The 71,482-nt window shown below is 36.9% G+C and overlaps 4 protein-coding genes across 5 annotated transcripts in view; 3 read left to right on the top strand and 1 right to left on the bottom strand.

Annotated features, from left to right (window-relative positions):
- Positions 1-34,252: 34,252 nt before the first annotated feature.
- LOC103511047 (retinol dehydrogenase 11-like) lies at positions 34,253-38,718 on the bottom strand. The gene is made up of 3 exons (XM_026824923.1): positions 38,657-38,718; positions 34,590-34,784; positions 34,253-34,356 (listed from the first exon to the last, which is right to left on the bottom strand). Exons 2-3 carry the CDS (start codon positions 34,768-34,770, stop codon positions 34,253-34,255), a joined length of 285 nt encoding a protein of 94 aa, XP_026680724.1. The 5' UTR covers positions 34,771-34,784; positions 38,657-38,718.
- A 5,039-nt stretch (positions 38,719-43,757) lies between these two features.
- On the top strand, positions 43,758-60,712 carry LOC103511046 (glycine receptor subunit alpha-3). Of its 2 annotated transcripts, none has more exons than XM_026824929.1 (6): positions 43,758-43,856; positions 44,661-44,795; positions 48,375-48,475; positions 49,025-49,185; positions 60,110-60,227; positions 60,384-60,712. In XM_026824929.1, the coding sequence occupies exons 1-6, from the start codon at positions 43,799-43,801 to the stop codon at positions 60,567-60,569; spliced, it is 759 nt and encodes a 252-aa protein (XP_026680730.1). In that variant the 5' UTR covers positions 43,758-43,798; the 3' UTR covers positions 60,570-60,712. The 2 variants fall into 2 exon arrangements, with proteins under 2 accessions (XP_026680730.1, XP_026680729.1); XM_026824928.1 differs by having other exon boundaries at positions 60,110-60,233.
- Positions 54,555-58,053, top strand: LOC108252614 (gamma-aminobutyric acid receptor subunit epsilon-like). The gene is made up of 4 exons (XM_017444838.1): positions 54,555-54,612; positions 55,229-55,410; positions 56,997-57,079; positions 57,816-58,053. The coding sequence occupies exons 1-4, from the start codon at positions 54,555-54,557 to the stop codon at positions 58,051-58,053; spliced, it is 561 nt and encodes a 186-aa protein (XP_017300327.1).
- A 9,852-nt stretch (positions 60,713-70,564) lies between the features above and the next one.
- Positions 70,565-71,482, top strand: part of LOC103511043 — an 18,270-nt gene continuing 17,352 nt past the window's right edge. Inside the window, exon 1 of the mRNA XM_008475757.2 lies at positions 70,565-70,746. Coding sequence (XP_008473979.1) covers positions 70,705-70,746 — 42 coding nt within the window. The 5' untranslated portion in view covers positions 70,565-70,704. The remainder of the gene's footprint in view (positions 70,747-71,482) is intronic.

Genomic DNA, 71,482 nt, shown 5'->3' with positions numbered 1-71,482 from the left:
TTCCCCTTTCAAAAACATTTTTTTTTTTTTTTTTTTTTTTTTTTTTTTTAATGATGAAAATAAAGGAATTTTAATTTTGCTAAGCATGATTTTATTTTATTTTTTTGAGATGTTTTATTTATTTATTATTATTATTTGAGAAAGCCAGCCGTTCCTAGGACGTTCCTCTGTTTAGAATAAAATCCGCCCCGGACGGGAATCAAACCCCGCGACCTAGCGCTTACAAGGCAGACAAGTTACCTTTCAAGCGGCTCCAAGCTAACTAGCCTGGCTGTGATGGAAATAAAGGAATTTCAATTTTGTTAAGTGTCAGAAACTAGGGTGCCGGAAGCCTAACGGAGTGACTGGGTGCCGGCACTCTAATGTGAACTCTACGTATATCAGGAAGCTCACAGAAGATCTAACCTAACAACCCGTTTGTCAAGGCTCTAGGTTTACTTTCGTAGATTCGTATAAGTTTTTAAGTTTACCTATCTTTTGGGACAGTTGGCCCTGCACCTCTCTCTGTCCGAGTAGGCTTTTTGTGTATGAAATCTTACGTTTATTGTGCCCTTGGCATCAATTTAATTTGAAAAAACATGAAAACCATACATTTTATTATTATTATTATTATTATCATTATTAAAATTATAACATCAATATAAACTTCCGCCAGGTCTTATCCTGACGGTATAGGGTGCTGCATTCCCACGCTGGACTACCATTGATATCCATTGCTTCAGGTAGAATTTCGCATCATTTCCAGACACCTTTATTCAACTTTTCACCGACAGTTCCAATGCAATTTTGAAGAAACCATTCTACTGCTTTCTGCTGACCCCGTACATATTTCTTCATAATAATATTAGATATTCAAACACAGTTCGAGTGTTATTACAATATTTCTCTCTCTCTCTCTCTCTCTCTCTCTCTCTCTTTCCTCTCTCTCTCTCTCTCTCTCTCTCTCTCTCTCTCTCTCTCTCTCTCTCTCTCTCTCTCTCTTTCTCTCTCTCTCCATGTAATGTTTTTGTGTAAAAACTCTCTCTTCTAGTAGATTAATTTTCCGAGACGGGTGCATGAGTATTTCTCATTCAATAATATTACTTTCCACTATTTTAGCAAAGCGTTCACTACTCGTGTCCACAAATTTAATAAAATATAATAAAAATATATTTATTCTATTAAGCACACAATTTAATAAAATTTTGCCCCCTTTCTGGTGCAATGTTTCGGCTCATTACGTAGGTACATAAATTTATTATTGGTACAAATGGTACATTAAACATATTACTACATACCTATTGCCTATTGGGTACATAAATACATAGTATTGGTTTCTACTTATTACATTACATAATATGCCCAACACACAACCGCAACTTCTATTTGGGCCCATTTTGCATGGAAATATTTGTTGATATTGAAAAAATTCTGCATTCAAATTCAAAATTTTGATTGTGAGTGTATAATATATTTAATATGAATGGTTACTATTTTATACACCTATGTTATATATTCAATATTTACCTATCTATTTATTTATATACCTATTTTATGTATTTATTCATTTGTATACCACCGTTATGTATTATTTATGTATTAAAATTTATTTATTTTGTGAGTTATGTTATACCTATTTCGGGGTCATAAATTAGACAACTTCACCGATATCAGTTCTGCAGGGCATCCTATATACAGGGTTGAATTCATCCTCTGTATAACTTTCTCATACAGGGCGAATCAACACAAAGAGATTTTTTTAAAAGAGGTTTGAAGGAGGGAACTGTAACTCAACCGAAAGATAAAAGCCTTGTTTTAAAATAAAAGAATCTGAAGTTTACTCGTAAAGAAACCGGTGGAAGCATCAGCAGTCAAAAAAGTTTCATAACTTCGAGATATCAAAATGACACTTTTAGAGGAAGTAAAAAATAAAAAAATAAAATGAAAAATAAAAAAAAATAAAGAATAATACATAATATTATGTCCGATCGATTTCAAAAAGTAAAAGGTCTCATATCTTTCTTCTTTATACAAGGTATCAATGAAATGACATTTTTAAGAGAGCGAGAGAGAGGGAGAGAGAGGAAGAGAGAGAGAGAGAGAGAGAGAGAGAGAGAGAGAGAGTAGATAGAGTTTCTCTCTCAAAGTGTAAGTCCACTTACGAAGTTCGTTTATTCTCTCTCTCTCTCTGTCTCACTCTCTTATGTACACCAATAACTCAATATAGGTTACCAATATCCTTTATTGAGTTGCCTCTCTCTCCCTTCCTCTCCCTCTCTCTCTCCCTTTCTCCCTCTCTCAATATAAAGATGTTAGTATTTCCAATCAGGGCAACCTACATATCTTCCGTCTCTCTCTGACTTCTTCTGCTTCCCTTCTCTCTCTCTCTCTCTCTAAACATCCCGTAGAGCTCGAAGTAATTCAATTATCTTTGATATATCCATTCCAGCATTTCCTCTCTTACTCCCACCTTACCCCCCTCTCTCTCTCTTCTTCTCCTCCTTCTTTCTCTCTCTCTCTCCGTCTCAGTCGTCTTGTTGTTTCCTTCTCCCACGCTTTCTTTCCCTTCCTCTTCCTCCTTTTCCTTATTTCTCTCTCTCTTCTCCTTTCCTTATCCCACTCTTTCTTATTCCTCCTCCTTCTCACTCTTTCTCTTCCTTCTAATACCACTTCTCTTTCTCCTCTTCCTCTCTCTTCTCCATCTCTTCCTTTTACTCCTCTTTAATTCTATCCACTCTTTGTTCTGTTTTTTCCTTCTTCTTCTCCTCCTCCTCCTAATTCTCATCCACCTAGCCTCTTCTCCCCTTCCTTTTAATCGGTATTCTTATTCACCCAACTTCTCTCTCCTAGATACTTAGGTATGTCAGTTATTTTCACGATCTCACTTGAAAATCTCTTTCATTCAAGTACCTAGGTATATAACTTAAGTTCAAATTGAAGTAACTTGATTTCAAATCTTTCATTCAAGTTACTATTAAATGATCAAGAGAATTGAGATCCAAGTTTTAATGATTTTATCTGCATGACCTTTTTTTGTTTTTTTTTTTGTTTTTTTTTTTTTTTCGTTCATAGGTATATTAAAATCCTTTTAGGTCGAAAGAGTGACTTCGTATTACAAAGTGTTGTACTGAGTTTCTAGCTCCCAGCCTAAAATTATCAATTTGTATGAACGCCGTGAAACTATTTGAGTATGCAATGTGCAATGAATCGTTTATTAGTGGAGATGTCCAGTACCTATACACTATCAGAATCAGGAATCAGGGCATTTTGATTGAAGTAGAAACAGTTTATAATATATATTGTGAACTTCTTGACTTACAGAGAATGAATTGCATACACCTTTGTAGATTCTGTTGAAATATCTGCCATGTGTTCAAGGAGATTGGACGAATCGGGAACTTACCTGTAAAGCAAAAGAAAGAGAAGGTTTAAAAATAGAGGAAAAATTAACACTAGGTAGATAAAAAAAACAACGTACCTAGGTGTTATCGTCCCGAAATCGAAGAAAGAAGGAGAAACCTTATGTTTAGGCCGAGCCCGGCCGAGAATCGAACCTGCGAACCACCGCTTACAGGAAAAAGACAGTAAAAATCAGGAAAATAAAAAATAAACGAAAAAAAAAAAAAAAAAACAAGGACATTGAAGGAGCCCAGATATTATTTCAGGGCCGGCCCCCTGCTTTTGTAGGCCAGACTCCGAAAATTTGGAACGCACCCCCCGGTACATCACTGTTTGGACTCTTGCCCACCCCCTAGACAAAATCCTGGCTAAGGTCCTCAATACAATTATGTTCATTCACTTACCTCACCAGAACAGAAGACAGCAATGTGACAACCAAGGTATGATATAGAGTTATATTGAGAGGTTTAGGTAGAGACCGATACAAGCCTTTAGTCAGGAAACTGAATATAATACCTGCAAAATAAAATACACTCACTACTTATTCTATGAATAACTAGTCGAATTCCGTCGCTTCGCTGCGGAATTCCGCTAGTTCATCCTGAGGCATGGTCGAACTTGTAGAAAATAATAAAAAATACGGTCGTAATAATAAATTTGTGGGGGTTTTGTAATACTGTATTACTTTAACTTTAAAAATTCTTTAATAATAATAATAGACTCTTGAGTGGAAGGCAACCACTAGGCGAGGTTAACGCCTTAGGCGTTCTCTACCACCTAACCCTTAGAGCTCCATTATTATGTGGTCAAATTCTCAAATAAATGAGGATAAAATTCCATACCTCGGCTGGGATCGAACCCACGCCCTCCTGATTACCAGGCGAGCGTCTTGACCGCTACGCCACCGAGGCATGACGTAAAGTAAGTAGAGGAAAATATTATTATGTAGTAGGTACGTAATATTATGTAAAATATTATTTTATCTGCGTGGAAAAGTTGTAGAATGAGGAGGAGAAGAAAAAGGAGTAGAATAAGCAGAAGGAGTAAATTAAATATATGTAGAAAATAGATAAAACAAAGTTGGAAAAAAAGAAACGGAAATTTTCTGAATCGGATTTTTTCCGACTGATGCATCATATGTAGGAGACAAAAAATGTATACAGGATGTCTCAATTGTTGATCAAACGAAGTGAGATTTGAGTTTTAACAGCACGAATTATCACGAATATGCTTTGAGTTTCGTCTCAAAGAAAAATCCGATAGTCCTACACAAACTTGAAAAAAAAAAAAAAAACCTACATGAATGGATACATAAATGTTACTTATAATATTATATCTCTTATGTAACACATAGGTTACTACCTATAAACAGATTTTATGTATCATACATAAATAGGTAAATGGAAATTTCCCAATCAGTCAAAAAGAAAATTTGTCTCATAACATAAGTGAGGTAAAAAATATCATCATAAAAAAAGTAAACGATTTTTTCTTGAGTTTTGATACACCCTGTATAATCAAAGGAAATCACAGGGGAAAGAGAAGTCTCTCTCCTTCTCTTTCCATTATGTTCATCATATTGAAGAAGACATCAGGGAACAAAAGAGAGAGAGAGAGCGAGAGAAAGAAAGAGAGAGAGAGAGGGAGAGAGAAAGAGAGAGAGGAAGAGAGAGAGAGGTAAACAAAATAGAAAGTAGGAAAAAAAAAGAGAAAGACAAATGTTGATATAATAAAAAAAAAGAATATTGTCAAGAAGAAAGAAATTACTTTCCTTCCTATAGGATAAGGAAAGTAAAAAATGCAAAGAAGATGGTTCATATAAGAAGAAAGTAAAATTACTTTTTCCTCTTTCCCTATTCTTCTCCTCCTCTTCTTCGCCTGCTATTTCTTCTTCTTCTTCCTCTTTCTTCTTCTTCTATTTCTCCTTCTTCTTCTTTCTTCTCCTTCTTCTTCTTTATTCTTTTTCTTCTTCTTTCTTCTTTTTCTTCTTCTTCTTCCTCCTTTTCTTTTTCTTCTTCCTCACCTTCTCTTTCTGTTTCCCCTCCTTTTTCGCTCTCCCTCTACCTGTTTTACTCCCTCTATCTTGTGAAGGAGAACAGGTAGTGTGAAAATTTGAGGGACAGGTAGCGCGCAAAATTACGGACCATCTCTCTCTCTCTCTCTCTCTCTCTCTCTCTCTCTCTCTCTCTCTCTCTCTCTCTCTCTCTCTCACTATCCAATCTATATGGCCAATTTATTTTTTCTTATCTATCTTCCTCCTTCTTTCAGTGCGTTATCTATCTCTCCCTCCCTCTCTATCTCTCTCTCTCTCTCTCTCCACAATATATTTCTTCTTCTTTTTCGCTCTTTACCGATTTCCTCAATCTTTTCTATTTCTATCACGAATCAATTTTTTTTCCCTCTCTCTCTCTCTTCTATCTCTGATTTTTCTCTTTCTCTTTTTGTTTTTGCTTTCCTCGTCCTTCCTCCCTCTAATTCTTCTTCCTCTCTCTAATTCTTCTCCCTTTCCTTTTCCTTCCCCTCTCTTTACTGTTTATCACACCTCCCTTTTTGTAATCTCCCCTCTCTCTTCTTCTTCTCCTTCTTCATCTTCTTTATCTTCTCCTTCTTCTTCATCTTCTTCTTCTTCTTCCTCTTCTTTCTTCTCCTCTCCTCTTCAGTTCTTCTCTCCCGCCAGGGGGGGGAAAAGAAGAACTCTCTCCATTTTCCCTCTCTTTACTCTTCATCACACCTTTTTCAAAATCATCCTCTCCTTCTTCCGTATTTCTCCTTCTACTCTCTTCTCCCTCCCCTCTTCCCTTCTCCTCTCTTCCTTTTTTCTCTTCTCCTCTCTTCCCTTCTTCCCTTCTCCTCTCTTCCCCTCTTCCCTTCTCCTCTCCTCCCCTGTTCCCTTCTCCTCTCTTCCTTTTTTCTCTTCTCCTCTCTTCCCTTCTTCTCTTCTCCTCTCTTCCCCTCTTCCCTTCTCCTCTCTTCCCCTCTTCCCTTCTCCTCTCTTCCCCTCTTCCCTTCTCCTCTCTTCCCCTCTTCTCTTCTCCTCTCTTCCCCTCTTCCCTTCTCCTCTCTTCCCTTGTTCCCTTCACAATATATTTCTTCTTCTTTTTCGCTCTTTACCGATTTCCTCAATCTTTTCTATTTCTATCACGAATCAATTTTTTTCCCTCTCTCTCTTCTTTTTTATCTCTGATTTTTCTCTTTCTCTTTTTGTTTTTCCTTTCCTCGTCCTTCCTCCCTCTAATTCTTCTTCCTCTCTCCTTCTTCTTCCTTCCCTTTTCCTTCCTTCCCCTCTCTTTACGGTTTATCACACCTCCCTTTTTGTAATCTCCCCTCTCTCTTCTTCTTCTTCTTCATCATCATCATCATCATCATCATCATCATCATCTTCTTCTTCTTTCTTCTCCTCTCCTCTTCAATTCTTCTCTCCCGCCAGGGGGGAAAAAGAAGAACTCTCTCCATTTTCCCTCTCTTTACTCTTTATCACACCCTTTTCAAAAGCATCCTCTCCTCCTTCCATATTTCTCCTTCTACTCTCTTCTCCCTCCCTCCCCTACATTCCCTCTTTCCCTCCCCTCTTCCCTTCTCCTCTCTTCCTTTTTTCTCTTGTAGAATTTTAGCGCCGTTTCCAATGATCAAAGGGGAACCGAAAATAAAATGTTTTTTAATGTAATTTAATTTGATTTGAGAAGTTCAATAAGAGAGAGAGAGAGAGAGAGAGAGAGAGAAGGGAGAGAGAGTTATTTGAGAGGATAGGAGTGAGAGAGAAGGAGTTATTTGGAAAATGAGAGAGAGAGAGAGTTGAGAGGATAGGGGTGAGAGAGAAGGAGTTATTTGGAAAATGAGAGAGAAAGAGAGAGAGAGAAAGAGTTGAGAGGATAGGGGTGAGAGAGAAGGAGTTATTTGGAAAATGAGAGAGAGAGAGAGAGAGAGAGAGAGATATTCGAGAAGAAAGGGAGAGAAAGAGAGGAAGAGGAATCGAATGGAATGCTATTGATTTGAGGGTATAGGGAGATACAGAGAGAGAGAGAGAAGAAGAGGGAGAGAGAAGGTTATGGGAAAAGGGAAAGAGAGAGAGAAGGGAGCGAGAGTTATTTGGAAAATGAGAGAGATATTCGAGAAGAAAGGGAAAGAGAGAGAGAGAAGGAGGGAGGGAGAGAGAGTTATTTTAGAGCATAGGGGTAAGAGAGAGAGAGAGAGTTATTTGGAATGAGAGAGATATTCGAGAAGAAAGGGAGAGAAAGAGAGGAAGAGGAATCGAATGGAGTGCTATTGATTTGAGGGTATAGGGAGATACACAGAGAGAGAGAGAGAGAGAGAGAGAGAGAGAGGAGAAAAAGGAGAAAGGAGGATGAAAGAGACGGTAGTAAATAGAGAAAAAACAAAAAGAGTAGAGAGAAGACAAGGAGAGAAAAGGGAAAGAGAGCAGAGAAGAAAGAAGAGGGAGGGAGAGAGAGAGAAGAGGGAGAGAGAGACGGAAGGAGAGAGACGGAAGAAGAGGGAGGAAGAGAATACAGAGGGATATAGAGGAAAAAGATAGAGAGCGAAGAGAGAGAGAGAGAAGGAAATAGAGAGGAGAGAGAGAGAGAGAGAGAGAGATGTAATAAACAGTGATTCGGGCGCCATTTTTTAAGTTCTCTTTTCTCATCAACTCTTCTCAGCACTTCTTCATTCCTGACTCTATCTGACCACTTGATTCCTTCCAGCCTTCTCCACACCCACGTCTCGAAGCTCTCCAAATATTTCTCTTCTTTCTTCCTCATCGTCCACGTATTAACCATAATACGTATTAATCATAATGCAATGGAAAGTAACACGAAAAGTGAACAAATAAACCCCACTGTAATTTGACACGAAATAGAGAGAGAAAAAAGGAGACGGGGGAAGAGAGAAAGCAAAGAAAAAGATTGAAAAGAAAAACTCCCATAAGCACAATAATATGAAGTGGGAGGAAACATACAAAAGAAAGTTGGAAAAAGAAGAAGAATAAGAAAAGCAAGTGAGAAACGAAGAAAAAGAAATAAAGGAAGAATAAGTACGTGAATAGAAAGTGAGAATAAAAAAAATACAAAAGAAACTTAGGAAAGTAAGAAACGAAGAAAAAAAAATATAAAAAAAAAAAAAAAAAAAAAAAAAAAAAAAAAAAAAAAGAAACTTAGGAAAGTGAGAAACGAAGAAAAAGAAATGAAGAAAGGAAGAATAAGTACGTGAAAAGAAAGTGAGAAAAGAAAATAGTAGGTAATAAGTAAGACAAAGGTGTAGATACAGCCTAAAATAAGTAGACATTGAAAATGGGTATAAAGTAGTATGGCTGAGGGACTATAAACAGAGAGTAGATCAGTGTCTAGCTAGGGGACTATAAACAGGGAGAAGACTAGCCCAAATTTCCTCACGCTATATCAATAGCGAAGGTTGAGTGCGAAGGGCATCGCACTCGGAAAATTTTGTTTAGCCAAAAACCAGTTGGCCTCAAAGCGATCACTCTAAAGCTGATTGAGAGGCCGACGACAAACGCCGATCCCATCTGAACATGGGAAAAGGCGAAGAAGAAGAAAATGGGTATAAAGTATAAATATGTAGATAGGTAGGTTGGTAGTATAGAATAAATAGATATACAGTATAAATAGATACGTAGAAAAAAAATGCACTTGAATCTCTTTACTTTGTACTTCCTCGTACATATTTCTGCAGAAGAACTTGTACTTATCGTGGAGATCTCACTGCCCCCCCTCCCCCCCTGAATATGCATTCTACATCAGCCTAGATCAAGTGAACGCCTGACTGAACTGAACTTATATTGGGAACAGTTCCATGAAAGGAACTGAACGGTTGGAACTTATTCCCTAAAGTGAACCGATCTTTGCCATCTCTACCGTTTGGCCTCAAAGTGAGAGAGAGAGAGAGGAGGACTCTATGGACTACTATATGGAGTGATAAAGAGAGTGACAGAAAGATAAGAAGATATAGATGAGAGAGAGAGAGAGAGGGGGGGGAAGAAAGGAACTGATCGAGTTGGAAAGAGAAGGAAAATATAAAGAGAAAGAACGAAATGCACATGTGTATAACGAATGAACAGTAAGGGAAGGAGGAATTTCTCGTATCTTGGGCTCATGACTTGATGTGTTATGCCCGTTTGGACTCAAAATGAGAGAGAGAGAGAGAAAGAGAGAGAGAGAGAGAGAGGAGGACTCTATGGACTACTACATACATGGAGTGATAAAGAGAGTGACAGAAAGATAAGAAGATATAGATGAGAGAGAGAGAGAGAGAGAGAGAGAAAGCAATATTGGACCCAATGACCATAGAGTAATGGTGTTCAAACACAAACCGTTAAAATTCCTCTCTCTCTCTCTCTCTTTGTTGTTTTTCCATGGGAACTATCATCAACACATTCCACAAACTTGTGTTTTCCTCTCTGTCTTAATCTTATCTTTAAAATGTTCTCTCTCTTTCTCTCTCTCTCTCACTATCCAATCTATATGGCCAATTTATTTTTTCTTATCTATCTTCCTCCTTATTTCAATGCGTTATCTATCTCTCTCCTCTCTTCCCTTCTCCTCTCTTCCCCTCTTCCCTTCTCCTCTCTTCCCCTCTTCCCTTCTCCTCTCTTCCCCTCTTCCCTTCTCCCCTCTTCTCTTCTCCTCTCTTCCCCTCTTCCCTTCTCCCCTCTTCTCTTCTCCTCTCTTCCCCTCTTCCCTTCTCCTCTCTTCCTTTTTTCTCTTCTCCTCTCTTCCCCTCTTCTCTTATCCTCTCTTCCCCTCTTCCCTTCTCCTCTCTTCTCTTCTCCTCTCTTCCCCTCTTCCCTTCTCCTCTCCTCTCTTCTCTTCTCCTTTCTTCCCCTCTTCCCTTCTCCTCTCTTCCTTTTTTTCTCTTTTAGAATTTTATCGCCGTTTCCAATGAAACATTTTTCCGGGAAAAATAATCAAAGGGGAACCCAACATAAAATGTTTTTTAATGTAATTTAATTTGATTTGAGAAGTTCAATAAGAGAGAGAGAGGGGGGGAGAGGGAGAGAGAGAAAGAGTTCAGAGGATAGGGGTGAGAGAGAAGGAGTTATTTGGAAAATGAGAGAGAGAGAGAGATGTTTGAGAAGAAAGGGAGAGAAAGAGAGGAAGAGGAATCGAATGGAATACTATTGATTTGAGGGTATAGGGAGATACACAGAGAGAGAGAGAGAGAGAGAGAGGAAGAGGGAGAGAGAAGGTTATGGGAAAAGGGAAAGAAAGAGAGAGAGAGAGAAGGGAGAGAGAGTTATTTGGAAAATGAGAGAGATATTCGAGAAGAAAGGGAAAGAGAGAGAGAGAAAGAAGAGGGAGAGAGAGAGAAAGAAGAGGACAAAGAGAGAGACGGAAGAAGAGGGAGGAAGAGAATACAGAGGGATATAGAGGAAAAAGATAGAGGGCGAGGAGAGAGAAGGAAAGAGAGAGGGCGAAGAGAGAGAGAGAGGGAAAGAGAGAGAAAGAGAGATATGTAATAAACAGTGATTCGGGCGCCATTTTTTAAGCTGTTTGAACCCATGTCCTGAACTCCATATCAATAATTTATATCTGATTTATAAATATTTATACATTATAAATGCATAGCTATGTACTTATATAGATTTATAAATATATACCTACCTTCATATTTTTATACCTAATAAATACATAACTTTATATTTATATCTACCTCTAATTTATATAATTGTAAAAATAAATACATACACAAAAAATATATACGGGGATAGTCTTTTTTCTTTCTTCGTCGTCGTCATCTTCTTCTTCTTCTCCTTCTTCTTCTTCTCCTTTTTGGAGAGGTTTCATAGAGGGAACTGTAACTGCTATGATCTTAAAGTCCCGAAATCTAAGAGAGAAGGAAGACAGGATAGGAGAAAGCCAGCCGTTCCGAGAACTAACATTATCCCATCAGAATAAAATCCACCCCGGGCGAGAATCGAACCCGCGGCCTAGCGCTTACAAGGCAGACGCGCTACCAACCAAGCTAACTAGGCATAGTCTAACCCAACACACAACCGCAACTTCTATTTGGGCCCATTTTGCATGGAAATATTTGTTGATATTGAAAAAATTCTGCATTCAAATTCAAAATTTTGATTGTGAGTGTATAATATATTTAATATGAATGGTTACTATTTTATACACCTATGTTATATATTCAATATTTACCTATCTATTTATTTATATACCTATTTTATGTATTTATTCATTTGTATACCACCGTTATGTATTATTTATGTATTAAAATTTATTTATTTTGTGAGTTATGTTATACCTATTTCGGGGTCATAAATTAGACAACTTCACCGATATCAGTTCTGCAGGGCATCCTATATACAGGGTTGAATTCATCCTCTGTATAACTTTCTCATACAGGGCGAATCAACACAAAGAGATTTTTTTTTTTTTTAAAAGATGTTTGTAGGAGGGAACTGTAACTCAACCGAAAGATAAAAGCCTTGTTTTAAAATGAAAGAATCTGAAGTTTACTCGTAAAGAAACCGGTGGAAGCAGCGGTCAAAAAAGTTTCATATTAACTTCTTTTGTTATTCGAGATATCAAAATGACATTTTCAGAGGAAGTAAAAAAAAAAAATAAATAAAAGAATAATACCTAATATTATGTCCGATCGATTTCAAAAAGTAAAAAGGTCTCATATCTTTCTTTTTTATACGAGGTATCAATGAAATGATATTTTTAAGGAAGTAAAAACAATAACGTCCGATCGATTAAAAATTAAAACCAATTGTGCAAAAAGAGCTTTGCATTAAAACTATTCATGCAAAAAAAAAAAAAAAAAAAAAAAAAAAAAAAAAAAAAAAACTAGCAATAAAAATTCAATTTTCGTTGAACCTCATTTCACGAAATGTAGGGACTTGATCTTTGAAAAAGTTCGATCCCGACCTGCAGTACTGCTTGTGCCCCTTTTCCAGCGAAGTCCTCAATTGTGATTGTTCTCTTCTCAGCATTATCCTTTATTCTATTCCCAAAAATATACCTACTACCTACTACGTCTTAATTCAGTATAATATGAACTCTTTTAGAGAGAGAGAGAGAGAGACAGTATTTGTACGTTCACTTACGCAGTCGATCATTCTCTGTCTCTCTCTCTCTCGAGAGAGAGTTTCTCTCTCAAAGTGTACGTCCACACTTACGAAGTTCGATTATTCTCTCTCTCTCTCTCTGTCTCACTCTCTCATGTACACCAATAACTCAATATAGGTTACCAATATCCTTTATTGAGTTGCCTCTCTCTCTCTCTCCCTTCCTCTCCCTCTCTCTCTCCCTTTCTCTCTCTCAATATAAAGATGTTAGTATTTCCAATCAGGGCAACCTACATATCTTCCGTCTCTCTCTGACTTCTTCCACTTCCCTTCTCTCTCTCTCTCTAAACATCCCGTAGAGCTCGAAGTAATTCAATTATCTTTGATATATCCATTCCAGCATTTCCTCTCTTACTCCCACCTTCTCCCTCTCTCTCTTCTTCTTCTTCTTTTTTCTCTCCCTCTCAATCTTCTTGTCGTCTCTATCTCTCTCTTCTTGTCGTTTCTTTCTCCCACGCTTTCATCCCCTTCTCCTCCTCCTTTTCCTTATTCCATCTCTCCCCCCTTCTTCTCGTTTTCTGCTTCCACTCTTTCTCCTTCTCTCTTCCTTATTTCAAGAGAGAGAATCTTTCTGTCTTACTCTTTATTCTCTTCTGTGTCTCTCAGTATTAACTCTCTCTTCTTCTTCTTCTTCTTCTTCACCTCACTCTCTTTCTCTTTTCTTCTATATTTAGCTGCATTCCATTCTTTCTTCTTCTTCCTTCTTCTCTCTTCCTTTTTTCATCTCCCTGTACCCTGTATTAATCCTCTCTCTCTCTCTCTCTCTCTCTCTCTCTCTCTCTCTCTCTCTCTTTTCATTTATATTTAGCTGCATTTCATTCTGTCCTTGTCTATTCAGATTGAGAATTCTTGATTGTGATTTCTTAATTTATCTCCTTCTAATCCCCTTTCTCTTTCTCCTCTTCCTCTCTCTTCTCCATCTCTTCCTACTCCTCTTTCATTCTATCCACTCTTTGTTCTGTTTTTTTCCTCCTCCTTCTTCTCCTCCTAATTCTCCTCCACCTACCCTCTTCTTCTCTTCCTTTTAATCGTTATTCTCATTCACCCTTACTTTTCTCTCCTAGATAGGTACTTAGGAATGTCAGTTATTTTCACAATCTCACTTGAAAATCTCTTTCATTCAAGTACATATATAACTTAAGTTCAAAATTTGAATTTAATTCAAGTCACTTGAATTCAAATCTTTCATTCAAGTCATTGAATTGATCGAGTAAAGTAAGATCAAATTTTTCAATGTTTATCATAGGTATAACTAATCCTCCTTTTATGTTCATAATCCTTTTAGGATTTAGGTCGAAAGTATGACTTGTAACATGATATTACAAAATGTACTCATCTCATATCAGTGAGTTTTCAGCTCCCAGCCTAAGAGGACCAATTTGTATGAACGCCGTGAAACTATTTGAGTATGCAATGTGCAATGAATCGTTTATTAATGGAGATGTCCAGTTTACACTATCAGAATCAGGAATCAGGGCATTTTGATTGAAGTAGAAACAGTTTATAATATATATTGTGAACTTCTTGACTTACAGGGAATGAATTGCGTACACATTTTTAGATTCTGTTGAAATGTCTGCCATGTGTTCAAGGAGATTGGACGAATCGGGAACTTACCTGTAAAGCAAAAGAAAGAGAAGGTTTAAAAATGGAGGAAAAATTAACACTAGGTAGATAAAAAAAAAAAAAACAACGTAGGTGTGGACTCTTGAGTGGAAGGCAACCACTAGGCGAGGTTAACGCCTTAGGCGTTCTCTACCACCTAACCCTTAGAGCTCCATTATTATGTGGTCAAATTCTCAAATAAATGAGGATAAAATTCCATACCTCGGCTGGGATCGAACCCACGCCCTCCTGATTACCAGGCGAGCGTCTTGACCGCTACGCCACCGAGGCATGACGTAAAGTAAGTAGAGGAAAATATTATTATGTAGTAGGTACGTAATATTATGTAAAATATTATTTTATCTGCGTGGAAAAGTTGTAGAATGAGGAGGAGAAGAAAAAGGAGTAGAATAAGCAGAAGGAGTAAATTAAATATATGTAGAAAATAGATAAAACAAAGTTGGAAAAAAAGAAACGGAAATTTTCTGAATCGGATTTTTTCCGACTGATGCATCATATGTAGGAGACAAAAAATGTATACAGGATGTCTCAATTGTTGATCAAACGAAGTGAGATTTGAGTTTTAACAGCACGAATTATCACGAATATGCTTTGAGTTTCGTCTCAAAGAAAAATCCGATAGTCCTACAAACTTGAAAAAAAAAAAAAAAAAAAAAAAAAAAAAACAAAAAAAAGGGAAAAAAAAATTTTTTTTAAAATTTCAAAATTAAAAAAAAAAAAAAAAAAAAAAAAAAAAAAACCTACATGAATGGATACATAAATGTTATTTATAATATTATATCTGTTATGTATCACATGGGTTACTACCTGTAAAGAGATTTTATGTATCATACATAAATAGGTAAATGGAAATTTCCCAATCAGTCAAAAAGAAAATTTGTCTCTTAACATAAGTGAGGTAAAAAATATTATCATAAAAAAAGTAAACGATTTTTTCTCGAGTTTTGATACACCCTGTATAATCAAAGGAAATCACAGGGGAAAGAGAAGTCTCTCTCCTTCTCTTTCCTTTATGTTCATCATATTGAATAAGACATCAGGGAACAAAAGAGAGAGAGCGAGCGGGAGAGAGAGAGAGAGGGAGAGAGAGAAAGAGAGAGAGAAGAAGAGAGAGAGAGGTAAACAAAATAGAAAGTAGGAAAAAAAAGAGAAAGACAAATGTTGATATAATAAAAAAAAGAAAGAATATTGTCAAGAAGAAAGAAAAAAATGCAAAGAAGATGGTTCATATAAGAAGAAAGTAAAATTACTTTTTCCTCTTTCCCTATTCTTCCCCTCCTCTTCTTCGCCTGCTATTTCTTTTTCTTCTTCTTTCTTCTTCTTCTTTTTTCTTCTTCTTATTCTCCTTCTTATTCTTCTCCTTCTTCTTCTTCTTATTTCTTCTTCTTTTTCTTCATCTTCCTCATCTTCTTCATCACCTTCTCTTTCTGTTTCCCCTCCTTTTTCGCTCTCCCTCTACCTTTTTTACCCCCTCTATCTTGTGAAGGAGAACAGGTAGTGTGAAAATTTGAGGGACAGGTAGCATGCAAAGTTACGGACCATTTACACTCGCGGGTTACTACTGGTGTTACAAAAATCCCATTGAAGGTTTTTAGCTAAATAAATCCCCACTTTTTTTTACTTTCTATTTTAATAGGGAAGTAAGGATAGCTGTTGAAATGATTTTAATTCTCTCGTTTCCATGTGTTTAATTATTACTAAGAATTATTTAATATTATTATTAAGAATAATTATTACTAGGAAGGGAAATGGGAAATAGGGCCTTTAATAGGAATTTTTTCAAGGCCTCGTAAAGAGTAATATTCTGGGAAAGAAGAAGAAAAAGAGGAGGGGGAAGAGGAAGAGGAGGAAGAAAGCAAGTATTTTCAAATCATAAAAAATCCTCACTTTTTCTTCTTACCTACCTAAATTCATTTCTCTCTTATTTATTTTTCCCCACTCATTTTTCATCTTGTTATTTTTTTATTTTTATTGTGGTGGCATTTTTCGCTTCTCGACACTTGCCACTTGTGATTAAAAATTAATTCCACCTCATCATAACGAAATTAAATTATAATACAGTCGAAACTGGATTAACAGGAGTAAGCGGGAAACCTGGATAAACTTGGTCCCTTTATTTTCAACAATAAAACATTTTTTTTTTTTTTTTTTCAAGAGATTTGACAGAGGAACTGTAACTGCTAAGGTCTTCTCGTCCCGAAATCGAAGAGGGAAGGAAGACAGGTAAGGAGAAAATCAGCCGTTCCGAGAACGAACATTATCCGTTCAGGATAAAATCCGCCCGGGCGGGAATCGAACCCGCGACCTAACGCTTACAAGGCAGTCGCGCTACCAACCAAGATAACTAGGCTGGCAGGAAAATTTTAAAATTCCCTCCGATTCCTACTTATCCAGGTTCGACTGTAATAAAAAGAAATTAATTTGTACCCATGCAATGCCGAGGGGAAGGTTACGGCGTGATGCGTTTTAAAATGCGCCTTCAAAATTAATTTAAAATGAAGGGGCAAGAAGGGTATAACTAGAGGTTAGGGGGCCGAGGGAGCTCCCTTGAGAGGAGGAGGGAGAGGGAAATAGATGTTCAAGACCCCGTGAAATAGAAAATGTTTCCAGACTTGACGAGTGAGAAAGAGAGAGAGACAGAGATATGTATATGAGAAAGAGAGAGAGAGAGAGGAAGAAACTTGAAAGGCAGAGAGAGAGAGAGAGAGAGAAGAGAGAGAGAGAGAGAAAGAGAAGGGTAGAGGACTTTACCTAAGTGTGTGAATTTGATAGAAAGAGAGAGAGAGAGAGAGAGAGAGAGAGAGAGAGAGAGTGAGGGAGAGAGGTATGGAGGAAGATAGATAGAGAGAGAGAGAAGTATGTGCAAGTGAGTTGAACCATATAAGTGCAGGATGTATGCTCTTAAGTGAAGTACCTACATTTATGTACCTACATTACCTCGAATAATAGATACACTACCTACAAATCTAACCACAACCAAGTAGGTACTTAAGACAGTCTAGAACAGTGGTTCCCAACCTTTTTTCGCCCGCGTACCCCTTGGGTACCCGGGTTTAATCTCACCACCCCTGCCACCATCATAATGAGTACCTACCGGGTACCCATACCTAGGTTGATGTGTATCATTACTACTGAGTTCTAAACACACACAGTACCTTTTGAATAAAATCAGTACTTCAGTACCTTGAGGTCAAAATTCAGTACCTTTTTGGACTGTACTGAATTGATAAGCAGTCAGAATTCAAAATTTGCCTTTGTCCGCCATTACAAAAATTTTACCCCCGGTTGGGAATAGATCAGTTGCGCTTACTTGGGTGATGTTTCAAAGTCATAGAGCAGGAAAAATTTCTTTTACTTCCTCTACCTATACGTCTATCTCTATCAATTCTTTTTTCTCCTCAGTTTTCTCTCTCTTCTTCTTCTTCTAATTTCTCTTCCTCCTCCTCCTCCTCCTCTTCCTCTTCCCCCTCCCCCTCCTCACTCTTTTTCGTTTACTTCTTTTTATTATTCCTCCTCTTGAGAGAGATAGAGAGAGGAGTAGGAGGAACAGAGAGAGAGAGAGGGAGAGATAGAGAGAGAGAAGTAGGCTGTAAAGGACGAAAAAAAAGAGAGATGAAGAGGAAAAATAAGAAGAAGAAGAATAATAATAAAAAGGAAAATAAGAAGAAGAAGAAAAAGGAAAACTAATACAAAGGGAATAAGTGAAGAGGGATGAAGGGATAGAAATAGAGAAACGAAGAAGGAGAAAGAGAAAGAGAGAGAGAGAGAGAGAGAGAGAGGAGGAGGAGGGAGAGGGAAATAGATGTTCAAGACCCCGTGAAATAGAAAATGTTTCCAGACTTGACGAGTGAGAAAGAGAGAGAGACAGAGATATGTATATGAGAAAGAGAGAGAGAGAGAGGAAGAAACTTGAAAGGCAGAGAGAGAGAGAGAGAGAGAAGAGAGAGAGAGAGAGAAAGAGAAGGGTAGAGGACTTTACCTAAGTGTGTGAATTTGATAGAAAGAGAGAGAGAGAGAGAGAGAGAGAGAGAGAGAGAGAGTGAGGGAGAGAGGTATGGAGGAAGATAGATAGAGAGAGAGAGAAGTATGTGCAAGTGAGTTGAACCATATAAGTGCAGGATGTATGCTCTTAAGTGAAGTACCTACATTTATGTACCTACATTACCACATTTGTAAACTACATACCAAATTTCAAGTCTCTAGCTCATACCGTTCCCGATATATTGTTAAATTACACCGAAAAACGCCAAAAAGCGGTAAAATGCCGCCAACCGTTGCACCGATCTTAAACAAAAGTTTTGTGTCGCATCCTTGTCACATTTGACATCTACATACCAAATTTCAAGTCTCTACAATACTTCCCATTTAGGTGCTGGGGAACACCAGAAAAATGAGTAACCCGTTGAAATACTTGCAATCGAAGTAAGAGCAGGTACAATTTTTTTTTGTCTCTAGGAATCGAACTCGGGACCTTCTGTATGACAAGTAAGCGCTAACCGTCATCCATCTAAAACGGGTGTATTCCAGGTGCTATCGTCCTAGGGGGGGTGCGGTAGGGAAAAATTCTGAGTCACACAGTATAACGTGATCTTTCATATACAGGGGGGATAGAATATTGCATAGCGCACCACTTCATTAAAAACCCATCAGGGTGGAACAAGAAGTGTGATAGGGGGGCGGAATTTCGGGAAAGAGAAATTGAAGATTAAGAAAGGTACGAGAAGAAGAAGAAAAAGAAAAAGAGGAAAAAGAAGAAGACTTAGAAGAAGAAGAAGAAGAAGGAGGAACAGAGAAAAAAAATATAACAGAACAAGGAGAAGAAGAAGAAGAAGAAGAAGAAGAAGAAGAAGAAGAAGGAGAAGAAGAAGAAGAAGAAGGAGGAGGAGGAACAGAGAGAGAGAGAGAGGGAAAGATAGAGAGAGAGAGAAGTAGGGTGTAAAGGACGAAAAAAAAGAGAGAAATGAAGAGGAAAAATAGAGAAAGAAAAATAAGAAGAAGAAGAAGAAGAAGAAGAAGAAGAAGAAGAATAATAAGGAAAACTAATTCAAAGGGAATAAGTGAAGAGGGATGAAGGGATAGAAATAGAGAAACGAAGAAGGAGAAAGAGAAAGAGAGAGAGAGATAGAGAGAGGAGTAGGAGGAACAGAGAGAGAGAGAGGGAGAGATAGAGAGAGAGAAGTAGGCTGTAAAGGACGAAAAAAAGAGAGAAATGAAGAGGAAAAATAGAGAAAGAAAAATAATAAGAAGAAGAAGAATAAGGAGATGGAAGAGGAGAGAGAAAGGGAGGGAGAGAGTGAGGAAGAGAGAGAGAGAGAGAAAGGGAGGGAGAGAGTGAGAAAGAGAGAGAGAAAGGAACGGGTAGGGAGAAGGAGGGAGGGAGAGAGAAAAAGAATAAGTTTCACATGTATTGGCAAGTTTCAAGCTTTCCAGTTAGAAACAGAAAACTAAAAAGTTCAGTATTTCTCTCTCTCTCTCTCGCCCTCAACATAATATGTATGTTTCACTTTCTTTCTCTCTCACTCTGTTCCATCTTTCTCCCTCTCTTTTTCGTCCCCATCTCTCTCTCTCGCTCTGGTTTCCTCTTAGTTATTCAAACTTTGTCGTCATATATGAAGAACCACACATACTGTACATACAGGGTGTTCCAGCGAAACTGAATTTTTATACAGGGTGGATCATAAAATAGTAAAACTACTGTTCTATCTTAGGAGCTGAAAATAAGATCTTATTTAGACTGCGGACTTTTTAGTCTCATTCTGGCAGAATAAACAAGGTATATTCTATTCTAATTCGGACATTAAAAATCAGTCCTAAAAAGAATCATGTACCTTTTGATATGTCTATCACATTTTCATTGTTTTGTTTACACTGTACCTCCTCCAATCCATTTCGCACTCCCAACGTCCACAAAAAAAAAGAAAAAAACAAACAAACAAAAACAAACAAACAAAAAAAAAATCGGTTTTGGTCTTTAAATAGCTCAAACTTAATCCCTTTCTCTTCTCTTGACTTCAAAACACAGCCACCAATATTGGTGAAAGAAGAAATTTTAGCTGCAAATTGGCAGCTCTGCTCTGTAATTTAGCAGCCCTATAAATCGGGCTTCATCCCCTCTTTCCACCACGCATTTCAGAAAACCCTAGACCTTTTTGTAGACCCCTTCTTGTATAAAAACCCTTGAACCCTATAAATTTTATTGTTTTACAAAACTAATTAAAATTTAATATAACAGAGTTGGGAGGGAAAAATAGAAACTTCCCATGTTCTTATACATAATAATATGTTGTTGCAATATATTGCTATACTTCATATCATCTTTTCCTCTGACACTAAATCCTTCAAATGAGTCGCAACTTGCCTTTGAGCATCCCTTTTGATGAAATTATAACCCTGAGAAGTAGAGCGAGCTAAGAAAGGTCAGGTGTATAAATAATATAAACAGGTCGTCTTTTCTTTTCTTTTTATTTCCATCCTTTACAAGTTTAAACCAACAAATAAAATAATGACAATAAAAACAATACATAGTCTTATACATTTTTATGTATTTCAAACAATTACCTAAGTACCTTTGGAAAAAAGAAACTAAAAACAAAAGAAAAAAAAAACATCACAGCAAAATCTATGTGCTGTCAAAATGATCAAAATTCAAAAACAAAAGGAGAATGCACAACAAACATTTCACGCGCAACGAGAAGAGATTCTATGCAAATCTTGAAAAACAAAATAATCCAAACAATTATTACTCTCCACCTCAACAAGATCAAGTTATTGAATATTGGCAAATACCAGCTTTTTTTTTTTTTTTTTTTTTTTTTTTTTTTTCTTGAGATCATCATTATAATATGTAGTTTATTATTATCATTATTAATATTTATGTATTTAATTGAGAAAAAATATATTAGCATTAATTTTTATTTTTTTGTGAAAAATTGATTAAATTTAAGCATTAAAGAAACAGAAAAAAGAGAGAGAGAGAAGAAAAGTTTAGCGGAGGGAAAAAGGGATGGAGAAAGAGACTAAAAAGAAAGGAAAAGGAAGACGTATAGAGAGACAGAGAGGGGGAGAGAGAGAAAGAGAGAGAGAGAGAGAAAAAGTAAATAAAAAGCATAGCATAGAGAATAGGTAATACTGTAAGAGCATAGAAAGATTCGAAAGTGGAACAAATAATATTATATTGGAAAGTGAAAATACAGAAGTTCTGTAAAAAAAGAAAAAGAAAGATCTAGTGTGGACATTACACAACTTTCTGTTACCAATGTAGATACATAGTTTCGGAAAAAAGGAAAAAATGATAAAATTAAAAAAACAAAATGTTTCTTTTTTCGATTTGGAAAATTTTCTACCAGAAAGTGAGGAAAAACAAAACAAAAAAGATCGGAAGAGAAATAAAGAAATGAGAGAAAGGGAGGGAGAAAAAAACAAAACAAAAAAATCAGTCCTAACAAATGGGTCCAATTTTCTACCCATTTCCCGATTTAAAAATTTGGAACCCATTCCAATACTAAAAGTTAACTATTAATAGTATTAATCATAATGTAATGGAAAGTAACACAGAAAGTGAACAAAAATAAACCCCACTGTAATTTGACACGAAATGGAGAGAAAAAAGGAGACGGGGGAAGAGAAAAAGCAAAGAAAAAGATTGAAAAGAAAAACTCCCATAAGCACAGTAATATGAAGTGGGAGGAAACATACAAAAGAAAGTTGGAAAAAGAAAAAGAATAAGAAAAGCAAGTGAGAAACGAAGAAAAAGAAATAAAGGAAGAATAAGTACGTGAATAGAAAGTGAGAATAAAAAAAATACAAAAGAAACTTAGGAAAGTAAGAAACGAAGAAAAAAAAATATATAATAATAATAATAATAATAATCTCTAATAAATTGGAAGGTTAATATGTGAGTTACGTTGTTGCTTTTTTTTTTAAATAATTAATTTACAAGGGTCAGGAACATGACTTTGGAATTAATTAAATATCTACCTCCGAGATAAAATTGGACATAAATTAAAATATGGCGTTACTAATTATTATGTTGCGAACAATTTATTTATTAATTAATATTCATAAATAAAGGTATGAAAGAAAAAGAAAATGGAAATTACCTACCTACCCCTGTCGACCTGCCGACCTAATAATTATGACCATTTTATTAATGAAAAAAGTTACGTACATTGGTCACAATACAAACATGTACGTACATTGGTCACAATACAAACATGTACGTACATGTACACACAAGGTACATAAAAAGGATAACACACAAGGTACATAAAAAGGATAATTGGTTCACTCCTTTCCAAAATATTCAGATGGGTAAAAAAATTTCATATTGGGGAGCGCGGTAGCTCTACGCCCCGCCAGGTCAATTGTATCGAAGAGGGACCACTTTGCTTGAACTTTTACATTTTTAGACACACTACAATTACTACACAGCACCCTCAACAAAGTCAACACTGTCGAAAATTGGGACAGGCCAGAATTGGAAACATTTAGAAAGCCTCTCCACTTCAAATCCAAAGTTATCCCTCTATTCTATACTTCCACTACCTAATTCAAAGTTATACATATGCTATAATCGTGCTACCAAAATACAACACCGAGGAACTTTTCAAAGCTGCTAAGAACCGCCATCACATATCCATGTTGATTTCCAACCTTCGATAGAAGAGGAACATTGAGAAGAAGAAGAAAAAGAAGAAGAAGAAGAAGAAGAAGAAGAAGAAGAAGAAGAAGAAGAAGAAGAAGAAGAAGAAGAAGAAGAAGAAGATATCAATACATGTGTATACCATATTATAGGGTGGGGAGATAAGTGAAAATAGGGGGGAGAGAGAAACAAACAATAACTTATTGATGAGCTGCCCAGCGTCTGGGTTGCCATAGGACACAGCATACCACTCAAACAGACATGTCACTTTAAAATTAAATTGAAAAGATTAAAGGTCCCGAAACATAGAGATGTAAATAGATATGTCAAAGACGATGTTATAACAAGGCCGTAGGTATCCAGGATTTTGTCGAGGGGGGGGGGGGGGGCAAAGACGAATGATAACTGTTATTAAAGCTATAAAATCGCTATTTATAAATTAATAACTTCGATCAGTGGCGGACTTTTCGTGAAATACCTAGGGCAGTATATTGCTTAACTAACATTTTATAGAATAGAATACTAACTGGAGGACGTTAAACAAGGAGTATACCAGCCTGACATTTCCTTGCTAAAGAAACAGCAAAGGTTGAGTTAGTTAGCTTAGTTGGTAGTGCGTCTGCCTTGTATGCGCGGGTTCGATTTCCGCCCGGGGCGGATTTTATCCTGATGGGATAATGTTCGTTCTCGGAACGGCTGGCTTTTTCCTATCCTGTCTTCCTTCTCTCTTCGATTTCGGGACGATAAGACCATAGCAGTTACAGTTCCCTCTGTCAAACCTCTTAAAAAAAAAAAAAAAATCAAAAACAAAGAACAAGTTACTCGGTTATGGCCCGGATTCCCCGACAAAAGTTTCATCCACAACATGACGTGTAAAAGGCTCCTTATGTGGGATAGATTACTCATACATATGTGGGATGAAAATGATGAAACTCACGAGAGCTTTCTATATTGGAGACAAGAACAGCGATGTGCTAAAAATAACAGAAAACCAACATAAAAGACGTGGAAAATATAATAAATCTAGTTGAGATAGAGGAGGTGTGAAAAATACAGTGTGTTGTGGTGCTACAGGAAACTCTCAAGATAGTATGGTCTGACCGTGTAACGAATGAAGAAGTGCTAGAACGAATAAAAGAAAGAAGGCAAATAATAAAGAAAATCAGGGCAAGACGGGCTAAATGGATCGGACACAATCCAAGACATGAAGGAATGCTGCTAACACTCATTGAAGGAATGTTTGGAGGAACTAATCAACGCGGGAGACCCAGGAAGGAGTACATAAGAGATGTGGAGACCGATATGGGATGCCAGAACTACATGCAGCTGAAGCGACTAGCACAAGATCGGAATGAATGGAGAAGAAGAACTAAACTGCTGTTGCCAACCAATCGCCAGATTGTAACCTAAGAGAGAGAACAGAAGTAATTCAACCCCTTGTGACCATAGCAGTTACAGTTACCTCTGTCAAACCTCTTAAAAAAAAAAAAAAAAAAAAAAAGAAACTAAAAACAAAATGATCAAAATTCAAAAACTAAGAACAAGCTACTCGGTTATGTCCCGGATTCCCCGACAAAAGTTTCATCCACAACATGACGTGTAAAAGGCTCCTTATGTGGGATAGATTACTCAAATGTGGGATGAAAATGATGAAACTCACGAGAGCTTTCTATATTGGAGACATGAACAGCGATGTGCTAAAAATAACAGAAAACCAACATAAAAGATGTGGAAAATATAATAAATCTAGATGAGATAGTAGAGGTGTGAAAAATACAGAGTGTACCATAAGTTCTTCAACGCTTCAACCCCTTGTAAATTTCGAGGTACTAAAATGAGTTGTTCCCCAACCCTTGTAACTTTTAAGGTGCTAAAAATGTCAGAAAACCAACATAACAGCCGAGAAAAACATTGTATAGTACATGTAAATGTAGATGAGATAATGAGGTGTGAAAAATACAGAGTGTACCATAAGTTCTTCAACGCTTCAACCCCTTGTAAATTTCGAGGTACTAAAATGAGTTGTTCCCCAACTCTTGTAACTTTCGAGGTGCTAAAAATGACAGAAAACCAACATAACAGACGAGAAAAACATTGTATAGTACATGTAAATGTTGATGAGATAATGCATATGGGTAAAATACAAGATATCGTACCACAAGTTCTTGTTGTAATTTTTGAGGTCTTCAAGAAGTTCTTTCCCAACCCCTTGTAACTTTTGAGGTGCTAAAAATAACAGGTAATTTTTGAGGTCTTCAAGAAGTTCTTTCCCAACCCCTTGTAACTTTTGAGGTGCTAAAAATAACAGAATAGATGTTGAACATATATAATAAATCTAGATGAAATAGAAGCGTGAGAAATACAGGATGTACCACAAATAACAGAATAGATGTTGAACATATAATAAATCTAGATGAAATAGAAGCGTGAGAAATACAGGATGTACCACAAGTAATTCAACCCATTGTAACTTTAGAGGAACTAAAAGATGTTTTTCCCAAACCCTTGTAATTTTTGAGGTGCTAAAAATAACATAAAATCAACATAATAGATGTTGAACATATAATAAATCTAGATGAGATAGAAGCGTGAAAAATACAGTATGTGCCATAAGTTGTAATTCAACCCCTTGTAACGTTTGAGGAACTAAAAGATGTTTTTCCCAAACCCTTGTAATTTTTGAGGTGCTAAAAATAACATAAAATCAACATAATAGATGTTGAACATATAATAAATCTAGATGAGATAGAAGCGTGAAAAATACAGTATGTGCCATAAGTCCTTCTACAGTGTGTCCCCCAACTCCTTCCCAACCCCTTGTAACTTTTGAACTGTTGGGAATTTATCAATTCTGATTGTTCCTAAGGATAGAAAAATGACTATGCCCATTCATTTGGTGGTGTCAAAATCAGCAATTGACTCCCGGAGGAGGTAAAATTTGAATTGTGTTTTCATTTAAATGTCTCGAAAAATGGCAATTTTTGTCGATTTCCGGAAATTTAAAACGTGGACTTAGATGGCACCAAGCACCAAATGAATCTAAAGCTCGATCATAACCCGTTTCCTATATTTCGAAACATTCATAAATCAAAATTGAACAAGTAGGTAAATGAATTCTTCAAATTAAATTGATCCCAAGGGCAAGGCAATGCCTAAACTCTTGACAAATGGAGTGTGCCTGAAGGCATGTGATGTGTTCCAATCCACTCGATCCCATTCCCCAACCGTTCAACTACAAAAGGAGTTGACAAGGAGTTTTGGAACACCCTGTAGAAGAGACAATAGATCCGGATGAGATAATGGAAGTGCGGGATAAGAACTGCATTGTTCTCGTGAAAATACTGAAAATACTTGTCGACAACACAGCAACACACGCTAGGATGTGGAAAACAATAATAAAAAACAAGATCCTCACAGATTTTCTAAAAAAGCACAGCACGAGAATAAAAGAATGTGTGGCGGAAAGCGTGTGAGACAATATGATGTTAATAGAAGAAAAAGAAGGAGAAAAGAAGAAGAGGAGAAGGAAGAATAATAACGAAAAGAAAGTGAGGAAGAAGAAGGCGAAGGTGGTGGGAAAGATGATGATGAGGAGGAACAAAAGCTGATAGACGAGAATAAATAGAATAAAGAGAAAATAAAAGAATGTGTTGGGGAAAAGCGTGTGAGACAATATCTAAACTCATGATCGTACGTTAATAGATGATGATGATGAAGAAGAAGAAGGAGGGAAGGAAAAAGAAGAAAAGGAGGAATAAGATGGAGGAGGAGAGGGAGAGAAAAAATAAAAAAAGAATAAGGGGGAGGAGAAGAAGAAAAGAAAAGGAGAAGAAGGAGAGAAGGAAAAAGAAGATAAAGAAGGACGAAAGGGAAAAGAAGAAGTGAGGAGAAGGAGGAGGAAGATGACAACGAGAAAAAAAAGTGAAGAGGAGGAAGAAGGGGAAGGCGGGAAAAAGATGATGAGAAAAGAGAAGCTCAGAAAAAGAGAATTAAAATTAAAGAAGAGAGATGAATCCTGGATTAGAAAATTAGGAAAAGAAGTGCAATAATGGTAATGAGAAGAATTGAAAAAGAGGAAACAGAGGAAATGTAGACATGGGAAAAGGGAGAGAAAAGACAAAGAAGAGTTCTAAGAAAAGGAAGCGAGAAATAAAAGCCTCGGAAAAGGAGGTTAAAAAGGATGAGAAGAGATCAGACAAAAGAGTCGAGAGAGTGGGGGCAAAAATGGAAAATTGAACAAAGAAAAGGAAACAAAAAAAATTTCGGGAGGTGTTGAGAAGATGAAGAAATTCATCCATGAAAGTTTTCGAGGAGATAAAGGCGATTGAAACGAAACGCACAAAAGAACCTCTCGAGCAGAATACGAATGTGAAAAGAGGAAGAGAGGAGGAAGAGAAGTGGAAGGGAATAAAAGAAAATGTGGAAGAAAATGAAGAAAACTTGGAGGAGGAAGAAGAAGAAGAAGAAGAGTTAGTAATAGAGGAACAAGAACGAGAAGAAAACGTAGAAGAAAAAGGAGGAGAAGAAAAAGTAATAAAAGAAGAAGAAGAAGAAGAAGACGCAGTAGCAGACGAAAAAGAAGTGGTGGAAGAAAATGAGCCACGGCTCAAGAATAAAGTGAGGGAAAAAGTTATTAATGACAAAAAGACTGAAAAGAAGAGAGCGAGTGAAAGATTAGACGAAGAAATGGAGAAGAATGCCATGAGAACTCTTGCTAGACAGAACAAGATGGTTGTGAAAGAATTTAATGAATGGTAGAAAAAATTAAAGAATTTTTGAATTTGAATGAAATATTTACAAACAATAGTAATCACAAGAAAAGAAGAGGAGAAGACGAAGAAGAAGAGGAGGAGAGGGAGAAGGAAAATGGGGAGGAGAAGAAGGAGCAGAAGAAGGAGGTCTAGAAGAAGAAGAGGATAAGAAGACGGAGGAGGAGGAGGAAGAAGAAGAAGAAGAGGAAGAAGAAGAAGAAGAAGAAGAAGAAGAAGAAGAAGAAGGGGAAGAAGAAGAAGAAGGAAAAGGAGGATGAGAAGAAGAAGAAGAAGAAGAAGAAGAAGAAGAAGAAGAAGAAGGGGAACTGCGACAGAAACATAGCGCGAAGCAAGTTAGTAGAAACAACATAAGTTAATGCCATCTTTGATCATAATTTACCTACATATCTTGAGAGAAGAAATTCTGTGAAAGAATTCGAAGAAAAAACAAGAGGAATTAATAATAATCTTGGGAAGAAGAAACTGTGAAGGAATTCGAAGAAGAGAAAATAAGAATAAGGATAAACATGACACGAAAGTCAGTTGATGAAACAACAACAAAAACTGATGCCATCCATGATGATAATCCCCGAAGAAAACTTCTTGGAAAGAATTTGACGGAAAAAACGTCGAAAAGAAAAGAAGCTGGTGGAAAAGTTAAAGAAGATGTAGACGAACAAGAAGATTCCTTAACCAAGATCGAAAAATTCCCGGAGGGACGGGCCCCGCTTGTTATTACTATTGTAATAATAAAGGAAGGACGGACTAAAAATGAAGCCCACCCTAAATACGCCCTGAGTTAAACGCTGTGTATCTACTTAAGACGGGATGTATCAAAGTAAGAGGCATCTACAAAGGCATTAAATAATTAACTCCCAATTCAAACCGCAAAGGAATTCCGCACAAGCCGAACACTCGAGGACATCTTTTCCCAATCTCCATGAAAGCCTGAAAACCCTTAATATAAAGAAAAATGTGTACATATTAATCCAAAAAGCTGTGATTTTGAACACAACTCGAAAGTCATAGAGCAGGAAAAATTTCTTTTACTTCCTCTACCTATACGTCTATCTCTATCAATTCTTTTTTCTCCTCAGTTTTCTCTCTTCTACTTCTTCTTCTCCTTCTACTTCCTCTTCCTCCTCCTCTTCCTCCTCCTCCTCCTCTTCCTCTTCCCCCTCCTCACTCTTTTTCTTTTACTTCTTTTTATTATTCCTCCTCTTTTTACTATGTTTTCTCTTTTACTTTTTTGTACATTTTCTCCTTTTGGAAAATATTGGTTCCTGATTGAATCCGACATGCAAAGATTTTCCGAATATATTGGAGCGAGAGAGAGAGAGAGAGAGACAGACAGAGAGAGGGAGAGAGAGAGAGAGAGAGAGAGAGAGAGAGAGAGAGAGAGAGAGAGAGAGAGAGAGAGAGAGAGAGAGAGAGAGAGAGAGAGAGAGTTAACAATAGAAATAAATGTTATCTAGGATAGAACAGGAAAGGATAGAATTGACAAAATAGATAATTTTATTGTGTGGGTAGAATAGAAATTTCAAAACCTTACAAAGTGAAGCAAAAGCTAGATTATCTCTCTCTCTTTTTCCCTCTCTTTCTTTCTCTCTCTCTCTCTTTTTGATTTGTTTGTTATTATTTTTTTTTGGTATATTTTGTTTTATTATTATTATTATTAATATTAGGGTAAGTGAAGTGTACCATTTATTCGCCCACCTAAAAAACGTACCATTTATTGGCACATCTGTACCATACGCCACATAAGTCTGAACTGGACGAACTTTTTCAAGATCCAATTTCATCAAAAGAAAGGGCTTAAAGACTGCTAGCGAACCAGTGCTATTCAAAAATTGTAGTCATAAAAACAAAAATTAGAAAAATAAAATAATGTGGGCAGGTGGCAGGTGGGCCAATAAATGGTACGTTTTTTAGGTGGGCGAATAAATGGTACACTTACCCTATTTTAATTTCTAAAAATCAAGTACAAGATTCAATATTGAGATCGTGAAATCAAACCTCTGAAAAAAAAAAGGCCCGAATTAGACTTTTTTCCTCGAAAAACAGAGTTCGAGTGAGGGATAATGTAGGGAACTTAGGGAAGACCGAGAGAAGTGTTAAGTAGGGTAAAGATGAGTTTTAGAGCGTGATAGGGGAGAGTGGGGTAAGATGGCGCTGTGGGGTAAGATGGCGCTGTGGGGTAAGATGGGATAGGAGGAAGTAGGGCGAGATGGGGATGGTGCTAAAATTTCAGCTGTCTTGATTGCCAAGCAAACTTCGTGACCCAATTTGATTATTTTGTGTACTGCGCTGGGGGACAAAAACGAAGGAGGAGGAGGAGAGGAGAAAAAGGAAGGAGGAGGGGGAAGAGAAAAAGTCATAGGAGAAGAAGGGCGACGAAGAGGAAGAAGAAAAAAAAAGAAGAAGAGGAAGAAAAGAGGAAGAGAAATGCTTGTACACTATGGAGAGAAGAGGACTAGAGGGAAGTGGATACATAATATAAGAGGGAAAAAAAGAAGGAACAAAACGCAGAGAGAAAAATGAGGAAGAAGAAAAAGAGAAAAGGAATGAAGAAGAAAGAAGAAGATGCAAGAGGAAGAGAAAAGAGTTGAGTTGTGAAAAAAGGAGGAAGTGTGAAAGGAGAAGAAGAAGAAGGAGGAAGAAGAAGGAGGAGGAGGAAGGAAAAGAAGAAGGAGGAGGAAGAAGAAGAAGGAGAAGGAGGAGGAAGGAAAAGAAGAAGGAGGAGGAGGAAGGAAAAGAAGAAGAAGACGAAAAAGAGGAGGGAGAAGAAGGACCATTTTGCTTTAGTCATGTCCTAGTCTGCTCTCTCTCTCTCTCTCTCTCTCTCTCTCTCTCTCTCTCTCTCTCTCTCTCTTATTTCTCACTCTGTTTTTGTAGACTTCGCTAAAATAAACAGAAACCAATAACAAAATGGAGAGAGAAAGAGAAAGAGACAGAGAGAGAGAGAGAGAAGGGCTCGGATACGAGTAAAACGTAATAAGTCAAATAAGGAATCTCCATGGGGAACACGAATACTAAGCAACATTGAGCTTGGAGAATAACTGAACGATGGAAGAGGAAAGAGAAAGGGAGGGAGAGAGTGAGGAAGAGAGAGAGAGAAAGGGAGGGAGAGAGTGAGGAAGAGAGAGAGAGAGAAAGGGAGGGAGAGAGTGAGGAAGAGAGAGAGAGAAAGGGAGGGAGAGAGTGAGGAAGAGAGAGAGAAAGGGAGGGAGAGAGTGAGGAAGAGAGAGAGAGAAAGGGAGGGAGAGAGAGAGGAAGATAGAGAGAGAAAGGGAGGGAGAGAGAGAGGAAGAGAGAGAGAGAAAGGGAGGGAGAGCGTGAGGAAGAGAGAGAGAGAAAGGAACGGGTAGGAAAAAGAGAGGGAGAAGGAGGGAGGGAGAGAGAAAAAGAATAAGTTTCACATGTATTGGCAAGTTTCAAACTTTCCAGTTAGAAACAGAAAACTTTTTCCCAAACCCTTGTAATTTTTGAGGTGCTAAAAATAACAGAAAATCAACATAATAGATGTTGAACATATAATAAATCTAGATGATATAGAAGCGTGAAAAATACAGTATGTGCCATAAGTCCTTCTACAGTGTGTCCCCCAACTCCTTCCCAACCCCTTGTAACTTTTGAACTGTTGGGAATTTATCAATTCTGATTGTTCCTAAGGATAGAAAAATGACGATGTCCAACTATTTGGTGGTGTCAAAATCAGCAATTGACTCCCGGAAGAGGTAAAATTTGAATTGCGTTTTCATTTAAATGTCTCGAAAAATGGCAATTTTTGTCGATTTCCGGAAATTTAAAACGTGGACTTAGATGGCACCAAGCAACAAATGGATCTAAAGCTCGATCATAACCCGTTTCCTATATTTCGAAACATTCAGAAATCAAAATTGAACAAGTAGGTAAATGAATTCTTCAAATTAAATTGGTCCCAAGGGCAAGGGAATGCCTAAACCCTTGACAAATGGAGTGTGCCTGAAGGCATGTGATGTGTTCCAATCCACTCGATCCCATTCCCCAACCGTTCAACTACAAAAGGAGTTGACAAGGAGTTTTGGAACACCCTGTAGAAGAGACAATAGATCCGGATGAGATAATGGAAGTGCGGGATAAGAACTGCATTGTTCTCGTGAAAATACTGAAAATACTTGTCGACAACACAGCAACACACGCTAGGATGTTGAAAACAATAATAAAAAACAAGATCCTCACAGATTTTCTAAAAAAGCACAGCACGAGAATAAAAGAATGTGTGGCGGAAAGCGTGTGAGACAATATGATGTTAATAGAAGAAAAAGAAGGAGAAAAGAAGAAGAGGAGGAGAAAGAAGGCGAAGGTGGTGGGAAAGATGATGATGATGAGGAACAAAAGCTGATAGAAAGACGAGAATAAATAGAATAAAGAGAAAATAAAAGAATGTGTTGGGGAAAAGCGTGTGAGACAATATCTAAACTCATGATCGTACGTTAATAGATGATGATGATAATGATAATGATGATGAAGAAGAAGAAGAAGGAGGGAAGGAAAAAGAAGAAAAGGAGGAAGAAGATGGAGGAGGAGAGGGAGAGAAAAAATCAAAAAGAATAAGGGGGAGGAGAAGAAGAAAAGAAAAGGAGAGGAAGAAGGAGAGAAGGAAAAAGAAGATAAAGAAGGAGGAAAGGAAAAAGAAGAAGAAGGGAGGAAAAGGAGGAGGAAGATGACAACGAAAAAAAAGTGAGGAGGAGGAGGAGGAAGGGGCAGGCGGAAAAAAAGAGAAGCCCAGAAAAAGAGAATTAAAATTAAAGAGAAGAGAGATGAATCCTGGATTAGAAAATTAGGAAAAGAAAAGTGCAATAATGGTAATGAGAAGAATTGAAAAAGAGGAAACAGAGGAAATGTAGACATGGGAAAAGGGAGAGAGAAGACAAAGAAGAGTTATAAGAAAAGGAAGCGAGAAATAAAAGCCTTGGAAAAGGAGGTTAAAAAGGATGAGAAGAGATCAGACAAAAGAGTCGAGAGAGTGGGGGCAAAAATGGAAAATTGAACAAAGAAAAGGAAACAAAAAAAATTTCGGGAGGTGTTAAGAAGATGAAGAAATTCATCCATGAAAGTTTTCGAGGAGATAAAGGCGATGGAAGCGAAACGCACAAAAGAACCTCTCGAGCAGAATACGAATGTGAAAAGAGGAGGAGAGGAGGAAGAGAAGTGAAGGCGAATAAAAGAAAATGTGGAAGAAAATGAAGAAAACTTGGAGGAAGAAGAAGAAGAAGAAGAGTTAGTAGTAGAGGAACAAGAACGAGAAGAAAACGTAGAAGAAGAAGAAGAAGACGACGTAGTAGCAGACGAAGAAGACGAGGATGAAGAAAACGTAGAAGAGGAAGAAGAAGGAGAGGAGGAGGGGGAAGAAGAAGAAGAAGAAGAAGAAGAAGAAAACGTAGTAGCAGACGAAGAAGAAGTGGTGGAAGAAAATGAGCCACGGCTCAAGAAGAAAGTGAGGGAAAAAGTTATTAATGAAAGAAAGACTAAAAAGAAGAGCGAGTGAAAGATTAGACGAAGAAATGCAGAAGAATGCCATGAGAACTCTTGCTAGACAGAGAGAACAAGATAGTTGTGAAAGAATTTAATGAATGGGAGAAAAAATGAAAGAATTTTTAAATTTGAATGAAATATTTACAGACAATAGTAATCACAAGAAAAGAAGAGGAGAAGACGAAGAAGAAGAAGAGGAGGAGGAGAGGGAGAAGGAAAATGGGGAGGAGAAGAAGGAGCAATCAGGAGCATCTAGAAGAAGAAGAAGAAGAAGAAGAAAAAGGAGGATGAGAAGAAGAAGTAGCAGCAGAGGAAGAAGAAGGGGAACTGCGACAGAAACATAGCGCAAAGCAAGTTAGTAGAAACAACAGAAATTAATGCCATCTTTAATCATAATACATACCTAGACATCATGGAAGTTCAGAACTCTGCAAAGGAATCCGAAGAAAGAAAAAGAGGAATTAATAATAATCTTGGGAAGAAGAAACTGTGAGGGAATTCGAAGAAGAGAAAAGAAGAATAATGATAAACATGACACGAAAGGCAGTTGATGGAACAACAACAAAAACTGATACCATCCATGATGATAATCCCCGAAGAAAACATCTTGGAAAACATTTGACGGAAAAAAGTCGAAAAGAAAAGAAGCTGGTGGAAAAGTTAAAGAAGATGTAGACGAACAAGAAGGAGAATAATGTGAAAAAGGAGGTGAAGGAAATGTAGTACAAAATAATATTTAAAAAGAGTAAGAAAATAAAGAAAAAGTACAAGAAGAAGTTGGAAGAAAAGACAAAAACAGAAGCTGGTGCAAAATTCGATTAAGATGACAAAGCAGAAGTAAAAATATTTAAAGAAGTCGAAGGACAACATGGTATAGGAAAGACAAAAGACAGAATTCTGAGAAGTGGATGGAATCGCAGTTTTTAGAGACAGAATTCTGAGAAATAAATGTAAATGCAGTTTCTTTGTGTTATTATGTCACAACTTTGGTGCTCACTGCAGCATCCTGGTGCAAAATTCGATTAAGATGACAAAGCAGAAGTAAAAATATTTAAAGAAGTCGAAGGACAACATGGTATAGGAAAGACAAAAGAGAATTCTGAGAAGTGGAAGGAATTACAGTTTTTAGAGACAGAATTCTGAGAAATAAATGTAAATGCAGTTTGTGTTATTATGTCACAACTTTGGTGCTCACTGCAGCCTGCAGCATTGTAGGATTTTCCAGTGGCGTGAAAACCCTCAAATAGTCTAAATCTCACCTCTCACGCCATTGGCTTTGCCAAGATCTCGACAGGCCATAATGACTCTGGCACCCCTGGAAGCCATATCAAGTGCAGTGACCTCGCCCAGTCCTGGAATGAAATGAAGAAAATGGAGAATTTTAAAAGTGTGTCCTAGCCTATCGTCCTCTCTTCGATTTCGGGACGATAAGACCTTGGCAGTTATAGTTCTCTCCATCAAACCTCTTGAATAAAAAAAATGTTAAGCAGAAATGCTTGTCACATATGTAGTTCCCCGCTTAATTAACTTTTTTTTTGACGTGGACTCGAACCACCAAACTCCAGACTCCAGGTTGGTTTCTCACCTGAGTTAGCGCCCGTAATAATCACAGTCTTCCCGTTCATCATGGTACCCTTCTTGTAGATCCCCATGGACATTTGGTTGTACATCTTCAGGAGTACCAGGAGACCCACTGGAATGCTGATGTACCAATATTGGGCTGCCACACACAGGATGGTACAGAAGAATTTGGTCACGATGCCCATGGTGAAAATGTGTCCTGAGGGGAAATAGCGGGAAATTCGGTGTAGGTACCTCAATTGGAAATTAGCTTAAATAATATAAAGTTTATCAATACCTCTCTCTCATTATCTTGTCAAAATCATTTGGTATCCTTTGTCCGTGAGGCAACCTGCTGTTAAGCAGGAAGGTGGTTGTTAAGCATTTCTCTCTTGGAAGAAAGTCTCTTTGCTATTTTTTTCGAGTTAGAAAGTGTATACCTACACTACCTACCTTTGAGTCAACTTTTGATTTGATCTTTTGATAGATCTACTCGTATGTATGTATATCTATTTAAAATATACCCGTGTAGCTGGCATGTGTAGTAAATAGTATAGGTACCTACCTTTTGTAGACGAACAATAGGTAAATATGAATAGAACCTACTTATGAGTCAATCGTTGACCTTATAGTTAGAACTGCACCAGCTCCGAGCCAGGCCTGCCACACATTGTAAGCGTTATAGCCGAAGTTTTTGTAGCGCGGTGTCGCGTGATGGCGCCTGACAATCCAAACCTATGAAAATGATACACACCTCTCACACTGCAGTGGCGCAAGTTAGGTCTTCTAAAGTGTGTGCCAAAACTCCAAGCGAGAAACAAAAATTAGTGGAGATGTCAAAACTCCTAGCAAGAAACAGAAATTAGTGGAGATGCCAAAACTCCTAGCAAGAAACAGAAATTAGTGGAGATGCCAAAATTCCAAGCAAGAAACAGAAATCAGTGGAGATGCCAAAACTCCAAGCGAGAAACAAAAATTAGTGGAGATGTCAAAACTCCTAGCAAGAAACAGAAATTAGTGGAGATGCCAAAACTCCAAGCAAGAAACAGAAATCAGTGGAGATGCCAAAACTCCAACCAAAAAAACAAAAGAAACTTTGCACGATACCTTTATGTTAAGGCGATTTCTTTTGATCCCTTATGTGCCGCGTCCATTTTAGTTTAGGGCTATTGCACTGCACGATACCTTACTTTCAAGTAATTTTGACCCATATTTGAAATACATACCTACTTGCATTGTCTTTAACATTTCTTGACCTTCCTTATTGTGTATACGTAATTTTGCTGTCAAATTTGTCATATAGTGCTGAGCAAACAAAAGTACTCGCAGGTATGTCTATGACGTTATTTTGTCTACAAGTTTGATGATGTAGTATCCACTGGGTAGAATTTCTAGAAATTAGTGGAGATAAAAGATAAATGAATTCCAACAACAATAAAAAGGTTTAGCACTAGAGCCAGAAAAACTTCGCCAAAATTTCAATTCTGCCTGAAAGTGAACTTTCGTAAGCCTGTTAGGATATCCACAGAGTTACAAAGCTTCATATTGTAAAATTATGTTTAGCCTAATTGATATAATAATAATTGACAAATACCTAAATTGTATTACTATCTAATAGTAATAATTAGTAAATTAATAATTTTCTACTGCTCTTCTGTTTTTCCCGCGTCCATTAAATCTAACTTTGTTCAGGCAACCCATTGGACTCAGTCTATGAAAGCCTTTGAAATCAGAAAGTATAATGTAGGCATGAAAAGATTGAAAAGCGCTTTCCCATGATATGTTGATATGTATAGGTACTTGGACTGAAAGCGTGGTGCACACTTATTAATAGGTAGTATTTCACAAGGAAATATAGAAAATGATTAACAAGCTCCATGTACTTCTTTCTCCCTTTTTCTCTTTACTTAAATATCGAGAAAAAAAAATGCATTTTATACGTCATTACGGCATTGGAAACTCTAGATTTTTAAGCTGTTCTTTTCTTCTTTTTTACCTTCTTGAATGCCTAGATTTTACCTCATGTCTGTAGTGATTTTTCTCGTGGGGATAGGTTTCTGAATAACGTCTAAAATAATAATTATTTATTTGAATTGTTATCATGTAGGTTTTAGAACATGGCAGGCCAATTTTTTTGATGGATTTTTGTCCTGTCTGGATGTGGATTTTTGTCCTGTCTGGCTGGATAGAAGATGGAACTGTCTGTGGGTTTTTACTGAACGTAGTGAGGTTCACGCTTTAATTTGGATATTTTTAATTTAATTCAACGATAACCCTCGAACGCTGGTCCCATTTAAATGAAATTTGGTAAATGTATTCATTTATCAAATGCAAAAGTTCTGGTTCCATTGAATCAGGGGTATTCTAAGTTCTGCGGTTTACAAAGAAAGTTCTACCTACTCTATCTTCTATTATGAAATTTGTTAAATTAATCCTTAGAAATAGAACTAATGAGCATTATTATTATCATCATCAATAATACTATTATTATTAGAATTACTGGGAGGAGAAAATGTCAATACAAGAGGGGAAAATATCGATATACTTTGAACGTGGTATAATGTGTGAAAAGACTAAGAGGTTGAGAAGTACCTTGCCTTCAATAAGATGCTTGGGGTAGATAGAGCACTAATACCCCCAATGCAGTGTCGAACCTAGGAGGGAGGAAGGAGATTTTGAGAAATGTGATGTTAAGACAAAATTAAAAATCTTCAAAAATGGGTCAGGTTTGAGTTGTACCTACTTTAAAAGAGGTATACGAATCTATCTGTGAATTTTGAGGGACTTGGGCCGAAATTTAAACTCGTCAGAAACGCGAATTCTTTTCAACCTTTTCGAAAATTTTGGCCGTTAATTAGCGGCCGAACCGTACATTTCTCGAAGTTGGCCCTGCAAAAAATGGCTTTTAAAAGTGCCCGCCCGAACTGGATTTGAAATGAAAAAAAAAAAAAAAAAAAAAACAATTTTCAGTTTCAAATTTCAATTTTCTGCATACCCATCAAGAAGGGCTTCTAATAATATTACCTATGTACCTACTATCATTTAATTAAATTTGATACCTACCTACTTTTTGCTTTGATACGGATACGGGAATAGCTGATATGGTTGGTTTCTACTTTTATACATACTTGAAAAAGGTACGAGCATACTTTTTTGAACCGGATAATTCAATTTTTACCTTTTTGGATATTATTAGAGGTAGGAATCACGTTTTTTATTATCATTTATTAGGTACAGAAGAACCTCGATTATTTTAACTTCCATTATTTCAACTTTCTATTATTTCAAATCTAAAATCCATTGTTTTTGTCCATCTTTCAAAGGATATCCTATCTTATCAGAGGAAAAGATCATAGAAAGTGATCATTTCAACCTCGATCATTTCAACTACCCCCAATTAGTTGAAATAATCGAGGTTCTATTGTATTTCGAATTGATTTCTTTCCACGTGGAAATAGTTTTTCTCCTAAACTATTGTACACAGATTCACTGGAGGAAGAAGGCATTTTACTAACTATAAATACTATAATGTTAGTTTTATCATAACTAATAAGCTAATAACATACCTACCACTAGAGAAATGAGAAAGGGATGAGAAGGAGGAGAAGAAAAAACAATGCTCATGGAAAAAAGAAAGAATATAGGGTGTTCCGATTTTACTTTTCTCAGTTTTATTTTTTCAAAATTTCTTACAAATTTATTCCAAACGTTTTACCCATATTCTTGCTGATATCCTTCTTCATCACGACAGAAAACCACAGTAACTATACGTAACCATTTACTTTTGTTATATTTAACAGTCTATAATTTAGTGGTTTTTTTAATCCTGACTCAGAGTAGGGAATAAAAAAACCACTCGTGAGTAGGAGTACCTAGTGTTAAATACAACAAAAGTAAAAAGTAATTAGTTTATAAAGGATATTGGATCTCTAAATTAAAGAAATTAATTAATTAATAGTGACAGTAACTACTTACGTTGCAAAAGTTTCATACACAAAAAGCCCTAAAGAATGGGTTAAGCTTCTACGAATTACGTTGCAATGTTACAAACGAGGCATTTTTATCACCTAAAAATAAAACCTCCAAACCTACCTCGGTGGTGTAGTGGTCAAGACGCTCGCCTGGTAAACAGGAGGGCGTGGGTTCAATCCCAGCCGAGGTATGGAATTTTATCCTCAATATAATTTGAGAATTTAGCTGGAGTAAAGGGACTTATCAGTCCTATGCGAGCAGTATAAATAAGCACTATTATTATTATATATAGTAGTAGCCTATTGCTGGAGTAAAGGGACTTTTCAGTCCTATGCGAGCAGTATAAATAAGCACTATTATTATTATTGTTGTTATTATTAATATTATTATTATTATTATTATTATTATTATTATTATTATTCTGTGGTCAGAATTTTCATGAAAAAAAGGATAATAAATAATTATCTGCCTTGACCAAGAGCAAACTGGGGAGAGGGGTTTGAAACACCCTGTACAGAGAAAATAACTGGAATGAAGATTTTCATTAACAAAACATGTGTAATGTATAAAAAGTAGAAATATAGGCAGATATAGAAAGCGTTTATAACGCTTTAGCTAATTCCGCTAATGTTAGATCAAAACACTAAGGAAAGACAAGGGAGTAACTGTAGTAATAGGAAGTAAAAAACCTACCTACCTACCTATTGAGAGTACACAAATAAAACCTCAGTTTGATATGAAACTTTTCAGTCGGTTACCTAACAATGATTAAAAAAGAAATTCTACATAACATAGGTAATTTTTTATAGGTACAATGTTTTATAGTAATACCTATTTATAGGTAGGTACAATGACAACATTGACAGCACTAATACCGTTGAGAAATATTACAAAGTCTCATGATGAAAATGAAATAGAAAAAATATTAAAGTCTAAATCCTAAATAAAGTATTACTTTCTATTTTTTTCTACAGCTACTAGATTCGACTGAGTAATGAAATTGTTATACCTAGGCAGTGCAATAGTCCTAAACTAAAATGGACGCGGCACACAAGAAATCAGGAAGAGATCGCCTTAACATAATAATAATATCTATGCTACTACTATTGTAATATGAGGAAGCCATAAGAGGAAGACAGAAGTGAGGACTAACCTACTGATCCATTTTAGGGCATTGGAAACAATGATGGAAATTCCTAGCAAAACGACAAAGTGGTTTTAATAATAATATCTATGCTACTACTATTGTAATATGAGGAAGCCATAAGAGGAAGACAGAAGTGAGGACTAACCTACTGATCCATTTTGGGGCATTGGAAACAATGATGGAAATTCCTAGCAAAACGACAAAGTGGTTCATATAGTACCCTGAAGTTATAATTTATTATTAATTAGGTATTACATTATTTAAGCCTCTTCACAATTTTTGAGGGCTAATAGGTAGGTACTAACTTCTGAGGAGCGTGGGTTTCCCTCTATTGTTTATCTAACAATGAAAAATGTTGCAATAAAGGGCATGTGGCAATAGGCAAAGAGGAAGAAAGAAGAACTGAATTGAAACAATGTAACATTTTATTTTCACAATTAATAATACACATTCATATACATAAGTATCCGAAGCTAATTAAAACAACTTCTTTCGAGATGGATTTTCCTCCTAATTGTTCTTAGAAATTCATGCTTTCTGCATGAACATGAATAAAACCGAGAAAACTGTACGTATCTACTGTAAAATAATGTTGCAAATACGCCCACGGCAATTCAGGCTGTGTCCCCCTCTATGAAAACTTCTGCCTACAAACCCAGGGAGCATGCAGTACTTGAAATATCACAGAGCGCACTAATTGCATGACAATAATAAAAGTACAAAATTACCCGGGCATGCACTGTATCAAGTTTTATTTGCATTGTACCAGAAAGTTCAAAAGAATACCTATAGTGGAGTTCAGTAAGTCATCATAGGTTCTGAAAAAAAGCTAAAAAAAAAAGATGTGCTATTTTCGTTTCTATGGTCGTTATGAGTTGAGATTTATGGCTTTTAAGAAGAGCTGAAGAAGCCGTTTCTTGATAAAAACTTTTTTTTTATCTCATCTCTTCTTGAATCTTACTGTTTTTTTTATATCTATTTATATTTTAATTAGATATACCTAATTGTCTTAACTTTATTGATTTCAAAGAAATCATCTCCAAAACTTACCATGAACCTCTCTATAGGTATAAAAAAACATTCTTTCTTATTAACCTAAACATGGAGGGAGAGGTAAAAAATAAAATAGAATTTATGCAAAAATGCATACCTAGAAGATAACTATGGAGGTAGTGAGGTAGGTAGCTAGATATTGTGGAAAAGTAGATCCTTGGCAAATCCAAAGATTTAGTAAATCTAATCTTTGCTACTCATCTTTTGTATTTTCCGCTCCCTCCTCTTCAAGATTTACAAAAATTATAATTTTGCTGACTTCAATTTGAAATAACTTGGGACAGTTGTTTGAGCAGGAATATCAATAGCATCATCAATAATGTTCGTAATGGCGTAGGCACAACACAAATATTATTAGAATTCTAACGTTTTACGATAACTGCCTTTGACATTAATGTTAGCCATTAGTTCATCCGTCAAGATCTGAACATACTCATCTCGTTAATTTTCTCTAACCTTGGTAACGGTATGGAAAATAAATCATTGAAAAGAAGACCTAGTAGAAACTTATTTTAATTAATAAGAAATAGCGTAATATTACGTTAGGTGTGGACTCGTAGATGTTATAATCAAATGCTGTGTTTACTACTTGGGTATAGTCCTGAATGTATCCTTCGCGTGCAAGTCCTGAATGTATACCAGTATTTCTAGTACACATCTGATCATTGAAAAGAAGACCTAGTAGAAACTTATTTTAATTAATAAGAAATAGCGTAATATTACGTTAGGTGTGGACTCGTAGATGTTATGATCAAATGCTGTGTTTACTACTTGGGTATAGTCCTGAATGTATCCTTCGCGTGCAAGAATTGTATACGAGTATTTCTAGTACGCATCTAGAACATCTGTACGCAACTAGTATGCATCCATCAAATGACGGCTTTATTCAGATAATTTCACCTATCCAACCTGTTTTTGTTGCTCGCCGTCTTTGGAATGCAGGGAGGACAGTTAGTCCAAGATTTTCATTAAGTAGTCTAATCTCCTATCTAACTATAGTAATTATCTGGTTTGCAGACCTATGCTGCTGACATATTCTTTGCCCAAACTTGGAAAGATCATCGGTTGAGACTTCCCGAAAATATGACTTCTGAATACAGGTATGTAAATGGAAATAACACTATGAGAAAATTTATAGTTATTTTAAGAACATATTTTTACAGTTATAAGGTTAAGGTTATAAACCCTTGAACATTATCATCTTTAAACAAATAAGGTTGAACATTTCTACCTGAACCGTTTTCGAAATGCGTAGCTGGAATCTTGAACCGTTTTAGAAATGGGTAGCTGTTTGAAATCTAATTGAACCGTTTTAGAAATGCGTAGCTGTTTGAAATCTTGAACCGTTTTGGAAATGCGTAGTTGTTTGAAATCTTGAACCGTTTTAGAAATGCGTAGCTTAAATCTTGAACAGTTTTAGAAATGCATAGCTGAAATATTGAACCGTTTTAGAAATGCGTAGCTCTTTGAAATCTTGAACCGTTTTAGAAATGCATAGCTGTTTGAAATCTTGAACCGTTTTGGAAATGCGTAGCTGTTTGAAATCTTGAACCGTTTTGAAAATGCGTAGTTGTTTGAAATCTTGAACCGTTTTAGAAATGCGTAGCTGTTTGAATTTAGTTTATTTTCAACAGGTGGGCTTCTGAGATTGTAAATTAACAAATAGGTACCTAATTTACGAGCATTTAGAATGGCACTGCGGCACTAAAAAGTCTTAAAGGGACTCTTTAGTCCTATTTGAGCAGTATAAAGGTCCACGCATACTTATCCGCCACGTTTCGTCACCCTTACGTCTAGCTTGTTCCATATTACTTTACATGGGATCAAATGCCCGACCGCAAACTTATTTACTTATCCAGTAAATAAATAGGGAACAACAAGTTATACGTAAGGTGACGGAACGGAGAAGGAATGTATCCGTGACGGATAAGTGTGCGTGGACTTTAAATAAGCATTATTCTTTCTGCATATCTTATTCTGCCTGATACATGTATTATTATTAACCTATCAAATATACGAGACCTTGTTTAGACTGCTGGGGTAAAGGGACTTTTCTGTCCTATTCGGGCAGAATGAAGAAGGTATATTCTATTCTATTCTATTCTATCTAGGTAACGTATAAAACTACATAGCTCTTATCTTCCCTTCTTGGCCTTACTTGACACCATTACTGTCACAGTACCTACGTACTACATACTTACCTACCTCTCATCCCCTTGTTTACTATTTATACCCTCTATAGTTCTTCAAATCTTCACCCACATAAATATATCTTCAACGAACTGACGCTAGTACTAACAATTATGGTAGATCCCATTTAAAAATTTTAAATTTATTTATTGTTTAAGTTAAAAAAAAAAAAAAAAAAACATACATACATACTACTGATGGAATTATGTGACTGTAATAAACTAATAATGTACCGAAAACAACATGATCGTATCTAAAAATTCACACACTTGGTATTTTTTTTACTTCTTTGGTCAGAGATCATCATATTTCTTGGAACTCGTTTCTTATTCTAACTGGTAGGTAACAAAGTTTATTTTTATCGGAAAAATTGATACATCCACTAATTTTACGAGTATATTATTATTTGTACACATTATTAATCTCTCTCCTCTCTCTTTCTTTCATTCTTTTCCTGAGTCCATTATTATGATAACATTATAGTGTAGTTTTGGCACATCCACCACAACAACTCCTTCTCCTCAGTTCTTTTCACAAAAAAATTGAATCCCTCTCAATTTTTGCAGTGGATATCTTAGGCGATTGAGGTGGTCGTAATTTCTTTCTCAAAGTAATTTCTGTAGGACCTTGTTGATCAGCACAGGTAAAGGTACTTCTTGACACCTGGGCAGTGTTAATAAGATACCTATAAGATAATTTTTATACATATTATAAATAATTAGTTCAATTAAATGTAGGTAATATATTTCATGATTATATTATGATTAAATGTAGGTTATTCAATGATTATTTAATCATAATGATTAAATGTAGGTAATCTACGAGTATATTCTATTTCAATTTCCAGATTAACATTGAAGTTGTCATGTGCTATGAACTTCATGATTTATCCTCATGATACCCAAGAGTGCTCACTACAAATGGAAAGCTGTAAGTATAATGTGCCTGCCCTCAATAATTTGCTAACCACAGTGTAGCTTAGCGCGGTGGACTTCAGTTTACCAGCCTAGTTAGCTTGGAGGGTAGCGCGTCTGCCTTGTAAGCTCTAGGCCACTAGTTCGATTCCCGCCTGGGGCGGATTTTGTCCTAAACAGATAAGGTTCGTTCGCGGAACGGGTGGCTTTCTTTTATCCTGCCTTCCTTATCTTTGCTTTTGGGACGATAAGACCTTAGCAGTTACAGTTCCCTCTGTCAAGTGTGTAAAAAAAAAGACAGTATTAGGTTAAGTAAATACTTAGTATGTTTTTAACTCCTGAACAAGGTACCGCCACAGCTGAATCAGCTCCTGGACACAATGTCTCTAACCTTTCTTCATTAATTTGCTTTTGCAATGGTGTTCAATAGTTTATAGTTTTTACAATGACATTACGTTCTGACCAGGCTTTAACTGTCCGCAGTCAAGGCTTCAGCTAGAACAGGAGTTCCTAAACTTTTTTGTACCACTCCCCCTTTAGTGATAGGGTTTCATAAGTCTTAGAAGACTTAGGGAGGAAGAACTCGATTATTCGGTTGTTTCCCCTGATTTAGGGTGTTGGAAAGTTATATTAAAGAGGCCGGACCTCAGTCATTCGATTGGGCTTCCGGCACTCTAGTTTCTGATTGTTTCAGTCCGACTTGTGACCGAGAATTTTATTTCTGTTCATTAAATGAGGTGAAAGAATTGCATCCCCTGACTTGTCCTCACGTTCCCCAGTTTGGCAACCCCTGAGCTAGAGGTATTTGGATTTGTTTCAGTGTCACACACAACGGATGATCTTATATTCCAATGGGATCCAGAAATGCCGCTGGCTGTCGACGAAAAAATCGAGCTGCCACAACTTCAGCTGGTGAAAAACAAAACCGCGGACTGCTCGCAAGTTTACTCCACAGGTAAAGATAGAGTAGAATAGAATAGAAAAGTATAGGATTTTATCTAGCTATTGAAGCGAAGAATAGTCTGTCTGGGGAACTTTAAACAGGTAGTAGACCAGCTTAGCCTGGCTGGTTGACATTTAACAGGGAGTATGCCAGCCTGAAATTTCCCTTGCTGGAGAAATAACAAAGCTTGAGTGCGAAGGGCACCGACTAGTAAAGTTTTTGTAGCCAAAACCAAATCTCAGCCCAAAGCAATCACCCCAAGGCTGATTGCGAGGCTGACGAAAAACCGACCCCGTCTGAACACGGGAAAAAACGACGAAAAAGACGATTCTATTTTGAATTTGAGTCACACAGTATGCTTGAGTATTATAACCATACCTCAAATACAGAAATATGACATTGTTAATAGCGGCTCAGAAGTCAATAAAATGTATTAAATATTTTATAGGAAGTTTTTTGTTCTGACTACTGGGGGCAGAGGGTAAGGGAATGTAGAGAGATAGGGGCCCCTGCCAACTTCAATGTACTTAGGTCGGAGCCAATAAAAACTTCAATATCAAAATGGTTACTCTCTCTTGCTACAACAAAGTTTAAAATACAGTTCGCTCTCTTTCTCTCCTCTCCCCCCCACTCTTTCTTTCTGCCTCCCTCTCTCCCTTTCTCTCTCTCTCTCTTTCTTTCTTCCTTTCTCTCTTTCTTTCTTCCTTTCTCTCTTTCTTTCTTCCTTTCTCTCTTTCTTTCTAAAGTCCTTAAACTTATACACCTAATTTCCAATTTCCTTTTCCTCCGCATCTATTTCGCTTTCTCCTTTTATGTCCCTTTCTCTTTTCCCTCTTTGCCCTTTTTTTCTCTCTTCTTTTTTTCTCCTCCTTCTATTTCCTTTTTACTCTTTTTGATTTTCTCTTCTCCCCCACCCTCATCTTGTTCTTTGCCTCCTTATTCTCTTTCTCCTCCTCCTCCTTCTTTCTCCTTCTCATTTCGCTTTCCTAATTTTCCTTTTCTATGTTCCGCCCCCATTTCTTTTTTTCCGTTTGTTGCTCATTTTATTTTCTCATTTTCTAATTATCTCCTCCTTCTCCTTCCTTTTTTAATAAGTTCATCCTGTCCCGGTTCCTATCTCTTTTTTCCTTTTCCTTCTTCTTTTTTTTTATTTACAGATTTCTTTGAACTTTTGACGGTTTTGAAATAACCTCGCTCTAAATAAAGTTCCTCCATTTCTTGATCTTCTTCTTCTCCTTCTTCTTCTTCTTCTTCTCCTTCCCCTCTTCTTCCTCTTTCCTTATTCCCCTACCTCCTCTTTTTTCCTCACTTTCTCTCTTGTTCTCTCCTCTTCTTTGCTCTCTGTTCCAAAAATCTTAATTGACCTGTTTGTACCTAATGAGAGCTCTCTCTCTCTCTCTCTCTCTCTCTCCCCGTCTCTTTCTCTCTCCTACACACAAGAACGGTGAGTTTTCAGAGTTGAGGGAAAATTTTAATTAGATTTTGTACATACTTAGGTACATATGTACTACATAGATATACATAGGTAAAATGAGTAAATAAAATTGTCTTATCAAACTTATCAAAATAATACACCTAGCACCCACCTATCCGGTATCCGGGCTAGTTAGTGTGGAAGGTAGTGCTCCTATCTTGTAAGCGCGGGTTCGACTCCCACCAGTAAACTTTATCATAAACCAGATAAGGTAAGTCTTTGAAAAAAGTTGGCGGCACTTATAGACTTGACTTATACTTGGATTATAGACTTGACTACTTCAACTACTTGAGGTTTAAATTACTATGGCTAGCTTCTTTTGTTTCTGTACGCCTACAAGAAGTCGCTCTATAATAGTCGAGTTTCAAGATGGGTAGTTTGATGATTGTAGCAACATGGTCAAAAGGTTTGCTACAATTTACTGTTTTGGATTATGTGGAGATCCTGAAATGGATGTGTCCACTGAAATTCAAACTTGTTTCCCCTCTTGGTTTAGGAGTAAAAAAAAAGCTACACTTTAACAAAGGTTCTACTTTCTGATGACCAATGGCGAGCATAACTAAAGATATATCGAGACAAAGGTTTTAAACGAGTAGGTTAAAAATAGACAAATTAGAATAAGCTGTATTTCCATACCTACCTTGTTAGGTTCTCTAAAGTTCTAAACAGTAGGTACCTAATTACTTAAGTATACTTAGGTAATGGAAAGTAAAACCATGACTTCGAATACCTCCTGTTGCCTTTGATAGTACAGGGTCATAAGAATCAACTTTATGAGACGAGAATGGTAAAATTTATGACCGCTGTAACTTATTACTGGATGCTCCAGGATTTATAAAGACAGATTTAGGGAGGGTGGTCATTTGGTCAACGCTGTTTCTGTTTCCTATAGTTTATCTTGCCGTCACAAGATGATTGCAGTGAAATATTTTATGATTTTTCGCACATTATTTTCCAAGGTCGCGCAGGTTCCATCAAAGTTGAAACTTTCAATAGATAACTATTATTCATTTATTATTTTATTCCATTATTTTGTATCCACCTATGATGGGTATCTTGGACTTAGATGGAGCCCAAAGAAGTATCTCACGTCTCTGAAAGGTTCCAAGAACCTCCCGGCAAGCTTACTAAAAAGGGTTCCACTTTGGTTTCTCTGATCAACAATCCCTAATGACTTTCTTCTAAATACTCCAACATTTGGACAGCATTAAGCAAAAAGGAACCATCCAGAAGGGAACTTGCCTCTTGGATGCTTCTTTTCTGATGTCCACTTGGTTCTTCATGTTGTAGGTTCCGAATTTCATTACCTTCCTTCATGTCCTTTAGGTTATGCTACATGTATTACCTTCTTGATCTTATTTTCACACTGTGCAGCCTCCGTACTGTGCATTACACTAGCCTTGCACGCCGGAGACCCGGGGTTCGATCCCCGGAAAATGTTTCCATGCTTTGCTTCGAGATACACTGAGTTTTCGTTCCGATGGCGACTGTCTGACAGACCTAGGTTTTTTTCTAGTTCTATCAGACGGTCTGAGTGTGGCCGACATAAATGAGCTAACCACCAAAATTTCAACATTTTCATTTCATAGGTCCTATTTAACGAAATTCATAGAAATAGACCAATAAACCAGCACACTCCGAGCTCACATATCTTATCGTTCTTGGGCGTCCAGGGATTCAAACCGTGACAGTCCTTCCACCCCTGTAAGATAGGTATTTAGTAGTTGATCCTAAAGGAAGGACGGACTAAAAATTCAAGATTTATTCCATTCCATAAAAGAGGAGCTGATATGAACAAGCACACTTTGATTAATAAATAATAATTTATTATCTTATTATATTTACTTTGACGGCTCTTGGCTCTCCAAACAAAGATCCAGATATGGTATTTTTTTACATGAAAAATAAAGTGATTCTCTCTCTCTCTCCCTCCCTGGAAAATATGTATTTTTGCCCGTCTCACCTATGATTACCAACAGTCATTCGTATGATTCCTGATTCCACCTTTCATTTAAACTTAAAATAGCAAAATAATTACTATAAGTACGAGTAATTCAGGTACTCTGTACATATTGCAGCATTTATTAAGCATGACTAATATTTTATTTCGTTTCCAGGAAACTTCACTTGTCTAGAGGTGATCTTTGTTCTCAAGAGAAGACTAGGATACTATCTGTTCCACACATACATACCGACATGTCTCATAGTTATTATGTCTGTAAGTATCCTCATTATGTCTGCAAGCATCTTCATTGTCTGGAGAAGACTCTTTGTTATGGCAGGGCATGTGACAAAACTTTAGAGGTCATTGGTTCTTCAAATCCTACGCTGTATGGTAACCTTCGTTTGATAATTCTGTGGTCAAATACTCGCCTGGTAGTCAGGAGACGGTTCAAATCCCAGTCAAGGCATGGTATTTTACCCTCATTTGAGAATTTGAAATGCTCTTGCAATAGAAATAGGAAAGGTTGAGTGCGAAGGGCGTCCACTCGTAAGAAGCCAAAACCAAATCCCAGCCCAAATCAATCATGACTGATTGAGAGGCTAACGCAAAACGCCGACCATGTCTGAACACCTACAATAACAAAGCAGCGTAAAGGCTACTGTTGGAGTAAAGGGACTCACCCTCAAGTCTACGGACTTATGCTACCTTATTTACCCTCATCCTTTGACGTTTTTTATGCATTTTGCGCTTGTAATTTCGACTCTGGCGTCAGTTTCACATAATCACACACTGGTCACTGATAAAGTTTTCTAATTTTTCCAGTGGGTTTCATTTTGGATCAAGCCAGAAGCTGCTCCGGCTCGTGTTACATTAGGAGTGACCTCACTATTGACTCTGTCTACTCAGCACGCCAAGTCACAAGCCTCCCTCCCTCCGGTGTCCTATTTGAAAGCGGTAGACGCATTCATGTCCGCTTGCACAGTGTAAGTTCAGCCACTAACTATCAGGTAGACCTGATCAAGTGTACCTACCAGGTCTACCTGATAGTAAGTGGTTGGCCTAAGTTTACCGGAAAAACCCGCCCCGGTGGTGTAGAAGGTTCGTAGAAGCTTAACCCATCCTTTAGTGCTGTTTGCCCCTACACCTAAGGCTCGAAGTGGGCTTTTTGTTGCCACTCCGAGCTCACATATCTAAAAGAGTAATTTAAAATAAAACGGCAAACGAGCCCCCAAAAGTGGCATTTCTGGGTACACCATGTAGTCCTGTATCTGAAACGAAACGAATTTTTCGCTTTACTGAAATTTGCATTTTGGCGCATAGCTCATTTAGGATTTACCAACATTCGATTTAGATTTACCAACACTGTATCATAAATACCATAACATAATTATAACATATCAAAAACACAAATCGCTACTGATCTTTCACACCTCAAACATTCAAGAGCGTAACGAGATTTTAGATCGCTTCGTACTCGTAGGTATTTAGATTCGATGAGGTGTCACGGTCATCTGAGAACCAGTTGGTGCTTTAAATCACAATTTTAACATCGGTTCCGCTAAAAGATGGTCAAGGAAACCCAAAGTCCAAGCTGGATTTTCTTAGGCCAGCCACTCATTATCAGGTAGACCTGACAGGTACACCTGATCAGGTCTACCTGATAGTGAGTTGCTGGCCTTAGGTCTAAGCTCCAGGTGCCTATAAACACGTACGGGTAAACCCTGGTACGGTACGATTTTTTGATCAGATCGTACGATAAATCGCTCGATTTTTCCCGGAACTCGGATAGTACGAAAACACACGGAAATTTCAGATATTTTCACGTCCACAAGAACGACTTATCGATTTGATCGGAGGAAAAACTCGTAGCATTTTTAAAACGATAAGGGATAAGGTCTACCGATATCATTAACGAGAAAAACGAGCTTTTTATTTAGAAAACAAGTATCGGGTTACCTGTTAACCTGTACTTGGAAGAAAGAAAAGAAGAATCGAAAAACGAGTACAAATTTTATATCGATGGTGGGATTCGAACCCGGGACCTTCTGCATGGCAAGCAAGCGCGTTACCACTGGACTAACCGTGCCCCCTTTTCTCTCCCTTCTTCTCCTCATCTTTTGTTTTCCCCCTTGTCGGTGCTTTCGCGTTTCTCCGCTTCCTTTTGTTTGTCTATCGGCTTGGCTTGGTTCTTTATCTTCGTTGAGAAGTTGTTTCACTCTTGTTGACATCATGATACAGATATGTTTTTATTCGCTTCTTATAGTCACTGGTGGAATTAGAACATTAAAAATAAATCATTCAAAAAATAAGTAATAGTGAAAGTGTCAAGCTTCATAAAATTGGGGAGAATATCCGGTATGAACACGAACACATGTAACACGACTTCTTTTAACCATAAAAAAAGAGAAAAACAAAAAAATAGTAAAGTAGGTAAGCTTGGAATGTTTGTCACAAATAAATTACCCTGAATTTTAAACACTCGAACCACCAAGCTCCAGATCCCAAGTCTACCATGCAATAGGACTGAAAATATTATTGAGAATAATAAAACAAAACTGGAAATCTCAGAATTTCTTCTTCAGTCTCTTCAAAATCTTGAGGAAAAAAAAACGGATTTACGAAATTTTGCTCCTGTGGCGACGAAAATATAATACGCCTTCTCTCTCACATACGCAATACACACTTTGAGAAAACACACACACGCTCCTTGAGAGAGAGAGAGAGAGAGAGAGAGAGAGAGAGAGAGAACAAAAGTCTATTTTTCGACACATTTTAAGTGTTTTTAGAGGAGTATTGTTTACAGAATTTATATCCCAAGGAGGGAAGGAGGTCCCTCCCTCCTTGAGCTGTAACTTAGAAGACGTTATGAAATTACAAAGACATTATAAATTATTTATTTCATTTTCAAAGTTCCCCAAATACTTTTTCATTTTCCAAGTTTTGAAGTGTTTCTTTTGCTACTTTGTGTGAGTTGTAAGTGACTACACTAGTCTAATTCTTTTTACCATCCTTTCTTTTTAGGGTTTAAGAGCTCACTGATGTGAGAGGAATCCTGCCGCCAGCCTAGTTATCCGCGAAGGTTGATTCCCGCCCCGCCTGGGGAAACCTTTATTCTAAACCTAAACAGATAAGGTTCGTTTTCGGAATGGCTTGTTTTCCAATATCCTGACCTTCTTTCCTCTATTTGATTTTGAGTCTATAAGACCTTAGCAGTTGCAGTTCCCTCGATGAAACCTCTTCAAAAAATAATTATACATATAGGTAGGTAAAAAAAAATAATAATAAAAAAAAATACATAATTTTAAAATCTAATATTTAATAATGATTCTCATACACGTAAATTCACTCTCCTTTTTTTTCGAAATTCCTTTCTTCTCCTCCTGTCTCTCTCACTCTCACTATTTCATTCCAAACACACTCTCTTTCTCTCTTCCTCTCTCTCTCTCGGGTCCTTCAATTTTTTCTTTATCTTCTATATTGATATTTATGTTCGTTCTTCTCTCCCACTCACCCTTATTCTTTCTCTCTCTCTCTCACACACACACACACACACACTATCTGTCTCCCTCCATACGCTTGGAAAATACAAAATACATACGGGTATCGAGAGAGAGAAATGAGGAAAGAAAGAGATAGATATTACAAAAGGAAGGGGTGAGAGAGAAAGAGAGAGAGAGAGAGAGAGAGAGAGGAAAACGGGTGGGAGAGAAGAGAGAGAGAGCGAGAACGAAAGACAGAGAGAGGGAGAGAATGAGGGAGAGATAGGAATATCTAATGTAGAAAACTTGAGGTTAACACCAGCAGAATATGTAACCACTAACCATCCATACAGGATGCATCAGAAAATCAAACAAATATACCGGTTGATTCAAATACATATGTATAATAATATTTATTATTACATATGACCAACCTCAGAGAAGAGAGAAAGAAGACAGGACAGAAAAATGCCGGCCGTTCCGAGAACGAACCTGATCTGTTTAGGAAAAAAACCACGCTCGGGTGGGAATCGAACCCGCGACCTAGCGCTTGTAAGCTAGGCACTCTACTCTCCAAGCTATTTTTTTTTTTTTAATAAAATTATAAAAATTAAAACTTAAAACCAAAGAACAAGCATCAATATCCGAAGAGGTTAAACCAAAGACTTTTCCTAACATGACACTTCTTGAAAATGTAAGATTTACTACCTACCCCATATTGTTTCTTCTTCTTCTTTCTCTCTCTCCTTCTTCTTCTTCTTCTATTTTTGCAACACCTCTTCTTTTGTTGTTGACAAGGAAATGTTTTTCTTGAATTTATCTATATTTTTTCTTCCACCTCCTTCTTCTTTTCACCCTCTTTCTCCTTCCTCCTTTTCCTTCTTCTTCTTTTTCCTTCCTCTCCTTTTTTCTCTTCCTACTCAATTTTCGGGTTCACCATATTTTCTCTCGAGATTTGTCCTATCTTTTTCTTCCTCCTTCTCACCTTTTTCCTTTTGTTCTTCCTCTTCTCCTTCTTGTTCTTTCTGCTTCTCCTCTTCCCAGTCTTCCTAAACGATTTAATTTTGGTTTCTCCTTGTTTCTCTCGAGATTTTCCTCTTTCTCTTTATTTCTATCTACTCTTTCTTGCTCCTTCTCTTCTTCCTCTTTTCCTTCTCTTTCATCCTCCTCCTCCTCTTCCCAGTCTTCCTACACAATTTAATTTTTGGTTTCACCTTGGTTTCCTCACGAGATTTCCAAATTTCCTCCTTCTCTTTACTTCTCTATCTACTCTTTCTTCATCTTCGCTTTCTCTTCGTCCTACTCTTTTTCTCCTTGTTCTAGTTCTTCTGTTTCCTCTATCTACTCTTTCTTCATCTTCGCTTTCTCTTCGTCCTACTCTTTTTCTCCTTGTTCTAGTTCTTCTGTTTCTTCTTCTTCTTCTCCTTTTCCTTCTCCTACTCATTTTAGATTCCCCAATGTCTTGTTTTCTTCGGCAGCTTCGGCATCCTTTTTCTTCTCTTCTGTACTCTTCTTTTTCACCTTCTAGTTGTTGTTGTTGTTGTTGTTGTTGTTGTTGTTGTTGTTTTTGTTGTTGTTGTTGTTGGTGGTGGTGTTGGTGTTGGTATTGTTGTTGCTGTTGTTGTTGTTGTTGTTGTTGTTGTTGTTGTTGTTGTTGTTGTTGTTGTTGTTGTTGTTGTTGTTGTTGTTGTTGTTACGATCGTCAAATCTTGTCCATCTAGAAAAGAGCGGTCTGGATGGCCGTGTCAGACCGCTCTTTTCTGGATGGACAAGATTTGACGATCGAGCTGGACACGGAATGTAAAGTAAGTAAGCCTAGAAGAACATTTCGTGTCTCTCGGAAAAAAATCGTGTCGTGTGTACTGGGAACACTCAACACTCTCATTAAATTACACTGCCTATAACAGGACATTCAGAAAAAAATCGGATGAAACTCACAAGTGGGAACGGACCTTTAGGTACTTCTTTGTGCTCCTTTTTTTTCTAAAACATCCCTGCTATCCCGTGCCATCCAAAAGTCCTCTTATTCCCTAATCTCTTTCATTACACCCTCCACTTCCCATCTGTATTCCCGTATCCCTATTCATAAACTCGCTTATTATCTTCCCTACTTATCACAATCAGGCTCCTGAACCTGTAAAATTATCACATCTTCTTCCCTTTCCGTTCCTTCACATCCCTTGGTGCCTTCTAACGAGCGTAAATTGTCAGTTGTTCCAAAAAACACGTGGTTTACAGTCCCAGAGGGATAGATGATGCAGTTGCTTCTGGATTCATAACCGAAAGGACTCGGGTTCGAACCCCAGTAGCGGAATAGTTGAGTCAGAAGAATGCCATTTAAGCCTCGTTTCGCCGCTTTTGGTGTGATAGTATCCCTATTCATAAACTCGCTTATTATCTTCCCTACTTATCACAATCAGGCTCCTGAACCTGTAAAATTATCACATCTTCTTCCCTTTACGTTCCTTCACATCCCTTGGTGCCTTCTAACGAGCGTAAATTGTCAGTTTGAAAAGTTGTTCCAAAAAACACGTGGTTTACAGTCCCAGAGGGATGGATGATGCAGCTGCTTCTGGATTCATAACCGAAAGGACTCGGGTTCGAATCCCAGTAGCGGAATAGTTGAGTCAGAAGAATGCCATTTAAGCTCGTTTCGCCGCTTTTGGTGTGATAGCGCCTGTACTAAACCATAGGATGCCATCGGAATCATAGGAAGGAAACATTTTCCGGGGATCAAACCCCGGGTAGTTGAATGTTGGTAATTTTAACTAAAGTCAAACCCTGTAGTTTGAAATTGTGTTCACATTTTTTGCTGAAACATTTCTTTTCCCTTTCTTTCATTAATCCCTTCAAGCCCAACAATTACGTCCTTCATGTCTACTGAAACCAGAGAGGTACTGTTTCCGGGGATCAAACCCCGGGTAGTTGAATGTTGGTAATTTTAACTAAAGTCAAACCCTGTAGTTTGAAATTGTGTTCACATTTTTTTGCTGAAACATTTCTTTTCCCTTTCTTTCATTAATCCCTTCAAGCCCAACAATTACGTCCTTTATGTCTACTGAAACCAGATAGGTACTGTAAATTTCTACTGCCAATTTTTCAATAGAAAACGCACTTTCGTCCCATCCACTAAAAATTTACATTCTCGTTCCCTCTCTCTCTCTCTCTCTCTTTTCTTAAGTATACATTATTAAGAGAAAATTTGGCGATTTTGTCACATCCACTAAAAAAATATAACCTTTTTCTCTACAGGTATGTAAGTTGACTATAACTTTGTGAAGGTCATTATGCACACATAAATTGAAAAATGGCTTTTTTCTATTTGAAATTTTTCTCGATCTCTCCCTTTCTCCGCATATTTTCTAAGGACTTGTACGCGTATTTGAGATATTGTCTTAACCTCGAGTATAATACTACCTTTTGAAATTTTTCTCGATCTCTCCCTTTCTCCGCATATTTTCTAAGGACTTGTACGCGTATTTGAGATATTGTCTTAACCTCGAGTATTCTAACAAGTCGGCGCTAATTATCTTTGGTCATCTTCCAGCAAATAATGAGTGCCTACTTCTTAATTACAGATCATCGACTAGCTTGACATTCAATGATATTCTGCCTGAGGATCCCAAGCTGTATGACAAAATGAGGCCTCCCAAGAAGGAAGGGCAACCTACCATTGTTTATTTCCATGTCACTGTCATGGGCTTAGATTCAATTGATGAAAATTCAATGGTAAGGTTCCCGCGTAATGTCAACGGAAATAGACTATTATTATCATTGTTAGAATATCACTCTTTATTGAGGTATTAATACGAATATACCTACATATGTACAACAATATACGAGTACATAATTATATTATATTAGGAAGCCATTCAATCAATATTGAGACATTTTCGAATGATATAAGTTGTAGACAGGATCACCAACTTCTAAGCATCTCCAATCGGCTTCTCTGTAATCCTTTCAGACCATAGTTGTTATTTTTGAGGATCAGCCCGTTTGAAGTTATAACAAATGGAATCACTGACACTGTTGTTAATCCATACAAGTTGTATCTTCAGATCTTTTTTTTTTTTTTTTTTTTTCCTTAAAACACTTTTTTTTTATTATTAGGGTATTATTATTATTTTTATTTTTTTTTTCAACTTTATCTACAAATCAAAAATGGGACTGCGCAGTAGTGACGTAAAATTGGACACATGTGATTGGGGTTACTAATTAAGTACATAATTATTTCCATGCCTGTTACTAGTCTACCGTGTTTATTAGTTGATAGTTAACAAGAACTGATTTACTTAATTTGGTTTCACATAGACAAGCAAAGTTCATTAACAAGCTTTCATGTGGCTTTTTATCTTTTTAACAAGGTGTTGTGTCCAAATTAGCATTTAGCATTCATTACTACTTACGGGATGTATGGAAACTATGCGTCCGCGGCGCACGTTGGAAGCGTAGACGAGCGACTTTTATAGTAACGCGGGATTCTCGGCGCATGAAATTTCAAAACCTATTATAAAAATGATAGGTCGTCACACTCTAGCTCTAGGAGACCTAGGTCGCGCGGACTCCAGTAGTGAGAGGTCTCTATTCATTTTCATAGGTTTTGCATATTCAGGAAGCATCGCGCCCGAAATCCTCCTGCGTTAACTCATAAAAGTCGGCACTTCATAAAAGTCGCAACAATGTTCCAAAAAACCGGAGCGAAGTTAATGCGCGGCATTCTCTGGGCCACCTTACCACGTCACTTGGGACAGTGGTTTGAGGCAGGAATATCAATAGCCATGCATCAATACACGTTCGTAATGCGTAGGCCAAACACAAATACCTCTATTAGAATTCTAACGTTTTACGATAACTGCCTTTGACATTAATCTTAGCCATTAGTTCATCCGTCAAGATCTGAACATACTCATCTCGTTAATTTTCTCTAACCTTGGTAACTGTATGGAAAATAAATCATTGAAAAGAAGACCTAGTAGAAACTTATTTTAATTAATAAGAAATAGCGTAATATTACGTTAGGTGTGGACTCGTAGATGTTATAATCAAATGCTGTGTTTACTACTTGGGTATAGTCCTGAATGTATCCTTCGCGTGCAAGTCCTGAATGTATACCAGTATTTCTAGTACACATCTGGAACATCTGTACGCAACTAGTATGCATCCATCAAATGACGGCTTTATTCAGATAATTTCACCTATCCAACCTGTTTTTGTTGCTCGCCGTCTTTGGAATGCAGGGAGGACAGTTAGTCCAAGATTTTCATTAAGTAGTCTAATCTCCTATCTAACTATAGTAATTATCTGGTTTGCAGACCTATGCTGCTGACATATTCTTTGCCCAAACTTGGAAAGATCATCGGTTGAGACTTCCCGAAAATATGACTTCTGAATACAGGTATGTAAATGGAAATAACACTATGAGAAAATTTATAGTTATTTTAAGAACATATTTTTACAGTTATAAGGTTAAGGTTATAAACCCTTGAACATTATCATCTTTAAACAAATAAGGTTGAACATTTCTACCTAATTTAGGTTCCTATATTTATGTAATGTCCTTAAATTTAGATTTTTTTTTTTTTTTTTTTTTTTTTTTTTTTTTATGTAGGTACAGAGAATCCTCAATAATTATGCAAAAGGTATGTCACTATTTTCTATTTCATACAAGATTCTCAAGTATTGCAAGCAATTAGCTTAGCAATAACAATTATCTCCCGTTCGAAAGGTTACAAGTAGGTATTTTTATTTTTTTCTCACTTACCTATAATAACAAAAAATCGACAATACACACAAGTACCCACCCCAACGTAAGGGACACACGTATAAAAGGAAAAAAAAAATAGAAATGGTAGAAATAGTCAAGGAGATTTTTAGTAAATCTATGATATCCACAAAAGTTGTGAAGAGGCTCTCAGCTTCACCACAAATAATTCATGATAATCCATTAAAGAAATGGTTGTAGGTACCTAACCTACCTACCTCTACAGCTCTACACTGTTTTCGCATTATTTCAAGGCACTTTCTTTTAGATCCATTCCTAGCCTATCCAAGAACGAAATTTCGGGTCAGGAAATGTCCGCCATGGCCGGAATTTGAACCCATATCCAACCATTTCCTGATGTCACTTTCAGATTGCTGGAAGTGGATTGGTTGAAAAACATGTGGCGTCCAGATTCGTTTTTCAAGAATGCCAAAGCTGTCACATTTCAAACGATGACGATACCCAATCACTACGTATGGCTGTACAAAGATAAAACCATTCTGTATATGGTCAAGTATGTATACACTATACATCGTGGCACTCGATTTGGGGCCCCTGCCTCCCTATCATACCCGGTGCTTCTATTTCCATTGACATACATTATCTAGATACTTTTCTGTTTTTCAAATCTTCTTTACCTTCTTCTCCTTCTCCTCCTCCTGTTCCTTCTCTTCTTCCTCCACCACTTCTTTCTTCTTCTTTTCCTCTTTTTTCCTCTTCTTCTCCTTCTTATGTTCCTCTTGTTTTTCTTTTTCCACTTCTTCTCATTCTTCTTCTTTCTCTTTTTTTTTTTTTTTTTTTTTTCCATCAAACACTTTTTCTTTATTATTTTTTTTTTTCAACTTTATCTACAAATCAAAAATGGACTGCGCAAGTAGTGACATAAAATTGGACACATGTGATTGGGTTACTAATTAAGTACATAATTATTTCCATGCCTGTTATAGTCTACCGTGTTTATTAGTTGCTTATAGTTAACAAGAACTGATTTACTTAATTTGGTTTCACGTAGACAAGCAAAGTTCATTAACAGCTTTCATGTGGCTTTTTATCTTTTTAACAAGGTGTGTGTCCAAATTAGCATTACACTTACGTGATGTATGGAAACTGGTCCGTCGCACATTGGAAGCGTAGACGAGCGACTTTTAGTAACGCGTAACGCGGATTCTCGGCGCTTGAAAATTCAAACCTAATATGAAAATGATAGGTCTCACACTCTAGCTCTAGGAGACTTAGGTCGCGCGACTCCAATGTGAGAGGTCTCTATCATTTTCATAGGTTTGCATATTCAGGAAGCATCGCGCGACCCTGCGTTACTCATAAAAGTCGCACTTCTATGTCGCACAATGTTCCAAAAACCGAAGCGAAGTTAATGCCGGCATTCTCTGCCACCTTACCAACGTCACTTGGGACAGTGGTTTGAGCAGGAATATCAATAGCATCATCAATAATGTTCGTGATGGCGTAGGTACAACACAAATATTAATAGAATTCTAACGTTTTACGATAACTGCCTTTGACATTAATCTTAGCCATTAGTTCATCCGTCAAGATCTGAACATACTCATCTCGTTAATTTTCTCTAACCTTGGTAACTGGGCCCCTGCCTCCCTATCATACCCGGTGCTTCTATTTCCATTGACATACATTATCTAGATACTTTTCTGTTTTTCAAATCTTCTTTATCTTCTTTACCTTCTTCTCCTTCTCCTTCTCCTCCTCCTCCTCCTCTTCCTTTCTTCCTCCACCATTTCTTTCTTCTTCTTTTCCTCTTTTTTCCTCTTTTTCCTCTTCTTCTCCTTCTTATGTTCCTCTTGTTTTTCTTTTTCCACTTCTTCTCATTCTTCTTCTTTCTTTTTTTTGCGGAAAAATAAACTTGAAGCGTCGTTACAGAGTATTTCTTTTTAATTTATAAATTGAGATGGCATTTAAAAAGTGGAAGAGGAGGGAGAGAATGTGTTTAGAGGATGTGACAAAAGGAATGAAAGCATCTTCATGAACGTGACAGGAGGGACAGATGGGAGGGGGAGGAGGAGGAGAAGGAGAGGTAAGAAGTAAATCTGAATTGAGCACAGCTAACCCTAACCACCCCGGCTAGCTGACGGTTTTTCAAAAGATTCAGTCTATCAAAAAGAAGAAGCACAAGTCCTCACGATGTGTTGTTTGACTGATGTAGTTCAGGACGAATGAAATAGAAATGGATCTCGGTGTATGTCTGATAAAAATGAAATTGTTTTCTTTACTTTACCTTCACCAATTGGCTAAAGTGTCGTCAGTGTCTAACTCTAACTGAAAGAAGACAAACAGAAGAAATTACAAAACTTGTTTGAACTTAATCTTACAAATGACATTCCTCTAATAATAATCTAATTGAATTACTTGTCGCTGATAGGATTCAAACCTTAGTCCCCTCGATTATGAATCCAACGCCTTAGGAACTACACTTCTGGAATTGTACCTATTAATACTATTATAAAATTACGTTTTTGTTGTTGTTGTTGTTGTTGTTGTTGTTGTTGTTGTTGTTGTTGTTGTTGTTGTTGTTGTTGTTGTTGTTGTAGTTAGCGGTGTGGCTGCACCGAGGGTGGTTGATGGTCTCTAGCTAAGATTACTTGGCCCGTCCCTAACCGCAGTCAACCATCATGAGGAACTGTGCTTTTCCAGGTTTGTGTTCATGGCGCTGATGGAGTATTGTTTGGTGAACATCGTGCTAGGAGATTCCGACCTGCCCAAACCTCCTGAACCAGCCAAACAGGATAAAATCTTCGAGCTTGCAGCCAAGGTAAAGGTAACTCCCAATCTTTTCTTTCTACCTGCTTTTTTAAAGAGGTTTGATAAAGGGAACTGTAACTGCTAAGGTCTCTGACTTTTTTTTACTCCTTTTTTTCGTGGAACAAGGCTACTTAACTGAGCTCTATGCTGATATTTTTGATTTCAGGAGAATGCTCGTCTCCTCACAGGGCAACCTATGATTCCCCCCAATCATCAGCAAGCCCAGAGGAACTTGGCACAACGGGCTAGAACCCGGGCAATCAACATCGACAGATTTTCGCGGGTGTTCTTCCCGGTTCTTTTTGCTATTTTGAACTGCACCTATTGGATAATGTTCGCGGAATTTCTCTAAAATGCTTCTCTCTACATTATTGTTCACGCCTAAGATCAAGAAGGAGTGGATGTAGTATTCCTACACCGGCACCACCGCAATGGTTCTTGAAAAAAAAAAAAGTTAACACCTTGTAAATAGACCTATAACACCTATGCTACCTATAACAGCTGATTCCTTTTATAGGGATTTTTGATTAGCTCATCAAAGAGGAACAAATCCTTCAGAGCTTTCCGAAGAACGTGCCCGGTCACGTCTCTGAAAGGTTCCAAGAACCTCCCGGCAAGCTTACTAAAAAGGGTTCCACTTTGGTTTCTCTGATCAACAATCCCTAATGAATCTCTTCTAAATGCTCCAACATTTTGACAGCATTAAGCAGACAGGAACCATCCAGAAGGGAACTTGCCTAATGCGGATGCTTCTTTTCTGCTGTCCACTTGGTCCTCCATGTTATAGGTTCCGAATTTCATTACCTTCCTTCATGTCCTTTAGGTTATACTACATGCATTACCTTCTTGATCTTATATTCACACTGTGCAGCCTCCGTAGTGTGCATTACACTAGCCTTGCACGCCGGAGACCCGGGGTTCGATCCCCGGAAAATGTTTCCATGCTTTGCTTCGAGATACACTGAGTTTTCGTTCCGATGGCGACTGTCTGACAGACCTAGGTTTTTTTCTAGTTCTATCAGACGGTCTGAGTGTGGCCGACATAAATGAGCTAACCACCAAAATTTCAACATTTTCATTTCATAGGTCCTATTTAACGAAATTCATAGAAATAGACCAATAAACCAGCACACTCCGAGCTCACATATCTAAAAGAGTAATTTAAAATAAAACGGCAAACGAGCCCCCAAAAGTGGCATTTCTGGGTACACCATGTAGTCCTGTATCTGAAACGAAACGAATTTTTCGCTTTACTGAAATTTGCATTTTGGCGCATAGCTCATTTAGGATTTACCAACATTCGATTTAGATTTACCAACACTGTATCATAAATACCATAACATAATTATAACATATCAAAAACACAAATCGCTACTGATCTTTCACACCTCAAACATTCAAGAGCGTAACGAGATTTTAGATCGCTTCGTACTCGTAGGTATTTAGATTCGATGAGGTGTCACGGTCATCTGAGAACCAGTTGGTGCTTTAAATCACAATTTTAACATCGGTTCCGCTAAAAGATGGTCAAGGAAACCCAAAGTCCAAGCTGGATTTTCTTAGGCCAGCCACTCATTATCAGGTAGACCTGACAGGTACACCTGATCAGGTCTACCTGATAGTGAGTTGCTGGCCTTAGGTCTAAGCTCCAGGTGCCTATAAACACGTACGGGTAAACCCTGGTACGGTACGATTTTTTGATCAGATCGTACGATAAATCGCTCGATTTTTCCCGGAACTCGGATAGTACGAAAACACACGGAAATTTCAGATATTTTCACGTCCACAAGAACGACTTATCGATTTGATCGGAGGAAAAACTCGTAGCATTTTTAAAACGATAAGGGATAAGGTCTACCGATATCATTAACGAGAAAAACGAGCTTTTTATTTAGAAAACAAGTATCGGGTTACCTGTTAACCTGTACTTGGAAGAAAGAAAAGAAGAAAAAAAACAATCCCAGAACCCAGAATACAACGTTGCCAAAAATTCACAACTCGTCCGTTCAAAATTGATGTGAAATGTCGAAACTGACAACATCCCCCGTTCTCCCTTCCAATGTTTGTAAAAAGATCCCGTTTTTCAAGGTTTTCCGTTGTTTTTTATTCATCCAACTATAAAGGATGGAAATTGGAAAGGGACAATAGTGCAAGCACTTGTTGAGAGCTTTTCTCTTATTATTATTACTAGCTGAATTCGTGTCGTGTGTACTGGGAACTCTCTCAGTTAAATTTACAGGACATTACAGGACATTCGGGAAAAAAATCGAGTGAAACTCACGACAAGTGGGAACGAGCTCTTACTCTAATCTAATAACTAATTTTACTTTCCGCAACAAAAAAAAATGCATAATAAGAAATTGCGTGCGATAAAGTGCCTACTATGGACTAACAATAACCATTGTTGGATTATAAAATTCAATCACATTTTTCCATTAAATCCCATGGATTTGAAATGTCACCGATTGGGACTATTTTGCGCCAAATTTCAGTCAGCTATATTTTCCCGATTATAGAAATCAGATTGTATACTGATGGGTGTTCCGAAAGCAATTTTTGCAACTTTGGAACAAAAATCTCACTTTTTCGATAAACTATCATAGCTTACAAAACTCTTCGTAAAATAAAAAATAAGAAAATTGAAAATTCTCTTAGAGGAATTTCGGGACATCTGATTGTATGAATTACTGTATAAAAATGTGTGTTTATAAATTCCAAAAATTTAGGTGAAAGATTCCCATTTTTAATTCCTTGGACAAGCTTTTCACATGAGACTTCTGAGGAATTGAATTTGGGTTCTAATATTAATTAGCTGGACCTTTCTTTTATGCCAAATATCAATTTCTCTTCTACCCTAACTCGCACCACTTATGTCTACGAGTATATTTATGTTATTGATACTAATTGGTTTACGTGTACACTATGAAATTTTCTCCCATTTTGTTTGGTTTCATGTATAGGCGTTTTTTGTGACCAAAAAATCTTGGTCTCTAATCAAAGTTGACCAGGTTTTTTTTTTCTTGGAATTTTCGTCAATGTTACCAGAAAATCTTGGTCACTGAAAAAACACACCTTGCCTATTTGGTTTTTCAACTTTTGGTTTGGTTTCTACAACCTATTTGGTTTACGTTTATAATTACCTTATTGATATCCGTTTTATTTGGTTTACATACGTCATTGATGCTAATCATACTTTATTGGTTTATGTGTAATAGGTAAATAAGTATACGTTTATAAATATGTATGTATACCTACGTACCTCCTCTATTGATAACTCACCTTCTTTTTGGTTCAAGTGTACAGGTATGTTATTGTAACATTTTTTTTTTTTTCAACTTTTGGTTTGGTTTCTACAACCTATTTGGTTTACGTTTATAATTACCTTATTGATATCCGTTTTATTTGGTTTACATACCTCATTGATGCTAATCTTACTCTATTGATTTATGTGTAATAGGTAAGTAAGTATACGTTTATAGATATGTATGTATACCTACGTACCTCCTCTATTGATAACTCACCTTCTTTTTGGTTCAAGTGTACAGGTATGTTTTTGTAACATTTTCGATACCCTCTTTGAGTGGCAGAGTCCTTCTCTTCTACCCAACCTCCCCCTACTATTTCGATTTAAAACCTTCCCCTAACATTTGGTTTATTTCGATTTACACCTAAAATTCCTGTTGTATATGATCTCCATACTATTCTCACGATACCCTTTACCTCTGTGCCAATCATTACGTTTGTTTCTAAGTAGTTTCCTTGCTAGTAAATTAGTCACAATATACAGGGTGCCTCAAAAGTAGTTAAACAGGCGAAATTATTTAGGGTTGCACTGTCACAGGTTCTGCAAAATAGGTGTCAGCGCGACATTGTCGAAAGCTTGTTTAAAGTCTCTGACTCCCAACTTTTGAAATTTATGTTTCGAGGAGTTTGGCGACTAGTTTACTGTGACAAGTTCTTTGACCGCTGCGCTGCTTCACTGATAGCTCAGAACGCCTATTTTAGAAGAAGAAAAAAAAATCAGTCACTAGTTTTTAAGCGTATCTATTTCAGATTATAAAACTATGTACTTAATAAGTAACTTAAATAAAATCAAAACGAAAACTTTCAGCTGTGTAACTTTATATCACAAAGTGTAAAAAATAAATCTAGTTTTCTTTTCAAATGTTTCATTGTAAAAATCCGATTAATAAAGTTACCTTCAGCGATTTAATATCTGAGATACAAGTTGTTATTTAATGGCACTAGGCACTGTAGAAATTTATCTATTCAAGTGTACCTATTTATTCAGTAATTAGCTCTTAGTTATCATTTAATTTACAGTAGGTAGATGGTTAATTGGATTATTACCTCTACAGAAGGAGGTAATTTATTAACTACCGTTATCTAGGTCATTCTAGGTGACTTGATGTGGAGTTTACGGGTTCAAATCCTGGCAGGAGCGAACTTTTTACTTGCACAAAAGTAGAATCCACTTTGAAATGAAAGTAAAGTTCAATTGGAAAGGAAAGTAGAATTCACTTTGAAATAAAAGCAGAAATTCACTTTGAAATTCAAGTGTACCTATTTATTCAGTAATTAGCTCTTAGTTATCATTTAATTTACAGTAGGTAGATGGTTAATTGGATTATTACCTCTAGAGAAGGAGGTAATTTATTAACTACCGTTATCTAGGTGACTTGATGTGAAGTTTACGGGTTCAAATCCCAGCAGGAGCGAACTTTTTACTTGCACAAAAGTAGAATTCACTCTGAAAGAAAAGTAGAATTCACTTTGAAATGAAAGTAAAATTCACTTGGAAAGGAAAGTAGAATTCACTTTGAAATAAAAGCAGAAATTCACTTTGAAAGTAGAATTCACTTTGAGACAAGTCTGATAGATTTTATGAAGGGAGAAATTTTCAAGTAGCTAACTACAATAGATAATTACACATAGAGAGCTCAAGTGTTCTGAGCGCTTCTCCCTCAGGATAGTCATTATATGAAGTGTTTTACTTGGAAACATAACACACAGGGATAGCCAGGTGTCAGGATAGCAGAGCTATCTAGGGGGGAGAAAGTTTTTCTTTTCTCCATCAAATAATAATAATAGTCACAGTAGAACCTCGATTATTTCAACCTCCATTACATCAACTCTCTATTATTTCAACTCCAAAAATCGGGGTTTTTCCCTATCTTTCAAGGAAATCTGACTTTATCAGAGAAAGAGATCATTGAAAGTGTTCAAATAATGAGACTAATGACGAAGAAAACAATATTGAAGACGTGTTTTTTTCTTTTTTTAGTTTGTTTTATTTATTTTATTTTTTTTTTAGTTTGTTCGCGGGTTTCGCGATTTTGTTCGCGGATTTCGCGATTATGTTCGCGGATTTCGCGATTTTGTTCGCGGATTTGGCGATTTTGTTCGCGGATTTGGCGATTATGTTCGCGGATTTCGCGATTATGTTCGCGGATTTGGTGATTTTGTTCGCGGATTTCGCGATTATGTTCGTGGATTTGGTGATTTTGTTCGCGGATTTCGCGATTATGTTCGTGGATTTGGTGATTTTGTTCGCGGATTTCGCGATTATGTTCGTGGATTTGGTGATTTTGTTCGCGGATTTCGCGATTATGTTCGCGGATTTGGTGATTTTTTTCGCGGATTTCGCGATTATGTTCGCGGATTTGGTGATTTTTTTCGCGGATTTCGCGATTATGTTCGCGGATTTGGTGATTTTTTTCGCGGATTTCGCGATTATGTTCGCGGATTTGGTGATTTTTTTCGCGGATTTCGCGATTATGTTCGCGGATTTGGTGATTTTTTTCGCGGATTTCGCGATTATGTTCGCGGATTTGGTGATTTTTTTCGCGGATTTCGCGATTATGTTCGCGGATTTCGCGTTTTTGTTCGCGGATTTGGCGATTATGTTCGCGGATTTCGTGATTATGTTCGCGGATTTGGCGATTTTGTTCGCGGATTTGGCGATTATGTTCGCGGATTTCGCGATTTTGTTCGCGGATTTGGCGATTTTGTTCGCGGATTTGGCGATTTTGTTCGCGGATTTGGCGATTTTGTTCGCGGATTTGGCGATTTTGTTCGCGGATTTGGCGATTTTGTTCGCGGATTTGGCGATTTTGTTCGCGGATTTGGCGATTTTGTTCGCGGATTTGGCGATTTTGTTCGCGGATTTGGCGATTTTGTTCGCGGATTTCGCGGTTATGTTCGCGGATTTCGCGATTATGTTCGCGGATTTGGCGATTTTGTTCGCGGATTTGGCGATTATGGTCGCGGATTTGGCGATTTTGTTCGCGGATTTTGCGATTATGTTCGCAGATTTGGCAATTATGTTCGCGGATTCGCGTCCCGAATCGACATTTTGGATATTTGGCAAGCCTAGTTATAAGTGAGATGTAGTTAACTAACATGGGATTTCTTGAGTTCTTCCTGGGATTTCTTAAGGGGCCCTTTTTACTGAGATTTCTTAAGTTCTCAGCTTTACCTACGCGTAGGTACAAGGAATTTAACTCTGCGAGAAATGCAACAGCTAGCCTATTTAGTTCAGTTGGTAGCGCGTCTGCCTTGTAAGCGCTAGGCCTTTCTCCTATCCTATCCTGTCTTCCTTCTCTTTCTCTCTTCGATTTCGGGACGATAAGACCTTAGCAGTTACAGTTCCCTCTGTCAAACCTCTTTAAATGGAATTGAAGTATACGAAGTAGGTAATACTGATTTTGTTCAGTTTTTTTTTTTCTTTTCTTCTCATCTCGGTTAAAACGTAATCACTATCAGTGGATTCGCTCGTAATTCATCTTCGGAGACAGATTACCACAAAGTGTTTGCATTGAACTTTTATGGTTACGAATAGATATACCGGTATGCACGGAACGTATGAGTCCTTTTTGGAAACGACCTTTTTTAGACACCAGGGGAGGCTGAGGTGAATTTTAACGAGGTAGAATAGAATATCTTACCTAGAATTGAATTGAATATTAAAAAGACATATCCTAGGCTGATTTCAACCTCGGAAGAGATAGTTATTCTTACTCTTCATTGGTTGGTAAAAAGTAAAAATAAATTAAAATTGGTACCTAGGCAAAATTCGAATTAGTGGTACAAAATACAATAGAATAGAATATAACTGATGGTTTATATTGCTAGGATGAGAGGATGAGACTGAAAAGTCCCTTTACCATTATTGCGCACTTGGCGCAGTCTAGGTAGCTATTTAGACTGTCTCTTCTTGTCTGTCTACACTATAGGAATCACATACCTATTATGATTTTATTATCATTATTATCTAGGTATTTTTATTGCCAAATAACCAGAAAAAATAACTACAGAGTATGTTTTCTTTACATAAATAAATGGGGTGGACATCGTCGGAAAATTTTCTAAAAAATAATAATAATAAACCTGATCGAAGATCAAAAAAAAAAAAAATATCGACAAAGAATTAATAAATATCTAATATAATAAAAAACCTGATCGAAGATCAAAAAAAAAAAAAATATCGACAAAGAATTAATAAATATCTAATTCATACGAGACCACATCATACGCGTAACAGCTCTAATTCCTTTTTTTTTTACAATAAAGAAACAATTTTCAGGTCTTTGGTCTCAAATAAAATTAAGATTCACATAAGATGAGTGATGAAAATCACCAAGGCCATCCTGTTATCAGTGAAGAATCCACGAAATCAACTTTGCCATTTTAGTTGGTTGAAAAATTACCTTGGTTGGTTGAAAAATTACCTTGGTTAGTTGAAATATTACCTTACTTAGTTGAAATTCATATTAGGTAGTTTATTTATAATGCTAACTAAATTTTTGGTTCAAATATCTACATAGACATTAGTTGAAACAAGTGATTCTAATTTTAGGATTTAGTCACATGAAAAAAATACTGTGGGCTTTACAATATTAAAGTGTGTTCTTCTAAATTTAAACTCGACGATTTTTCTTTAAGTTTGTCTGTATGACTTCAGAATTGTTTGTTTGTTTGTTTGATCCACAATGAATATATATGTGGATAGAAAGTAGAAAGGTTGGTCCGATTTTGATGAAATTTGGCAAAACCTATTCAAGACATAAAGTTGATTTTCTCGTTAAAGCATGGTGCTGATCGGGACTTTGGGGGCCCTATTAGGGCTTTTTTTTATGGTTCTACTATTATTTGTAAGCAGTTTAATACACTACATATTCATTAGGGACAACATTAGAGTTTAAGGGACAACATAAATAATACCTGTTATCTTTAGCTATACATTGTACTCATAGTATGTATTTTATGTCAAATAAATTGTACAAATAAATTTCAAAATTACAAATTACAAAGGTCAATGTCCAACACCAGAGGTTATTGCCTGAGATTAACGCCCAGGAATCCAAGAATAAGAAATCTCTCATATGTGCGGTTAAAGTTTTCTCTAACCAGTTCGATTCCCGGTCTGGATTGAGATATTTGATGGACTCGGTTGATTTGGTACATATTTACTGAGTACCAAATTGGTATAGAGTGTACCTATCAAGTCATTCACAAAATGTCCAAATAGATGAGACCTTGATTAGGATGTTTGGTAAAAGGAGTTTACCTATAATATAAACAAGGGAGGTAATCTAGATTCTGTCCTATTATATCTGTGTAGTTGATCACTAAGATAGGTAAAAATATAATCTCATAAAATAAATAAGAATAAATATCTAAGCAGACTTAATAGCTTGTCAAATCACGAAGAACGAAAAAGAGACTCGATTTTACATAAGAAACATTAGAAGGAATGGAATCATTTCTGCGTTGGGCAATTACATAAAAGACATACGATTTATTTTGACAGTAATAAAGTTGCGACTATTAAGGAGTTGGTACATCATAAAAAAAAATGAAAATATTAGCAACATAAATATTGCAGAGAAGAATCATTTGTGTTGGAAACCAGTATTTTACCTCTCCAGGACCTGAGTAGACCCCCCGGTTGGAAATGTGGGTTTTGTCCACGCAAACTTGACCGTGTAATGTCTTTATTCATTGAATATTTGTTAACATTTGTCTCACACGTACCGCAAGGTGGTTAATACGGGGTTCACCTTTTTGAGAGAATTGTCAATCCCTCTTTGTAAAATGCCCATAAAAAAGAAACGCCATCTCAACCACCTCTGGTCAATGTTAACCATCTTTGGCTATGAAATATGATTATGACCCTTAATTGGTAACGGTTATAATGATTTGTTTTGAGAGCTAACTAGATCTGTAGCAAAATAGCAAATAGAATTTACGTATAGAATAGATTCTGGTCGAAGGTTTTTTTTGGGTGCGGCACCTGTTACCAAAGTTAGTTTACCTGAGATAAGGTTATCAATACCTAGACATGGAAAAATATTATCTATCACCCTGACATTATGCAATCCTGATAGAAAACTATTTGTTTTGGACGAATGACAAAAATGGAAAATATTAAAATAAAATCAATTAAATTAATAGGTAGATACATAAAAAGAAGATCTAATACTTGAGTCTACAATCTCATGATTAAGTGTTTGTCCTCTGAGAATTCTCGGAACACTCTTCGAGCATTCTCACAGAGGTTAATAAACACCATGAGGTTTGTAGACCCAAAGTTAGTTGATTCGAATTTGATCGGCTTAGTTCGGTGTCAAAATTTACCTTTGTAATACAGTAGTTAAACCGCTCACCTATCAGGTATATATGTATATATCAGTAGAAGGAAGTGGGATTGAATTTGAATCCCTACCAAAGCATAGGTGTTTGTCTACATAAAACCTTGTTTAGACTGCGGTGTCAAAGGACATATTCGAGCAGGATAAACATAAACAAGTTGTAGTCTAAGGAAAGGCCACTAAGGACTAAGGCATAGGTATTATATTTTAGTCTACACCTTTTTAGGGCGAATTAAAGTGAACTTCTGGTGCAAAGAAAACAAAAGAAAATCAAATCTGTTTTTCTTTGACATAGTCTCACAGATGAATTACGCCCGAAAGTTAGCATTGCGCCACGGAAGGTTAAAGTGAACTTCTGGTACTAATTGACGCCATAGGTATTATATTTTAGTCTACACCTTTTTAGGGCGAATTAAAGTGAACTTCTGGTGCAAAGAAAACAAAAGAAAATCAAATCTGTCTTTCTTTGACATAATCTCACAGATGAATTACGCCCGAAAGTCTTGGGTTTAGCATTGCGCCACGGAAGGTTAAAGTGAACTTCTGGTACTAATTGACGTGAAATTTTGGTGCGAATCGATTTGAAATTCCTCGATCCCGAATCTTCGGAGCTTTGGCCAGAGAAGGTACCGCCTCTTCGCCACTAGGTTCTGACAATTCTACAATGCCCCTTGGTTTGCATTGCCTCAGTATTCCTCTAATCCTCACGCTCGCGCTAGTCTAAGCAACCTAGCTCATCTTCCTCTACAAATCCAATTCAGTTTTCAATTTACAAGGTGACTCTGCTTGTCAGATGGTTTTAGTTCGAGACTCTTTCCGTTCGCCGTTTTAACTATGATTTTTTCTCCGAGTGCTGTGTTTGTTTGTGTTTTATCTGTAAGTATTTTTTTGTGATTAATTTCTGTGATATCCTTAATATCCTGACAACTACTGGTATCCTGTTTTACACGATATACTAGTCTCCCGGTGTCAAAAGCACGTAAGATTGTATACGTACTTTACCCAAGAAATTTTGAAATTTAAAGTTTGATGAAATTTAAAAGTTAAAAAATAGCAATCCTGTGATTGGTAGGATAGGTAGGTGCGCTTTTTAGCGGGTACATTCACGGTCATAATTTTTTAATTTTAGTATTCACAGAACAAAAGTTCTAGCATCACAAACTTTTGTGCTTTCTTATTTTTCCGTGGTAGATGGTTGGTGGAAATTTTCTGTCTTGTGTGTCACTTGTTGATAGTTAGTAGTTATTCCTTTGAGAGTAGGTATTTTAACGACGATTTTTCAGTTTGTTCGTATGTTTGTTTCATTATAACTCCAGAACGGTTTGTTCGATTTTAATGAAATTTGGCAAAAATGATCAACACATGAAGAAAATTTACTCATTAGATGAGATTTGGGGCTAGCGAGGACCTTTTGGGACCTGCGTGCAGGGAACCATTTTTAAGAAATTGATTGTTTTTGCCGTAACTCCGAAACGATTTTTCCGATTTTGATGAAATTTGTCAAAGATATGTAAAACACCTAATATGAAGAATCGGTAGTATTTGATCTTTTAGATTTTAAGATCGACCGCATCTATGGGAATGGGTACCTTATACCTAGCGGCCTTTTTTC

This window comes from Diaphorina citri, unplaced genomic scaffold (assembly GCF_000475195.1).
Source record: "Diaphorina citri unplaced genomic scaffold, Diaci psyllid genome assembly version 1.1 scaffold668, whole genome shotgun sequence".
Taxonomy (NCBI): Eukaryota; Metazoa; Arthropoda; class Insecta; order Hemiptera; family Psyllidae; genus Diaphorina; species Diaphorina citri.
This window is presented reverse-complemented; position numbering and strand designations above follow the sequence as displayed.

What these genes read in the sequence shown, in the direction of transcription:
- LOC103511047 (XM_026824923.1), bottom strand. Translation starts at nt 34,770, where the DNA reads ATGGGCATCGTGACCAAATTCTTCTGTACCATCCTGTGTGTGGCAGCC. An exon ending in TATTACGGGCGCTAACTCAG is followed by an intron (nt 34,357 to 34,589) that starts GTGAGAAACCAA and finishes ATTTCATTCCAG; the next exon opens with GACTGGGCGAGGTCACTGCA.
- LOC103511046 (XM_026824928.1), top strand. Translation starts at nt 43,799, where the DNA reads ATGAACTTCATGATTTATCCTCATGATACCCAAGAGTGCTCACTACAA. An exon ending in CTCACTACAAATGGAAAGCT is followed by an intron (nt 43,857 to 44,660) that starts GTAAGTATAATG and finishes GATTTGTTTCAG; the next exon opens with TGTCACACACAACGGATGAT. An exon ending in TTCATGTCCGCTTGCACAGT is followed by an intron (nt 49,186 to 60,109) that starts GTAAGTTCAGCC and finishes GTGCTTTTCCAG; the next exon opens with GTTTGTGTTCATGGCGCTGA.
- LOC108252614 (XM_017444838.1), top strand. Translation starts at nt 54,555, where the DNA reads ATGTCTACTGAAACCAGAGAGGTACTGTTTCCGGGGATCAAACCCCGG. An exon ending in CAATTGATGAAAATTCAATG is followed by an intron (nt 55,411 to 56,996) that starts GTAAGGTTCCCG and finishes TCTGGTTTGCAG; the next exon opens with ACCTATGCTGCTGACATATT. An exon ending in AATATGACTTCTGAATACAG is followed by an intron (nt 57,080 to 57,815) that starts GTATGTAAATGG and finishes TGTCACTTTCAG; the next exon opens with ATTGCTGGAAGTGGATTGGT.